The sequence below is a fragment of the Manis pentadactyla genome, chromosome 14 (genome assembly GCF_030020395.1).
Source record: "Manis pentadactyla isolate mManPen7 chromosome 14, mManPen7.hap1, whole genome shotgun sequence".
NCBI lineage: Eukaryota > Metazoa > Chordata > Mammalia > Pholidota > Manidae > Manis > Manis pentadactyla.
The window spans coordinates 17,237,855-17,298,527 of NC_080032.1; the positions used below are offsets into that span (position 1 = coordinate 17,237,855).

General features: G+C 44.3%; 1 protein-coding gene across 5 annotated transcripts; it reads left to right on the forward strand.

Moving 5' to 3' along the window:
- The first annotated feature begins 5,154 nt into the window (after positions 1 to 5,154).
- FBXO21 (F-box protein 21) lies at positions 5,155 to 41,885 on the forward strand. Of its 5 annotated transcripts, none has more exons than XM_036929530.2 (13): positions 5,155 to 5,434; positions 6,252 to 6,387; positions 8,255 to 8,349; positions 14,355 to 14,476; positions 16,965 to 17,111; positions 17,408 to 17,544; positions 18,464 to 18,600; positions 22,012 to 22,191; positions 24,719 to 24,851; positions 30,889 to 31,100; positions 32,689 to 32,846; positions 35,632 to 35,731; positions 39,503 to 39,639. In XM_036929530.2, the coding sequence occupies exons 1-12, from the start codon at positions 5,184 to 5,186 to the stop codon at positions 35,697 to 35,699; spliced, it is 1,776 nt and encodes a 591-aa protein (XP_036785425.1). In that variant the 5' UTR covers positions 5,155 to 5,183; the 3' UTR covers positions 35,700 to 35,731; positions 39,503 to 39,639. The 5 variants fall into 5 exon arrangements, with proteins under 5 accessions (XP_036785425.1, XP_057348019.1, XP_036785423.1 ...); XM_057492036.1 differs by lacking the exon at positions 39,503 to 39,639 and adding an exon at positions 37,125 to 38,285; XM_036929528.2 differs by lacking the exon at positions 35,632 to 35,731 and having other exon boundaries at positions 39,503 to 41,715.
- Positions 41,886 to 60,673: the final 18,788 nt, after the last annotated feature.

Genomic DNA, 60,673 nt, shown 5'->3' on the forward strand with positions numbered 1-60,673 from the left:
GTGGGGCCACAGAAGCCACGGTAAGAAGGTAACAGTGTCTGCCACTGTGGCTGGGGGTGGGGGTGGGGGCTGGGGGAGGGTGGACGCAAGAACGTGCTCAGGAAACTTCACTGAATTTAGAGGCATGAAGGTCCAGACTCTATCCCAGACCTGCCAGACTCCAGGGGTAACTTTAAACCTTTCTGTTTTAATGACTGTAGAAGAACCAGCAGCAACTGTATGTCTTCCCCACCCCCTGGGCCATTCCTATGTTGAAGCCCTAACCTCCAGGACCTCAGAATGTGACTGTATTTGGAGACAGGGCCTTTTCAAGAGGTCATTAAGTTAAAACAAGGTCATTTGGGTGGCACCTAGTTCAATACTGTCCTTTCAAGAGGACATTTTGTTGTGCCCCGTTTCCTTGAGTCCCCCGTGTGGAGCCGCAGTCACCAGGCTCAGTCACAAGATGCAAGAGCAAAACAGGTCTTTATTGCTGGCTCGAGCTAGGGTCTCAGTGGCCCGTCAGAACACAGGACTCAGTCTGAGACCCTGAATAAAGTTCCCTTCTTGCTTTTATACTTTTGGAAAAACAGGTAGGGGCTTTCCAAGGGGGGGTGGTTTATTGTGACCTTAGCTGATTGGCTGAGGAGGGTCAGGGTCTTGTTGCACAGGTTACTGGGCATGGTTTCCGTGGGAATGGGCGTGGCTTGAGCGGGAAACTTCTTACTCAAGATGGAGGACACAGAACAAAATGGAGGCGGTCCGGTTGGCTAGGGGTCATGTAGGGGACATAGTTATTCAAGATAGAGGACACAAAATGGAGGCAGGGAGTCATAGTTATTCAAGATGGAGGACACAAAATGGAGGCAGGGGGTCATAGTTATTCAAGATGGAGGACACAAAATGGAGGCAGGGGGTCATAGTTATTCAAGATGGAGGACACAAAATGGAGGCAGGGGGTCATAGTTATTCAAGATGGAGGACACAAAATGGGGGGGTCATATTAACCTCCCAGGGGTCCCACAGTTTGAACACAGACACATGCACAGAAGACTGTGTGAACACAAGGAGATGACAGCCACAAGCCAAGGACAGAGGTCTCAGAGGAAACCACCCTTGCCCACACCTCGATCTTGGACTTCTAGCCTCTAGGACCATGAAAAATTATTCTGTTGTTTAAGCCACTCAGTCTGTGGCAGCCATAACAAACTAATGCAAGCAGTAACACACTTTTTTTTTTTTCTTTTCTTCACTTTTTTTTTTAATTGAAGGGTAGTTGACAACAGCATTGCATTACATTAGTTTCAGGTGTACAACACAGCGACTCAACATTTATATACATGATATTTCTAGGTACCAGGTATCACCATACCAAGTTGTTACAATATTTTGACTATATTCCTTATGCTATACATTACATCCCGGTTACTTATTTATTTTACAATTGGAAGTGTGTTTATATATATATAGTGAGGGCATCTCTCATATTTATTGATCAAATAGTTGTTAACCACAACAAATCTCTGTATAGGGGGGTCAATACTCAATGCACAATCATTAATCCACCCCAAGCCCAATTTTCGTCAGTCTCCAATCTTCTGATGCATAACGAACAAATTCTTACATGGAGTACAATTTCTTACATAGTGAATAAGTTACATGGTGAACAGTACAAGGGCAGTCATCACAGAAGCTTTCGGTTTTGTTAATGCATTATGAACTATACACAGTCAGTTCAAGTATGAATATTCATTTGATTTTTAAACCTGATTTATATGTGGATACCACATTTCTGTATTATTATTTTTAATAAAATGCTGAAGTGGTAGGTAGATACAAGATAAAGGTAGAAAACAGAGTTTAGTGTTGTAAGAGAGCAAATGTAGATGATCAGGTGTGTGCCTGTAGACTATGTGTTAATCCGCGCTAGACGAGGGCAATAAAACATCCACGTATGCAGAAGATTTCTCTCAGAACATGAGGGGGGAGGTTCTAAGCCTCACCTCTGCTGCTCCCCATTTTCTCACCAGATGGCCCCCTGCGACTGTGCCTGTCTTAGGTTGTTCCTCCCTTGAGGAATCTTACCCGTCTCTGGCTAACCAGTCATCTTCCGGGGCCATACAGGGAAATGTTAAGTTGGTAAGTGAGAGAGAAGCCTTATCGTTTGAAAAGGTTAGCTTTTTACTTCTTTGCATATTTATGCCCTGTGGCTTCTATGCCCAGCATTTGTCTTGAGGTGTCTTTACCACTTGGAAGAATTATGATACTCGGTAAATTCGACATGTGGCACGAGTTCTATTTAAAGGTCGTGATTAGGTAGGAAGAAGAAAAGCTACAGAAGTAGCAGGCAGAAGAAAACCTGGGAAGATTGATTATTTCTTTGACATATCTTCTTGTACAGTAACTTCAGCATGGATAGGTTTTAAACGACTAATTAAATTGTGCACACACATTAACATAATAGGAATATAGTTACCTAACCAAAGCATACCTGTAATTACCAGCCATCTCCAGTGAAACCAAGAAAACCAGTTAGGCACCTTAGGCATTTGTGAAAACTTATCTATGATATGGTGGATATTGTCCGACTGAACTTGAACAGTCTGAGAGAATTCAGATAAACTAGAACACCCCATTCCTGGGGACTGTTCATATCCCATATGTTCTTTTAACGATAATTAGTCTGTGGTTGTAAGATTTTGGAGTGCTACAATTTGCACTTCTCCTAATTCTTGGTTGAGTTCCAACAGTATAGATCCAGTCCAATTTTTGTTTTACTGCATGCACAGGCCAGCTTAGATATCTCCTTCATCTTTCCCATGGCAAGTCCAGGAACTGGTGGGATGAGTGCATCTACACCTGTGACGGTGTGTGGATCTTTGTTGAAGTTTTTTTTTTTTTTTTTTTTTTTATCATCTTCTGTCATGAGTCTTCCCGAGAGTGCTGATGTTGGAAGTTCTTTTTCATATCGTATCATAGTTCATTTTCGGGGTAGCCAAATTAGGCTTTGATCCTCTGTATAAACACAAACAGACCCTTTGCCTACACTTTTATATGTCCTTTATATCATTGTGTAGAACTCATTAGAGGTCACCACATAGGAACTGCATTTTTTTTTTTAATCATTAATCTACACTTACATGACGAATACTTTGTTTACTAGGCTCTCCCCTATACCAGGTCCCCCCTATATACTCCTTTACAGTCACTGTCCATCAGTGTAGCAACCTGTTGTAGAATCACTACTTGTCTTCTCTGTGTTGTACAGCCCTCCCCTTTCTCCCACCCCGCTATGGATGCTAATCTTAATACCCCCCTACTTCTCCCCCCCTTATCCCTCCCTACCCACCCATCCTCCCCAGTCCCTTTCCCTTTGGTACCTGTTAGTCCATTCTTGTGTTCTGTGATTCTGCTGCTGTTTTGTTCCTTCAGTTTTTCCTTTGTTCTTATATTCCACAGATGAGTGAAATCATTTGGTATTTCTCTTTCTCTGCTTGGCTTGTTTCACTGAGCAAAATACCCTCCAGCTCCATCCATGTTGCTGCAAATGGTTGGATTTGCCCTTTTCTTATGGCTGAGTAGTATTCCATTGTGTATATGTACCACATCTTCTTTATCCATTCATCTATCGATGGACATTTAGGTTGCTTCCAATTCTTGGCTATTGTAAATAGTGCTGCGATAAACATAGGGGTGCACTGATCTTTCTCATACTTGATTGCTGCATTCTTAGGGTAAATTCCTAGGAGTGCAATTCCTGGGTCAAATGGTAAGTCTGTTTTGAGCATTTTGATGTACCTCCATACTGCTTTCCACAATGGTTGAACAAGTTTACATTCCCACCAGCAGTGTAGGAGGGTTCCCCTTTCTCCACAGCCTCGCCAACATTTGTTGTTGTTTGTCTTTTGGATGGCAGCCATCCTTACTGGTGTGAGGTGATACCTCATTGTAGTTTTAATTTGCATTTCTCTGATAATTAGCGATGTGGAGCATCTTTTCATGTGTCTGTTGGCCATCTGTATTTCTTTTTTGGAGAACCGTCTGTTCAGTTCCTTTGCCCATTTTTTAATTGGGTTATTTGTTTTTTGTTTGTTGAGGCGTGTGAGCTCTTTATATATTCTGGACGTCAAGCCTTTATCGGTTGAAGCAGTAACACACTTTTAAACAAATTTATTAAGGTGAAATTCACATACATAAAATTAAATGTTTTAAAGCGAACTATTTAGTGGTAACTAGTACATTCACGATGTTGGACAACCACCTCTATCTAGTTCCTAAACATCAACATCTCCATTGATCTTTACTACAACTATCTCAGGGCAACCTGATTTCCACGGTGTCTGGGAGAGGGCACTTTCTTGAGTCACCATGTACTGACAACAGATCGTTCTACACCAGCACATCCCCCTTGCCCCGTCCTGGACTTTGAGGCCCTGGGAAGCAAGGACACCGTCTCACTTATTTCTGTATCCCCAGGGCACATGGCATAGGGCCTGGCACTGAACTGAACTGGGTTAGAAAAAAAGGCACAGGCACAAAAAGGATGCCTACCACATGTGAGTGGTAACTCCTGCTTAGAGGGTTCAAACCCAGGTGCCACCACTTTTTCTGCCTGTGGCTTTGAATCAGTTATTTCCACATTTAGAAGCCTTGTTTTCCTTATCTGTAGAATGGGTATACAATTCTGGTACCTATTATGCAAGGAGTCCTTGAAGAATGTATATAAAGTGCCCAGCACCCACTCAATATTAAGTTTGCTGCTATTGTAACAAAATGGCTCATGGCATAGTCAAGGAGAAGTCAAGTGGATCTGGATTAGAATCTAAGACAAGAGACAAGTCCTTTTATCCTCCCTGAACCTCAGGTCCCCCATCTGTAACTTGGGGAGAATAATAGTTCATAGGACCTTCAAAGGTCCGATAAATTCAGGCATAGGAAGCGTTCTGCATACACAGGAAAAATGGATGCTCCTCTTCCTGTCGGTTCCCGGTTTAGAGGGCCACAGTACAGTTACCATCCAAAAGGCATTTTCTTCCCCTGGCCTCGGAGCTAATCCTTTGCTAGCAGCCCGGACCGAGGGGGTGTGGCTACGGGCGTAGGCGGGGCGAGTCTTTGCGCCCGTCCCTCTAGGGGTGGGCGGGGCGGGGCGAAGCGGGGTATCCCGGCGCGCGCGCGAGAGCGACTGCCACAGGTACGCGGGCAAGATGGCGGCGGCGGCGGCGGTGGCGGCGATGGACAGCGCGATGGAGGTGGTGCCGGCGCTGGCGGAAGAGGCCGCGTCCGAGGCGCCGGGCCTCAGCTGCCTCGTCAGCCTGCCGGGCGAGGTGCTGGAGTACATCCTGTGCAGCGGCTCGCTGACGGCCGCCGACATCGGCCGCATTTCCAGCACCTGCCGGCGGCTGCGCGAGCTGTGCCAGAGCAGCGGGAAGGTGTGGAAGGAGCAGTTCCGGGTGAGGTGAGCCAGGCGCCCGGCCGCCCGCGCCCCCGTTCTGAGCCCCCGGGCCGGATCCGGCCGGCCTCCGCCTCCGGCCGCGTGCGCGGACCTCAGCCCCGCATCCCACTCCCGGACCGATAGACAAAGGCCTCCAGGCCGCCGGCGCCCCGGCCCCTCGGGTCCGCGCCGCGCCGACCCGCCGGTGCCCGAATTGAGCATCTGGAAGCGTCCAGCATTCGGTAGTATCGCCGCTAATCCATTCTGCGCGCCTCTTTTGTGCCCGACTCTGTGGTAAAATGTTTACGCGGATCCGGCGGCAGGGAGCCTCACAGCCCTTTGAGGGAGCGGGCGCAGCATCCCCGGTTGTTGGCCGAGAGCGCCGATTTCGGTGTGGGACCCGGGATAAAAATAATCTGGCCCTGGCATTCTCGCCGTGTGACCTTGCGGGTAGCGAGCTTCCTTTTTTGAGCCTCATTCACCGACTTTAAACGGTTGTAATTAGATCTGCCTTTTACGGTGGTTATTAAATGAGATAGTGTGTAGGGAACATTTACACAGTGCCCGGTTCTTAAGAGGCGCGCAGTATATAGTAACTGTCATTGTCATCACTATTGTTGTTACAACTGTCCCCATTTTATAGATGGGGAGTGGAGGCACAGCATTCCTGCTGCTACGCCAAGGTCACGCTGTGAGCGAGTGCGTGGCGTGCCGGGTGGAGATTCAAACTCGGTCCATCGCCAGGGCCCCTCTTAGCACTAAACCGTACCGCTTTCCCTGTTTTTTTCCAAAGCTGCCTTTGAGCCTCTGCGAAGCTGAGGGCGTGTTTCTCTCCTTGTAGGTGGCCTTCCCTTATGAAACACTACAGCCCCACCGACTACGTCAATTGGTTGGAAGAATATAAAGTTCGGCAAAAAGCTGGGTTAGAAGCCCGGAAGATTGTAGCCTCATTCTCAAAGAGGTTCTTTTCAGAGCACGTAAGGATCTGTTGATGTAGTTGTTTTGCCTTGATAGTGGTGTGTGTGTCTGGGTCTGTAGGCATTAGCTCACCCCAGATCTTTTTGATATCTCCCTTTTCAATGCCCTCACAATCCCTTACTCACTTAGATGGCTGCAAAAGTCATTGTGTCCTTTTCCTCCTCTACGACAACATGAAGCCATTTGTCCCTGCCAGCTTTACTTTTCTAAAGCCAGAGAGAATGAGGGTGGACGGGGAGGGAGGGACCTGCATGCAGCACAATGTGGAGAGAATCCAGATCAGCATTATTTCTCTTCAAGTGAGTTAAATGTATTTTTCTTTTTGCAACCTCCACATGATTTGGGAGCTCATCAGTGATTGAACACTACAGATTTCACCCAGCTGTTTTCCTAGAAGGGTTGCCCCAAATTAGTAAGATTTGCAGGTTCCAGTTAGTCGTGTGCTTTTTTTAAGATAACAGAGGATTTAAAAAGCTGTCTCTAAATGAGAATGATTACTCCCTCAGTGAAATTATTTTGCATTCATTATCCCTGAAAAGTTTTGTATCTTATTTAAATCTAGATATTGTTGAAATGCATGGGTCTTGGGGGGTTTGTTTTTGTTCTTCCCTTTCCGCTAAGTGCCACAGCAGTTTCTGTTACCAGGTCCTGATTCTTAATTTTCTGTAACTCTGGAAAATAGTCCAGACTAATATTTTTAATTTTTTTCTGATTGGGAGTCTAGAAGTAGAGCCAGTCTGATTTATTTTATTATCTTGGTTTACTGAACATTAATTCCTGTTTTCTAATTTTCATTATTATTACTCAATGGAGTTCATGTATTTGAAATTTTTCAAGGCTTCTCACATTTTGGAAGGGAAAATGTGGACATTGGACAAATCTGACCTTATTCTCTTATGGAGAATAAAATTAGGTATTCCCTAGTGTAATTCATTTCTATAAATAAATGTTTGTTAATGTTAGAATGGACATTTACCCTCTCCTCTGGATAAGCTGTGCCGTAACTAAAAGTATTTGTAAACACAGTTTTTAAATACGGGCATAAATGTGTTTGTACACACATGTATTTGAGGGCTGGGTGTGTGCGATGCACTTGGTCATGGGCTACTTACCTTGCAGCCTCTACAGTTAGTCCACCTGGTTTTGTGTGCAGTTTCAACAACCCGAGCCTTTGTCTAATAATGATGAATTGTGTTTTTTCCTTAGCTCCCTCTTTCCCTGTACCACCAATTAGAAGTATGTCAAGGATTTTGAACATAGCAGGAGTACCCTTAAAATTGATCTGTGGGTGGGTGATTACTTGGGCCCAGGACCCTTGTAGTCCCTGTGTTCTCTGCATGCACCCAGGTTGACGCACAATTTCCTGGCTACTTAGAAAAGAAAAGTGAGAGAATAGAATTTTAAACTGAGAATACCTTAAAGCTCATTGGTACCATCTCAATTTAGAGAGGAGAAAACATGCCCAGTGGGTTAAGTGACTTGCCCAGAGCACTAGACTCCTCTCTCTAGCCTTCTCTTCCTAGTTGAGTACATTAACTGCATGAAATACTTATCGTGAATTATAAGATTTTTTTTTCTAATCTTTGGGGCTCTTTTTCTTCACATTAGAGCTCTGAGTTACCAGTTGCAGAAATTCCAGTCTATGAAAATGTAATTAATATACAACTCTCAATAAGACCTGAACAAATTTTTGTTACTCTGCATGTACTTTCCGCTCATGGTGGGTGGTGCAAGGTAGTGTGTAGGATAGCTGTAACTACTTCTGTGAAAATGAGCATCTTTGTTTGCATTGCAGATTTGTGTGTGAAAGTGACAACGACATTACACCTCATTACTGAGGCCTGTTTGTGTGTGTCTTCTTCATAGGTCCCTTGTAATGGTTTTAGCGACATTGAGAATCTTGAGGGACCAGAAATATTTTTTGAGGACGAACTGGTGTGTATCCTAAATATGGAAGGAAGGTAAGTCTTGGTTTTAGCAGGAAATTTTTTTTCTTATTCGTCTTACTAATAACCCTAGAATTAACTGCCACAATTTATATGAGGCTGAACTCTACGACATGTGTTCCCAAATATTTCACGTGTTGGCAGTGATTATTTTTGAAAAATTCTATGTGACAAATTAAAATCATTTATATTACTGTAATGTAATAAACACTAAAATTACAGTATTTACACATTTAAAATTTTTGACTTTTTAAAAAGTGCTTGGGCATGTCCTAATTTCATTGATAATTTTTTGTAATTTCTGAATTTTGGTAAATAGTCCTACATACATGAACATTATAGATACTTGGTTGAGCCTTTCTTTTCTCTCTCCTGATCAAGAAGAATTCATTCTCTTTCTTTCTTAAAAATTGTTATGCCTTATATTTTCTGCTGTGAAAGTTAATTTCCACTTTACCTGAAAGATGATATGCTTCCAGCATAACTTACCTATGAAAAATATTTTCTGCTCTAAAAGTTCTGGAAACTTCACTAGTGATGGAAGATAAAGACAAGCTAGTTTAGCATCTTCCTTAAGAGAGTTATTGTGGAGTATCTCACAGACAAGGCGAAAGATACTTTTCTTGTTTTTAAGGGGGTTCAGGAGACAGAAATATCTGTCAGTGGAACAACCGTAGAGGAGAGGTAAGATGTGTCACTATTCTAGGCCTTGGATGAGTTCAGATGCAGAGGTCATTTTTCCGTTTCTATTTTGGTTTATCTATAAATGAATTGAAGTGTGATCTAACAGTCAGTATTGTGCAGTTACAAAAATAAAAGCTGACCTGTCTTTTTTACTTACATACACATGTAATTTTAAATACATGAGTGTACAACATACCAAGTTTATTGTTTTAATTTTGATGTTTAAGGCAGACTTTGTTTTCTTTTTCTTTATGCTATTCCTCCCTTCCTCCCCATTCTATCCATTTGTATTGGCCTTCTTGCCGTCACCCCTGTAATGAGAATTTAAGTTATATTTTCCATGCTAATTTACACCGATATATATGGGGATGGAGGCGATCATTATTGCACAAAATTGTGATCATACAATAGATCTTCAATAGGTGTTCTATATCATCTGATAAAAAGTTAAATGGCCATTCACTTACTAATGGCCATTTACTGTTTTATAGAATATACCATAATTTTTTTAACCGTCCCCCTATTAATGGGTAACTACTTTCCTTTCCATTTGGTGTTACTGTGAAGGGAGATGTTTCCAGTGGTTTCATTTCTAAGTAATAGATTCCTGGCAATGAGTTTCCTAGGTCAGACTGACTATAGACTGATAAACATAAAGGAAGTGATGTCATATTCTTTAATGGGAAGATAGACCATCACAGAAATGTCGCTTCTGCTAAAGTTAATACATAAACTTAGTGCCATTCAAATTAAGAACCAAAAAGAGTTTTAGGACAGGAGAGGATTTTTGTTTTTTCAATTGGATAATATTGTGAAATATATACAGTAGAAGTAACTCACAAAAAGAGCCAGAAGAAACAATTTTTGCATAGTAATAGTAGGAAACTTGCATCACTAGACAATAGAACACATTATAAAACTATAATCAAAACAAGAATTGTTTAAGTAAAAGTAGATAGCTATATCAGTAGCATAAGATAATTGAGAAACATGTCCCAGCATAAAAAATAATTTGGTATATTTAAACTCGGAAAAAATTGGCTTATTTAATGAATAGTATTGGACATAACTGAATATCTGTCTGTAAGAAAGGAAAACTTGCATCATATACAAAAATTAAATTCCAAGAGATTAAACAACCTAAAATTAAAAATTGCCACAATGAAAATCATTTAAGAGGAAACTTCATGTACAATCCTCCTTAACCAAGACTGTTAATACCGAAGCAATAAAAGAAAGTAGACAAATTATTTTGGGGAAAAAAAAAAAACTTTATGACCAAATAAACCATAAAGCCAGTAGAATTCTTAAATTTCTAAGAAAACATTGAAAAATGTACAAAAGATAGGAAGATGACATTCACAGAATTCACAGAAGAGCAAATCCAAGTGGTTGGCAATCCTGTAAAAGGACCTTTAAATTCACTCTTCAAAGAAATGTTAAATTACAATGAAATGCTGCTTTTTTATTTACCAGATTGGTAAAAAAGACTGATACGCACATATTATTAATATTAAAGAATACTATTATAGTCTTTTTGGAAATAAATGCCATAGATAAGCTACCCCTTGGCCTGAGACAGGCATTTTGAGCCTAAAACAGGGTTGTTTTTAAATGATAGAGAATACTCTCACATTTATAAGTATTTTGGGATGCTGGTTTTCATAAAGGACCATATTTGTATTCTTTCCTGGCTAATGCTTATGTGGCTGTGGAAAGCATAGGAAGGAAGGAAGATAGTCTATAAATGCTAAGGCACCAGTCCCTGGATATTTGAAAACAGCATTTATGATGTTTTGTGTGATCTTTAAAAAGAGTAAATCCTGCAGTAAAAATTTGAAGCAACATATTAAAAAGGCATACAGGCTACCTGAGAAAATTTACTCAAAATAACTACTAAGACATATTTCAGTAAAACTTTTGGATTTAAATACAGAAAAGTTCTTTTGGCACCCAAATGAAAAAAATAATCACTTTGTAAGGAAAAGAAAATTAGAATATTATCAGACTTTTTAAGAGCAATACTCTACACCAGAGGGAAAAAGAGTAACATATTTAAGACACTCAAGGATTGAAAATATCAGCCAAGGATTTTTATATCCAGCCAAAATGACTTGCAAGTATAAAGGCTGTGGACAAACTTAATCAACTTGTAAGAACCCTCAGACTTTTGAGCCCTTTCTGAGAAATGTGCTAGAAAATGAGCTTCAAACAACCAAAATAACCGTAGAGACACTGACGTAAGGACTGATGGTGAGCATTCGATATGTATTTACTTGAAGAATTAAATCCAAATGACAGTTAATGGGATAAAATGTATGTAATGGTATATAAGCCCTGGCAATGTACATACAGTACACTTTAAAAAAACAGAGAATGGGGGGAGCATGTAAACAGAACGTTTAGCTGTTTTCAGTAATCATCAAGGTGATGAAAATGTGGTCTTACTATTCTGGGGCTCTGTGTGTGTAAGAGAGAGACTGGCAGAGGTTGAACAAAACAAATGAGTAGTTAGGTGATACTATTAATCTCTGGGATTCCGGAGAAGTGGGATTCTCCCGGAAGAAAAAAGATAAAAAATATAAAATGGAAAAAAATTTAAATGATTGAGTTCTGAATTTGATTGAGAAGTTTCAGTATGAACTCATGAAATATCTTGTATTTAAATATATGCAGGGTGTGTGAGCTATGTATGTGTGTGTGTAAGTATATATGTGCACGCATACATATTTACACTTACGTAATATTTCTGTCCATTGAAAAGGTCTAGAAACAATAATCAACCTAGAAATCCCTAGTGTCCAGATTGTGGTTTTAATACACCATATCCTATCAAAACAAGCCAGAGCTTTGGAGAAATGGCTGATTTTAGGGCCAGTACAGGAAATGTAAAAGCTGAACCTGCAGCATCTTGGAAGCCTGTAATCAAATAGCAAAAAAAGTTACACCTCTTCATGTCAGACGTATTCAGGGGCCAACATGAAAAGGCTTCCATTGGCAAAGATATGAGGATTTGAGCATCAATGTGGTTGATAACTGAAATGGATTGAAAAATACCAGGGTGTTTAGCTCCTTGAGTTGATAATAATACTTAACAACAACTGTTTGGTCACCTTTGGAGGTTAATAAGAACCCCAATTATTCTTTTGAAGATGGGTGAAATAAAGAAATGAGCATTTTTCCTGTCTGCCTTATATACAATGCCACTGGGGGACCAAATAGTAGATGAGGAGAAATTATTCCTTATAGAAATATCCCAGCTAATGAGTAAAGAAGGGGTAGTTGAATTAGAATACTACTACTGTGTGACCTCTGATGAATTAACAGACCTGGGCATTGAGGAGCAGTGGCTGCTAACATCACAAGGACAACCAAGGCAACGATTCCCTTCTGATGGAAGAACTCACTACTACCTGTGAAGTAGTCTTGCCAAATTAGCGGATTCTGAATCTGACAAGCCTCTACATCCAATTTACAGGAAATTTGGAAGATAGAAGAACATGTACACTACACCATGTAGATGCAATCAACAAAATACAGACTCTGGAAACTACAGGTCACACAACCAGGTTTCTTCATTAAAATGCAAGGGAAAAAAAGATGGAAGGGGATCTTGTAGTTTTAAAGACTTAAAAAACATTGGAACAGACTACCCTGAAGTGTTTAGAGATGTGCGTATGGTGCAAGACAGAGAAAAGGTAGTGATGACCTTAGAGGTGTGGATCGTGATGGTTATAGAGGGGCCCATGGAGGGTTTCTGGGTGTCTGCAAAGTTCTGTGACTTGGACTGAATGGTGGATACAAGGATGTTTGTCTTTTAATAATTTATTATTAAGATTAATTCATTAAGCTACTCATTTGTTTCATATGATATGTGAATTAATATATTTTTCAACTGAAAGGTTAAAAAACTGGTAAAACATAGCTCTGCTGATTTTTATTTACTAACTGGAGATTGAAAGCCCTTTATTATGAAGTCACACAGACAAGTTAATCACTGTCTCCCTCCTGTTTCCCATGATCTCTGTGTATTTGGGAGATCTGGTGAAGAATTTCATCCATGCAGCAGGTATTTATTGAGCATCTACTGTGAGCCAGACACTGTTCTCGGTACTGGGGATACAGCAGTGAACAACACAAAAAACCCTGTTGTCATGGGGTTTATACTCTAGTGGGGGCAGATAGACCTAGACAAAGTACAGTTGACTCCTGAACAACTCAGGTTTGAATTGTTCGGATCCATTTACCCACAGACTTTTTTCAATAGATATATTGGAAAAGTTTTTGAGATTTGGGACAATTTGAAAAAATATTTCTCTCACTTTATTGTAAGAATTCTGTATATAATATGTGTAACATACAAAATGTGTGTTAATCAACTGTTTATTATCAGTGAGGCTTCTGGCCAATGATAGGCTACTAGTAATTAAGTGGTGGGGAGTCAAAAGTTTTAATATGCAGATTTTCTACTGCATGGGGGTCAGTACCCCTAATCCCTGTCAAAGGTCAGCTAAGATTATTTATTACATGAGAAAATGAGCATTGCTGCGGAGATCTGTGAATCAGGGAAGAGGGTGAAGGAGGGGTGGAGGCAGGACAGTTTCAAACCGGATAAGGCCTTACTGAAAACAAATTTCTGATACATTTTGAAGATAAAACCAAGAGCATTGGTAGATGGATTGAATGTGGCTTATGAGAGAAAGCAGGCAGTCAAGGGAACTTCAGGGTAGCTGGCCTAACTGGGATGGTGGAATTGCCTTTATCTGAGAAGTGGGTGACAGGGAGGGGAAGCAAGCTTAAGGTGGTCACCAGACGTCCAAGTGGGGATGTCGTGTAGTAGTTGGATAAGGTCAGAAGTTAGGGCAGAAATTTGATCTGGAAAGTAAATTGGGGGTTGTCACTATGGATAATATTAGAAACCATGATCTGGAGATCACCATGGCAGTGAGCATAGAAGAGTATCACCCCAGGGCCTGGGTTCCCTGAGGCAGGTGCCAAGGGGCCCGCCAAAGATTCCACATGCCTCCTGTGTCCGGAAACTGAACCAGCTTCCCTAACCTTTCAGGTTTTCCTTTCATTTCCTTTTAGTAAATCGGAAACCAAACAGATCAGTGTTCTTGAATGTCAGCACAACTGATGTAGTGATATATTACAAATGCAAAGTCCTAAATTATGCTGTCTGCTTCCATAAGAAGTTCTGTATGACCATAAACCATTTTTCTTACTAAGTAGACTCTTTCCATGGTATGATTAGTGTGAAGTAAAAAAAAGAAGGTAATTGAAAATTTTGGTGTCTTGAGTCTTACTGACTTGTGTTGTTTTTTTTTCCCCCCCAGAAAAGCTTTGACCTGGAAATACTATGCAAAAAAAATTCTCTACTACCTGCGACAACAGAAAATCTTAAATAATCTTAAGGCTTTTCTTCAGCAGCCTGATGACTATGAATCATATCTTGAAGGTGAGACTGTAACAGCAATACTTGGATAGGCAGCTCAGTTATCCCTAAGGGCAGTAGTGGAAACTGCCCCAATGTTAAAGCAGTGCTACTTGGACTTCTGGGGCCTGGATTCTGTGGTCTGATCTTATGTAGGCAGAACTATTAAACTGAGAGCTAAGCTTTTGCTAAAACCTTTAGCTATCAGCTGGAAAGACCATGTTCTCTAAAGATGCACCATCAGTTCAAAGCACGAAACTGATAATTTTAGTTAAGGTTAAATTTCCTGTTTTTCTTAGCTTTGAATATGATTTCCAAATCAGAAATAAATTTGTCCAGTTTTGTCTCCATGTGACCCCGAGCAAATCCCTTAACTCTCTTGTTGGAGTTTAACGAGGACAAAATGTTCTTGCGCATCAGTGAGTCTGCTTGTCCATAACAAGAAGTGAGGAGAAAGTCGAGTGGACAGGCCAAATGAAGAGAATAACTTGTCCCTACTTAAAGAAGAACAAAGGGTGACTTCATTTTTTTTTAAACCATTTAAAATTTCTAGCATATTACACAAACACTCCCATAAATTATAGTTATGAAATACAGATATGACTGTTCATTTACTTTCATTCCCTACTCACAGTGATTTACCCAATTCTCTGATTTTTCCCTTCCCTTCCCATCAGCCTTCATGGCCAGTATCTGTTCTGTCACTGTTCTTGTGCAGACGCTCACCACCTCCCCCAGCAGCAGCTTTCTCAGTGACACTTGCTTCTAGGAGTATCGTCCTCTCCTGCCCTCAAGTCAGCCAGCACAGCAGTGCCAATCAGTCTGAAACCCAGATTTTTACCACTCCATGTGAGCCCTGCAATGTGGCTACCTGGTTTCCTTTTTTATTAACTCTGCCTGCATCCTTCCACTAACTCCAAACCTTTCTCCATGACTGCGAAATGCTCCATTTGCTCCAGCCAGGCCATTTCCTCACTGACACCCTATAAGCCTGGCTTCATGTCCTCGTTAGTGGTATCCCTTTTCCTTAGAATTCTGTCTTAAATCCTACTCGCCCTTGAAAGTTGAATGCAGATTTCACTTCCATGAAGTTTCTGCTGACTAGTACAACACTTGAAGATTTTACTTGCCTCATAGCTAATGTGACTAATCAACTGTATTACATCTGTTCTGTTTCACGTGCATACATTTGTGTTTCCCAACTAGTCACTAAGTTTCTTATGTTCCTTGTCCTTTGTTAGGATCACTATATACTCCACAGTGCCTAGTTCAGATTCTTGTTGATTGTATGAAAATCTTGTATTGTCTAAAAGGAAATGAAAAATTTGTTTCAGTTAATTTAAGTATCCTCACCACCCGGAAACTTCTCATATGCATACTGGACTTGAGAGTCATTCTATCAGCTGTTCATTCCACAGTCAAGAGTAATTTGATAAGCTTTATTTTCTGCAGCTTATTTATAATGACTGATTACTTCTTTTTGATCTTCCATCTGTAAAGTAGTAGTATAATGCATTGGGTAGCCATTGAAGATTTTTAAGTAGTTCAAGTGAATGAAAGTTGGCCCCAGGGTTTTGGTCTTCAGTGAGTGGTTAGAATAATCTGATGCCATTGATGAGGTCTAGAAATCACAACTATAGGATGGAGTGGACTTTGGGGGGGAAGTGCAGCATAAATTCCTTCAGCCTACAGATGAGCAAGCAGTCCCAGGGAGGCCTAGGAGCCAATCCCTGGCTAGTGGTGAAACTGAGACTGGGGTCCAGGTCTCTTGGCGCCCATTCAGCTGCTCTCAGCTCCTTGGACTGTAGGTAGAGGATCAAGATCTTGAGCTGCTTTGAGACTTCTTGAATTTAAAATGACTATGGCTTTCCAAGTGAAAATGTCCAAGAGCCGAATGATCAAGTCAGCCCTTCCTTCTCTGGTTAAAAAAAATTATGCAAGACAATAAAGAGTGGTGATTTTCAAGAGACAGTGTCTCCAGTGTACTTTGTCCAGCATTTTAGCTGCAGGTTGCCTGAGTATAACTTTCTCTGATTCTAAAGTCCATTTACTGTTTTTAACCTTTGAGAGGTATAATTTGTGGAAATGACATATCTCTCATTGTGTGCTTTCAGGTATATTTTTTTTAAGTAAAGGAACTATCTTACACCATTAAGTTTTCAGAGTTGTTGGGTTTTGGGTTAACAGAGAAGTAGGGAGAGAAAAGTAGCTTGAAAAGATCTCCTTTATAACATTTATTTCTCTTTAATAGAATGTGGGAATATACATGTATCATGCAGTTTTTTGAGTCCATGACCTCTGAGAGAGGTTTGGTTTAAAAAAAAAAAAAGTTAACTTTTCCTTTGTTGTGAGAATGTTTGTTTCTTCTGAGTGTATTAGCAGCAAAGTCTGACATCCATGAAGATACGAAGCTAATCTGGTGGGCTGGCGTTAAGAGCTATGCCCCAGGTGTCTGGGGTAAATGACAAACTATAAGAAAAGTAATTCTCCAATAATTCTCTTTCATTTTCAGGTGCTGTGTATATTGACCAATACTGCAATCCTCTCTCTGACATCAGCCTCAAAGACATCCAGGCCCAGATTGACAGCATCGTAGAGCTTGTTTGCAAAACCCTCCGGGGCATAAACAGTAGACACCCCAGCTTGGCCTTCAAGGCAGGTGTGCAACTGCTTTGGATCCAACTCTATTTGCATAAGAAAATCTAGAGGAATTATTAATTTGAGAAAATCTGCAGTGTGTTCTCTGTGTGTCACAAAAACAGTAATTAATGGCACAATCCCATGTTCACCTGGATAATGTAAAGACTTTGAATACATATTCTTTTCTGCACCCTGGATTGGCAACATCTGACAAATATTGTGAGAACTTTGAAAGTGTGTGCATGTTAGGGGTTGTGTGGGACACCGTTAACACCTTATTTGTGCTTGTGTCCTCAGAGTAGATCTCTGTTTCAGGTGAATCCTCCATGATAATGGAAATAGAACTCCAGAGCCAAGTGCTGGATGCCATGAACTATGTCCTTTATGACCAACTGAAGTTCAAGGGGAACCGAGTGGATTATTATAATGCCCTAAACTTATATATGCACCAGGTAGGGGTATATTAAAACATAACATCGTTTTGAAGCACATCTCTGATAGACTATACATTTTTTGAGGTCAAGGACCCTGTCTTTTTCATCCCTCAGTGCCCCGTGAAACTTATTTTTGCCCCTTCTCTCAGGGTAATGCTGCGGATTCCATCTATTTCTTTGCAGAGTGCCCTTTGTATGAAAATCTTTAAGATGAATTCCTGGCTGCAAATAGGTATTTCTCAGACCCCGTTTGGTCAGTTTGTATCTTAAACACTAAATTGAATAACTGAGCACATCTTTTTTCTTTTTGCACTGGCCTGTGGGGAGGTTGGAGGAAGTCGGACCAGCTACGTCCATTGATAGTTTTTATTTGCTTCCTATTTAGCTCTGTTTTCATACCTAGTCTGTTGATCTGCATGCTGCTTTTCTGTTGTGGCCTTTAATTCTTACTGGTGGAGGGGCCTAGATCCCAGGTCGTGCAGACTTTCTGTAAAGGGCCAGTCAATTATTTTGGCCGTGTAGGGTATGTGCCCTCTGTCCTGACTGCTCAGTTCTGCCTTTATAGTGTGAAAGGGGGCACAGACAATACAGAAACAAGTGTGGCTGTGTTCTAGTAAGGCTTCATATGTGGACATGGGAATTTGAATTTCCTACAGTTTTCTTGTGTCATGAAATAGTATTCTTTTGACTTTTTTTAAACATTAAAAATATGAAAACTCTTCTTACACATGCTATGGAAAAACAGGCCATGGGCATATTTATCCCATGGACTATAGCTTGCAGGCTACTGGTGTAAAGAAATAAAATGTTCATCCATTTAAACCTCACAACCTAGCATCATGCCTGATGCACAACAGGTGCCTAACAATCAAGCATGTTGAAGGAATGAGAAGGTATGGTTCATTTTTGTGAAGCTAAAGGATTTTTCCTCCTCCAGGTTTTGATCCGCAGAACAGGAATCCCAATCAGCATGTCTCTTCTCTACTTAACAATTGCCCGGCAATTGGGGGTCCCACTGGAACCTGTCAACTTCCCGAGTCACTTCTTACTAAGGTGGTGTCAAGGAGCAGAAGGGTGAGCCATCTATAACACGTTGTGATTGGTCCTAAGGATTCACTGCCTTAAGTCACAGTGTGGCTTAACAGAGGTTAAGAGAGGACTGGTGTGGCCATGGAGCTATGTAGTTTCTTGACTGTGTCAGTGTTGTGGTTGTGGGAGAAAGGTGCTCTGCATTTTTCTGTATTTCTTAAAATTGCATGTGAATTTATCATTATCTGAAAGTAAGAAATTTTATTTTAAGTAACAGGACTAGGAGTTCAAGGTTTTATGTGGGTCTCAAAGTTCCTTTGTTAAAAAGCAGATCAGATCAGATCAGAGTTCTTAAAGAAGCTCTTACTTCCCAGTCTTCTTTAAAATCTCCCTTCCCCTCCCTCTCTCCTCACTGAAAAGAGGGGGGAGGGAGAGAACAGGAGAGCCAAGTTCTTCCTCCAGGAGCAAAGCACACAGTCCAGTTCCCATCATCAGTGGTCCTCTCTTTAGGTCAGGGAAGTGACCAATGTGCATTTCAGAGACCACTTAATGGGTTCTGTTCCTGTTCTCCTTTTTAAGCCTGGTGTCCTATTGGGCATGAAACTCCTTTTCAGCTATAGTCTAGCTTCACAGAAAGATGTAGTTCACCAGATAGGCAAAGGCCTCGTTGTGAAGTGATAAGCAGCACAGAAGGTTCCTGAGCTCTGAGGTCAGGCTGGGTCACACCTTGGCTTTCTCTAAGCTTCCGTTTCTTCCTCTGTGAAATGGGGCTATTTTTCATAGTGGTGGAGCATTAAATTTCACAGTGTCTTACACACTTAGTAGAATTTCTGATGCTTACGTAGAAAGAAAGTATAACCAGTCTCTGTATTTCTACCTCCCAGTTTAAGAAATAAAACACATACTCAGTTGGAGCCTCCTAGGCATTCTTCCTCCTCTCCTCTCTTCAAAGATAATGACCAGTTAGTCTGGGAGTGTTTGTTATTTACATGCAAATTTTTGTGGTTCATTATGTGTGTTAAGTAATAAGTGCAGGCTTCCCATGTTTTCCAAATAGAATCTGTTTGTGAAAATACATTGGATGATTTCTTTTTTGGGTAGCAGGCACCCATGGTCCATTATTTTAAATGGGAAAAATGCTTTTTCAGCCCATTCCCTCTCCCTAAGTAACCCTCCTAGTTTCACCAAATATCACTAAGTGCCTATATAATAATCCACCAAGGATTTCTGCATCATATAAAGCATTTAAAACACCAATTGCCCTACTATTCACCACAGCACCTTATTGCTGGGTACAGCTGTGTGTGGTAACTATCATTTTTCCTTCTCAGGCTACAGTGAACATACAGTACAGTGCAAATGACTGAATAAGTAATGTATTAGCATCCCAGGCACCTGGCAGAAACAAACATGGAGACTGATTAAAGGCTTGGGCTCAGGGCAAAAATGGGAAGGATGGTGGGAGAGTGGACAGCTCATTCACCAGCAGCTGGACTGCAGGCCTGGGCTCTGATGCTCTCTGCTCCAAGACCGGATTGTTTATTTACTGTAACTTCATCATTAGTTAATACCTGGTAGATGAGACCCCTATCGAGTTCAAAATTGGCTTAGCTATTCTTAGCCTTTTGCTTTTCTGTAGATATAGGATCTGTTGTTTATCAGTTTTCCTTTGAAACCCTGTTTTGGATATTGATTAGCATCAGAATGTGCTTTGGGTTTGATTCATAGGTTAATATGAGAAATACTGCCAGTGTTTGACTACTGAGTCTTTCTGTCTGTGAACATGATTTCTCCCTATACATTTAAGTCTTTAATGTCCTTGAAAAGATTTTACTGTTTTCTTCATCAAGCTCTTTGACATTTCATTTAGATTTATGCCTAGGTACCTTAAATTTTTGTTGCTACACTAAATGGTAATTTTTCAAATTATGGTTTCTAAGTATTGATGGTGTACAGGGATATGGTCAATACTGATTTAGATACAGGGCTGATGATCAGTGCCTTTGTTGAATAAATTATTAGTGCTAATAACTTGTCAGCTTTTTGTTTCTTCTGTGTAGACATACTGCCTGTGAATTCAGAGAGTTTTGTTTCTTTTCCTCCTAGCCCTTATTTTTTGCTTATCTTTTTTTTAGTTGGCTAAGTCCTCTTGTACAAAGTTGAATAGATAGCAGGCACACTTCCTTGCCTTGGGTATGACTTTAAATAGAATGCTTTTAAATTTCACCATCAAGCATGATGTTTGAGGGCAGTACCTTTCATTGGGATTATCAAACTGTCTTCTAAATTTCTTCTAAATTATAGTTTGCTATAAGTTTTATTAATAACTAGGCATTTTATTATTTTTCCCCAAATTTCCTTTCTGTGTCCACTGATAGGATCATATGGATTTTCTCTTTTAGTCTCTGTTGCTGAAATGGATTTTTTAATATTCAACTCATTATGGGGGTACATCGAACTTGATCATGTGCATTTTTTTAATACATTGCTGTATTTCACTTGCTCATACTTTATTTAGGATTTCTGCCTGTAAATTTGTGTGTATATCTGTGATTCCCTCAGACTCATTAAAATTGTTGAAGAGCATTCCTTGTTTCTGGAACATTTATACATGTCTTGCTAACAAGAGCTGGGCTGTTAATATGACTCAAGGAAGAAATGCAACTGGGCTTGTTAGCAACCCAAGGGGAAATTTCTTAAATGATCTCTGAATAAGATGAAAGTGAAACATAGATGAAAGTGAACCAGTTTCTCAAGAAACAAAAACACAAGTCCCCCTGAAATAAAGACCCACCTCAGTCCCTTAGGAGCCCTCACAGAGTACTGGGTAACGTTCCACATGACCTCCTCCCCCCAGACTGCTCAGCTCGTGCCACCACCATATGTGAGAGTGTGGTACGTGGAAAGCCCCTCCTCATGGGAGGGGTGGTATGGGGAGTCCAGGGACTCAGCTCTCTGTGGTGTGGGGCAGCTTCCCAGCCTGAGGCCATGGGTGGGCTCAGCGAGTTTGTGACCTCCTGAGCGAGTCTGCAGAACCAAGGGCAGAGTACATGTACTAGGTGTCATAGCTTTCCCCAGAGTCTCAGAGGCCCAGGGCCCACAAACATTAACACTGCTGATCTGTGGATTCATAGAGGGCCTCAGGCATCCCGTAAATACTTCTCTCAAATGAACTGGTAGATAATCCTGGCAAAGAGTTTTAGGATTAATCTCCCTAAAAAACTATTAGGTGGCATATATCAATGCTGTTTCTTAAATATCTGCACTCTTAACACAGCAAAGCCTGTATGAAAGGTCAGATTTTAAGCTTTAGACAAAGGCCTTGGTATTTTAATTAGAAGTGTTACTGTGTTAAGATTCAGTCTCTGATTTGAGCTACTTATTAGGGGGATTTTAAATATGGACTTGTTTGGTTCTACTCTGAGATGTGGCTAACTCCATGTGGTCTTTGGATAGGGTGACCCTGGACATCTTTGACTACGTCTACATAGATGCTTTTGGGAAAGGCAAACAGCTGACAGTGAAGGAATGTGAATACTTGATCGGCCAGCACGTGACAGCAGCGTTGTATGGGGTGGTCAATGTAAAGAAGGTCTTACAGCGAATGGTGGGGAACCTTTTAAGCCTGGGAAAGCGGTAAGGTTTTCTGGGTTTTCCAATACTTCTGTGGAGTACATGTCTTTGGAGGGTCGAATTGCCTTACAGAGAATATTTAACGAGCTTCCCTGTCGTCAGTGAAGCAGAGTAGTGGGTACTGTGTGGCACAGTTGGGATCTCTGCAGCTGTCCACCCGCCATGGAGAACCTGGTTCCCGTGACACGGTGCTATCCAGAACTAAGGTGCTAGGTGACTGTTCTGTGAGGTCTTTGCAGTGGACTTGGACACGTTCTCTTGATAAGTACTGAAAGCATTCTTCCGTATCAAGCATATTTAGACAGGCAGATTATTTTTCGGGGGCAGGGTGTTCTCATGTCCCAATGCTTTGTCATCTTTCACTTTATACATTTCTGCCACTTAGAATAAGAAAACTAAGTGTGAAACTATTTTGCTTCTGAGTCAAAGGAAATTTGTTTTGTAAGAAAAAAAATTATACATTATAGTAATAGTTTTTTGGCCAATGGCAGAATTTTTTTTTTTTTTAATTATTATTTTTTATTGAAGGGTAGTTGACACACAGTATTACATTACATTAGTTTCAAGTGTACAACACAGTGGTAGAACATTTATATACATAATTCTAGGTTCCAGCTATCACCCTACCAAGCTGTTACAATATCTTGACTATATTCCTTATGCTATACATTACATCCCGGTTACTTATTTATTTTACCATTGGAAGTCTGTCCTTTTTTTTTTTTTTTTTTTTTTTGTGAGGGCATCTCTCATATTTATTGATCAAATGGTTGTTAACGACAATAAAATTCTGTATAGGGGAGTCAATGCTCAATGCACAATCATTAATCCACCCCAAGCCTAATTTTTGTCAGTCTCCAATCTTCTGAGGCATAACAAACAAGTTTTTACATGTAGAACAGATTCTTACATAATGAATAAGTTACATAGTGAACAGTACAAGGGCAGTCATCACAGAAACTTTCGGTTTTGCTCATGCATTATGAACTCTAAACAGTCAGTTCAAATATGAATACTCATTTGGTTTTTGTACTTGATTTATATGTGGATACCACATTTCTCTCTTTATTATTATTATTTTTAATAAAATGCTGAAGTGGTAGGTAGATACAAGATAAAGGTAGAAAACATAGTTTAGTGTTGTAAGAGAGCAAATGTAGATGATCAGGTGTGTGCCTGTAGACTATGTGTTAATCCAAGCTAGACCAGGGCAATAAAACATCCACGTATGCAGAAGATTTCTCTCAGAACGGGGGGGTGAGGTTCTAAGCCTCACGTCTGTTGATCCCCAATTTCTCACCTCATGGCCCCCCTGCGACTGTGCCTGTCTTAGGTTGTTCCTCCCTTGAGGAATCTTCCCCGTCTCTGGCTAACCAGTCATCTTCCGGGGCCATACAGGGAAATGTGAAGTTGATAAGTGAGAGGGAAGCCTTATTGTTTGAAAAAGTTAGCTTTTTACTTCTTTGCATATTTATGCCCTGTGGCTTCTATGCCCAGCATTTGTCTTGAGGTATCTTTACCACTTGGAAGAATTATGATACTCGGTAAATTTGATATGAGGCACGAATTCTATTTAAGGGTTGTAATTAGGAAGGAAGAAGAAAAGCTATAGAAGTAGCAGGCGGAAGAAAACATGGGAAGATTGATTATTTCTTTATATATCTTCTTGTAGAGTAACTTCAGCATGTATAGGGTTTAAACTACTAATTAAATTGTGCACACACATTAACATAATAGGAGTATAGTTACATAACCAAAGCATATCTGTAATTACCAGCCATCTCCAGTGAAACCAAGAAAACCATTAAGGCACCTTAGGCATTTGTGAAAACTTATCTATGATATGGTGGATATTGTCTGACTGAACTTGAACAGTCTGAGAGAAATCAGACAAATTAAAACAACCTATTCCTGGGGACTGTTCACATGCCAAGAATTTTTTTTTTTTAATAGACTTTATTGTTTTAGAGCAGTTTTAGGTTCACAGCAATACCAAGCAGAAAGTACAGAGTTCCGATACACCCCCTGCCTCACACACACTCAGCATTCCCCACTACCAGCATCCCCCGCCAGAGCGGGGGGGACATTTGTTACAGTTGATGAACCTACAGTGACATGTCATTATCACCCAAGAGTCCACAGTTTACATTCTGGTTCACTCTAGGTATTGTTCATTCTGTACCATTACAGTAGTTTCACTGCCCTAAAATTTCTCTGTGCTCCACCTACTCAGAATTCATTTTTAATTCTGTGCAGCGTTGTTGAGACCACCACATGATGAAAGCACTTAGGATTTCAGTTTCATGCCCATCACCAAAGTGGGGCACAACATTTATATTCCTTGTGTGTTTTTTTTTAATAACATTGTTAACTATTTGCTGAACAGAGGAAGTGTCAGAATCAGAAAACATGTGGGATTTGTGTCAATTACTTTTCAAACCTGGGCCAAGGTCTTAGCTCAGAAGGTCTTGCAAGAGGGTCTTAACTCAGAAGCAAGAAGGCTAAGACAAAGATTTATTTCCCCTGCTAGGGAAGGCATTGACCAGTCGTACCAGCTCCTGAGAGACTCACTCGATCTGTATCTGGCAATGTACCCGGACCAGGTGCAGCTTCTCCTCCTTCAAGCCAGGCTCTACTTCCACCTGGGAATCTGGCCAGAGAAGGTAATTATTTTACTTTGATGATTTGCACTTGCCTTAGAGAGGGAACTCCTGGCTTGAAAGGTGGCTCTTACAAGTTTGTCTTTGTATTAAGTGGGGAATAAACACAGATTTATTCAAAGTCTCCCAAACTGGACCCATCAATTAAATTTTTCTATCCACTTTATTAATAAAAATTGGTTATCCTACCAGAAGTTGCCCATTCTCTTCGCAGTCAGTGTGTTAAACACCCAGAACCACAAGGCCTCTGAGCTGCCACTCACTCATGGCCCAAAGACGTGTTTTCCCCAGGTCACCCTAACTCAGCAAGGGGAAACAAGACTTCAAATGCTCACCCTTCAGCCATGCTCTTGGCAATTAAAGTGACTGTACATAAACACCCCTGTTTGACATGGGGAGATTGAATCAGATGTGTTCACGTCTAGCTGCTGGACTAGTTAAGGACTGGTTTTTGAAGACTTGCATGTTGATACTGCCCCACCTGGATTTCTCAGTTCTTTAACAACCCTCTGTGGCCAGAAGCCAGCACTTTCAGGAGGCCCCAGCGAGTTGGGGTGCAGCAGATGTATAGTGCCAGGCATGTGCCACAGTGCAGGGCAGAGGCCCTTTTCCACTGCACCACTGCCTGTCCATAGGAGTATGTTAGTAATCCGTTGTGTTTGTTTAGAACAGTGTGGTGAGAGGATTTAATTCTGTGCTCTCACAGAGTGGGCTTGCACCACAGTTGTTAAGAGAGTGAAAGAATCTTCCTTGAGAAAGTAAATGGTCTAAGTGACTTGACATTGCTCAGATTTAAATTATGTCATTTATTCACAACTTTAAAGATCTAAAGTAGTTCTAAGAAAGGGACACATCAGTGGGAAAGTTCCTAGGCTCCTGTATTATGATGTCCTCCTGGCATATCCCCCTGACCTGGCAGAAGGATTATTGAAAAACTAGACTCTACTGTAAAGTTGCTACCTATTTTCCAGCACCCTGTTGTCCAGAATTTAATAGTTTATTTTTATTTTTTCACTTTATTAATATGTAATACCAGGATACATAACTAATTCCTGTCACTTTTTACCTCACATTAGTTAAGAAATTTCATGATAATTTGTAAAATACAGAGATGCTTTCAAAGATGGTTCTTCATAAGTAAATTTTGTTCTTAAATTGCAGCTTTGGAAGGGGTAAGGTTAACTTCCAGTTCCCTCTTGCGGGAGTCTGCAGGTGCTTGGATGTCCTTACCTTTGATGGCTGGCTCAGCTTAGAGGTCTTTGCTGCCTTCTGTGGTACCTTGGTTTCCACCTTGGGTGACCCAGACTGCTGTCCTGCCCAGCAGACACCACTGCAACAGTTTCTAGAATTGTTGCACACAGGCCATTTTTCCTTGTGACCACCATTCATTTGTGTGGGGGTGGAGCACCTAGACACACCCCTCCAGAGATCAGGAACAAAAAGTGGCTTATTCCCAGTGCGCCAGGGACCTCCACTCAGTAAATGTGTACTTGAGCTAGGGAGATACCCAGGACAGTGCAGGGAAACTGGGGGGTACCCAGGAGGAAGAATCCAGGGGATGCTGAAGCAGTTAGAAAAGGTTCCTCTCCAGAGGAAGAGTTTGAGGTGGACCTTGAAGCATGGGAAACAGTTTTAGAGGGCAGAAAAGTCGGTTACTCAGTGGGCAGGAACAGCCTGCACATGGCGCAAGGCCAGGGAGCCCAGCGCGGCAGAGCAGGCCAGCTCAACAAGGGTTTATACATGTGTCCTTGTACATGTGTATGCGTGTGTGTGTGCGCGCGTGTGACATTTCCAAGCCGTGAGATCAGTTGTGGAAGGCTTGGAATCACTTTGACCTCTTTAGGTGAAGGGGAAACTTTCCTAAACTGGGAAGACTAGAAATGTTCTTGTTTTCAGTTGAAGTAAATCAGGAAGAGCTAAGAAATACCAGTCCTCTTGGTCACTGTTGCAGTAATTCAGCGTTATCATGGCTATGACGGAAATGGAGTCACTAACACTTACCAAATACCTCCTTCCAAGCCCATGCAGTGGATGCTGGGTTTTTTCCAAATGATGGAACTGAGGCACCAAGAACCCAGGCAGTTTGCTGAGGTTCCCTCGTGGGCACTGAGGGCAGCAGGAGTTGCCTCCAGCAGGTGGGCACCCGAGCCCACCCACATGCTTCACCCATGAGACAGTGGGCTGCGGCAAGGCGCTGGCTGCAGAAGCCACAGTCAGGTGCTTTCCAGCTCCTGTTGCCACACCCACATCCTTATTTTGGTCCATATGGGCTCCATATTTTGATCCCTTCCCTCTCTCTACATTTCAGTGGGAAAGATGCCCCTCCAGTTTTCCAGGGCTGACCCCCCGATGCTCTGGACCCAGCTCTCGGTTTTCCTTTATTTCTTCTCCTGTATTTATCTGCAGCTCCCCCTTTTTACTTTCTACCAGCAGCAATAAATGTACTCCCCTTTCACTGAGCTTTGGAGAAAACCCCAGAAGCGCTCCCGTGACAGCCTTGCAGGCATTTCCCTGCAGCTACCTCCTTATCTCTCCTCCCCTGCATGGCTCCAGCGCAGGCCAGAGTGCGTGCCCTGCACGGTGGCCCTCTGTCTCTCCTCCCACACACCCCTCAGAACATGGTGATCCATTCCCACCCCTCCTTCATGCCACCTGCTCCTGACAAGGAAGCCAGTGACCCCTTTTAGCTAAAACTGTTCTGCTTGTTGCAAAATCTAGTAGATACTCGTCTTGCCTTATCTTGTTCTCCGGGGCCACTCTCCGCTCAGAATACCCTGCTCTGACTCCACGGTGCCTGGTTCTCAGGGTCTTGCTGGTTCCTTCCTCTGGGTGTGTCTCCCTTACAGGCTCCACAGAGGGTAGTTTCTGGACTTCTGTCCCCTCAGTGGTCTCACCAGGTCTCCTTTCTTTGGTTGCCATCTGCAGGCTGACATTTCCTGAATGTTGGGTCTCTTGCCTGGACCTTGGGTCCCAGATCATCATGCCCAGATGTCTGCTACCAATTGGTACATGGCTCTGCCTCCTGGGTTATTCCACTGGCCTCCCACTCCTCTGGAGTGGTTTCCTCTCCTCTACTGCTAGTGCCTTTGAACCCGACGTACACACTGTAGCCAGAGTGAGCTTAATAAAATGTCCATATGTCCCCTACTGCTTGTAGCCCTCTGAGGGGCTCCCCGTTACCTTGGAGTCGGGCTCGTTCTCTTCATGTGGCATACTGGGTTCGGGGGCTGTGCTGCCAGCCTGAGCTTCCTTGTCTCTCACAATTCCCCTTTGGTCTGCCGCCACCTTGGCCATGTCTGCCGTTTGTTCCTGTTGTGATGCTTCAGTCTGCACATGCTGCATCTCCACCTATACACCTTTCCTTAACCCTCAGTTCCATGTCCATTTACCAGCTGACTTCTGCGCCCTTAGCTGAAACCTTTGCCTCTGAAAGCCCTTCCTTGGCCTCCAGGTGAGGTCAGGTTCTTCTGTCATGCCAGCCGTGTGCCCACCCCTTCCCAGAACACTTTTCAGTCTGCTGTAACTGTTTGCTTAGTGCACTTTCTCCTGTAGACTGTGCTCTTGGGGGCATGGGCCTCATCTGTTTTGTTCTTCATTGTAGCTATTCCCCTTGCTTGACGTAAATTCTGCCACACAGCAGTAGGTGCTTAACAAAATTTTGAGTGAATGATTAAGACATGGTAGAACTTCATGACATAGGGATGAGGGAGAAGGCTCAAAGAGGATGTCCAGATTTCCAGCACGGGAGACCGGCCCCATAGGAAGTGCATATTGAGAGAACAGACCCGATTGGGGGTAGAAGAAGTGTTCAGTTTGGAGAATGTTGAATTTGATAAGACCTGGAGCTGTCAAGTGTGGCTATCCTAGAGCATTTGCCAGCAGCAGCTCCCAGCTTCTGAATCTGGTAGGTGAAGCCCCAGAAGTAGCAGAGCCCACAGGCAAGTGGATGCAGAGGATGGAGCACTACAGGGGGAGCCTGCACACATCCGGCCTGGCTCTGAATGAGTTTAGGCCACATGGCCACATCCACGTGTTCACATTTTGTCTTTGACTGCTTTCCAGCTCCAGTGGAGACGTGAGTAGTTGAGTCAGAGACAGTATAGCCCACAAAGCCTAAAATATTTACTCTGTAGTCCTTTGTAGAAAAAGCTTGTCAATCATGAGTGAGAGACCCCTGTTCCAAGATCTCGTCCCCAAAGTTGTGGACTGTTGGGATTTAGGCCTAGACATGTAGTTGGAGACATCACAGTGCTCCATCGTCAGCACTGTCCTCCTGGCACACACCAGGCCTTGTATCATGGTATCTTCTTCATTTCTTCCCTCTGCTCTCACCCTGTCATGGGCAGTTCAAGGGAAGGAGGGGGATTTTTCCCTGAAGTTTACCTCCTCCTCTAGTACTCTGCGTGACTTCGGGACTTCTTTTGTGCATTAAAAATTCCACATTATGTCTACTTCACTTACCTGGTGGGGAGGGGCTGCCTGGAAGGGGGAAACTGTGTCTGTAGAATGTAGCATGTGTAGTCAGAGTAGCATGTGCATTATGGAAAGCCGTTATGCAAGCACAATAAATAGGCACTTACTGTTCAGTGCTTTTAGCTACAAAGGGTAGATGTTAGGTCCTTCAAACTAAAAGTATGCTACTGGAGATGGGAAGTAGATGGAACTTGGTTCTCGGTTGATAAGTGGTTGAAGCCGGGTTTGAGGTACTGGCCATTATGCCGTTCTGTCCATTTGTGTGTGTTTGAAAGTTTGTAGCAGGTAGTTAAAGTGCCCCTACTCTTTTTTGGTATGCTGGAGCTTGAGACCTAGGGTGTAGACTCAGCGCTGGGTGCACATCCTCACTTCCTTCTTTATAACCCCATGACCTCAGGCAAGCTACTTAGCTGCACTGAGCCTGACTCCTCTTCTGGAAATTGTCAGTGATTGTACTGCTGACCTCCAGGTTGGGAGGAGTAAATGAAGTAAAAGACCTGATGGGCTTGGCACAGTGATCAGCAGAGCATTAAGTGTTCAGTAAATATTGATTGGGTTTTGAAATAATAATACCTTGCTTTGCTTAAAACTAGTTTTCACAGTTTTACTGGGCCAAAATATATAGGAAATAGGGCAGTTACTAATCATCATTTGATAAGTGAATAAACTAATTTAAAGGTAAAGACAGCAAGTTTGTGACTCTAGGACTAAAAGCCAGGTTGCTGTTCCTACTAGCATGCTCAGTGAACAGGGAAAGTTCATGTTGCCAAAGGACAAACATGTCAGAGACCCTCTGCTGAAGGCTGTAATACTGTGTGCATATTAGCTTTATTCAAATTTGTATTTTTTGTAGAGGGTAGAAAAAAATCTAAGCTTGGAGTCAGTCGGTTCTGCTACCAGCCAGTCATTTAAATTCCACATAGATGTGGTTTCTCCCTGCCCACTTGAATACTGATTCCATTGTGAGTTAAAATAATTGAAATGACCAGCAGCATTTCAGAACCCTGGTACACGTCTTCCTTCTTCAAGTGTCACCTCATAAACTAAACTGATCTGCATTGCTTTGGTGGCTTCCCTGTGACCCTGTCCATCTTACAGAGCACTGGGGCAGCTTTGCCATGCATCCTCTTGATCATGATTGAAGCAGCTTAGCATTTATTTTTTCTCCCAATCCTTGAGTGGCAGGTTAACATTGTTTTGGATATAAAAATGAGAATCCCCACACTGACCAAGACTGCTAGAACCTTTTAGGGCTCACCGAATCCAAACATGCCCAGGATGGCAGGCCCTGCCTCCTTACTCCATGCTTATTCCAGTCTCCCGTATTTCTGAATAATTCCTTATGTTCATGATGGTTGAATTTGAATGTCTGCGGCCAGTACCCAGCATTAACAGTGAGTGTACTGACTGCACACACATGCCTAGCACCGACGGGGTGGGAGTCTGCTCAACACAGACACTTGGGCCATCAGCATGGCCCCTGTCACTGCCGCCTCTGTCAGGTTATGTAGGTCTGAATCCCATGCCGTGAAAAAGAAAAGGCCTAAATGAAAATATTATCTCCTAGTCTTTCTGTCTTGTCTTGAAGGTGCTTGACATCCTCCAGCACATCCAGACCCTAGACCCGGGGCAGCACGGGGCGGTGGGCTATCTGGTGCAGCACACGTTAGAGCACATTGAGCGCAAGAAGGAGGAGGTGGGCGTGGAGGTGAAGCTCCGCTCCCATGAGAAGCACAGAGATGTCTGCTACTCCATTGGGCTCATTATGAAACACAAGAGGTGAGTGCCCCATGACGCCCTTCCGCCCTGGGCTGCAGAGGATGCACCAGCACCTGGGAGCACCTCCTCCGGGAGCTGCAGTGATGCGCCGGGAGGGGACCTGCTGCAGGCAGCGGCTGAGTGCCACCGCGGGAAGGACACAGAGCTGAACCATATCTTTAACTTTTTTGTTTTGTAAGAAGGGACTTGCCTTCCTAACTGGGAGATCTTCTATTATTTTAGACCTTTAGCTGTATGACCCTTCTCTTTGTGGCAAGATGGAAGCAACTGTAAGCAAAGCATTTTTCTCTCATTTCTTCAGTGTTCCTCACTCTCCTTTTACTGTCCATATCCTTGAATCTGAGTTGCCGATAGGGATTTGCTGGGTTGAGGGTATGCACGTGGTCCATTGACTGGGCAAAAGTAAACTATCCAAAGTGATGGTACTGATTTACATCCCAGTCAGCAAGCTAGGAGCTGAGACTTTATATTCTGGCCAATGTGTCATAGCCAGACCTTTAAAAATGCACCTCTGTAGTAGCTGGCCAGTGGTATTTCATTACAGTTCTAATTTGCATTTCCTTGATGACCATGCAGATTGAGTTTCTTTTCGTATGTTTACCATCTATTCAGGTTTCTTTTATTCTTTTATTAAGTACCTCTTCGAGTATTTTGCTTATTTTCCAAATGAATTATTAGTCTTCCCGACCATATGTAATCATTTTTTATTCTGTCCCTCGTCTCTGTATGCACATATGTTGCAGATAACATTTCCCAGTTTTTGGCTAGTGTTTTTTATTCTTCCCTTGCTTTTTGTTTTTAACTTGATTATGGAAATTTCGAACCTATGTAAGAGTAGAGAGAAAAGTGTAATGAACCATGTGATGTTCCCAAATCCAGCCTCAACCATTTGCCAGAACAGGGTCAGTCTTCATTGTTTCATCCCCACCCCTCAGTTCCCCCCAAGCAAATACCAGATGTCATTTCATCTATAACTGGTCAGTATGTATTTATGAAAGGTAAGGGCTTGTCTTTTTTTAAAAACTTGTTTACCATCCTGTTGTCATATTTAAGAAATATAAACAATTCCTTAGCCCTATCCAGTATCTAGTCAGAGTTAGAGTTTCCCCCAATTTTCCTTTTTTTTTCACAGTCTGTTTCATTCAGAATCCTTTAATGCCATCAGATAGGTCAATCCTTTCCTTTATGGATTGTTTTTTTAGTACCTTGTTTAAGAAATCTTTCCCTGTCCTGAGTCATGAAGATACTTTAAAAGTTATGCATTTTACATCTAGGTCTTTGTGCTGCTAAGGACTGACTGTGTATTGTTGTCAGGCCCGGTCTTGATATCTTTTCCATTTGGATAACCAGTTGTTAATGCTCACTCTTTGCTGAAAGGTGTATTTTCCAGCAGAAGAGCTATATTGATAATAAAGAGGGTTTATAAAGAAGGCCAGGAATGTCCTGAAAAATAACTAAGTGCAGAGTAAAAGGAAGTAAATTTGTAAGAACATGAGCTCAGGAGAAGCCAAACCATTAAGTTAAACACTCCATGGTTGCCATGGCAGGGTCCCAGGCCACTGATCGGCCATCATTCTTATGTTGATAGGTATGGCTACAACTGTGTGATCTATGGCTGGGACCCCACCTGCATGATGGGACACGAGTGGATCCGCAATATGAATGTCCACAGCCTGCCTCACGGCCATCATCAGCCTTTCTATAACGTGCTGGTGGAGGATGGCTCCTGCAGATATGCAGCCCAAGGTAAGCAACTATCATAGTATCTGCCTTCAGTGACACTCCAACATATTTCAGGCACACATTTGAGCCCTCAGATACTGTGGACACAGGTCATCGATTTATTCAGTGATGTCAGTAGTTCCATGGCTAACCCTACCAAGGTTGGTATTTAGCCAGACCTGTGTGGGTATGCACTTGTGCGGCCGCACCTCCTGCCAAAGATTGTCCGCCACCACCACAGCCAGGACCCTAGCTCAGTGCCCTTATGACCTCTTCTGGCTGGTCACTGCCTTTGCCAGTCGAACTCCCCCAAGTCTTGTTTCCCATGCTTTGCCATTGGCTCCCTCCAGGTAAAGAGGGCCAGCCTGTGCCCTGCCCACACCGCCTGCCTGAACTGGAGGGCACCAGACAGATACTAGCACCTCTGGCCTCCGGAGATTGGCAGCCAGCTGTGCTCACCAGAGATGCCCTCAAGTGGCAACTGTGGAAAGTGCAGCCCACAGCTCTGGCTCTGAGAGTCAGCAGGCTCAAGGCTCACGTTTGGAGCCATTGTCACCCTGACAGCTGACAGGTGCTGTGCTCGCCTAGGGCACTCCTGAAGCTGGGAAGTTGGCAGGTGGAGACAAAGGCTGTCAGTGTGGAGCTTCCTTTTTGTCCTTCCATTCACTGGGATGAATTTATGGCCTGCCTTCCTGTCAGGGCATTCACAACATTCACTTTATTAATAAAAATGAACATGGATGTAACGTGATGCTGCTTTGTAACATGCAGCATTCTAATGTACGCCAACTCCATTTGAGAACTGATTACCATCCTCATCAGCGTGCCCATTTTAGACACAAGGAAACTGAGGCACATAGGCATTTCTATTTTAACTCACAGAGGGCCGTCTCCTTAACTCATGCTATACCTTTTTGTGTCAGTCTAAGACATCAGGTTTGACCTAACTCAACAACGTATGTTCTGGTAAGCACAGTAATGGAAATATCAGGTGTATACAAATCTCAGAAGTATCAAAAAAGACTAGAAAACATTTCCTGTTAATTGTAAATTCATCAGAAGCTGAGAGAGGATCATACACAACATCAAGAGCAATTCCGTTTATTGAGACTATAGGTTCTTCACCTCTGTCAGAATAATGGGAAGTTACAAGAGGGGGCTGATGTGTGTGCCGTGTCAGATGAAGGCAATAACTGGTTTGATTTAACTTCTGAAGTGGCGTCATTTGAAAACAATTTTTAAAAATGAAATGCTTTAGAAATTATTGGAAGATTTGGTGGACTTGCATCCCTACTAATCACTTGGGAAGCACTCCACACTATATACCTCATAAAGTGTATCACAGAAATAAAGGGAGTTGTCCTTTCATCAGCACTGCAGGCTTCACTGTGCATTCATTACCCGTTACGTAGGGTTGATAGTAAGACTTCAATATGTGAGTTTCTAGAAACATTTACATTAACTTTAAAATGGGCTTTTTAGAGTAGGTGAGACTGGGTTCTGGGTTTTTAAGTGTTCTGAATTTGTCGAATGTCCATGTTGAAGATTCAGGAATTTATCTCTAACTGGATCTGTTGATTTAGTAAACACGCAGATGTAAAGTTTAGAGTTGTAATACTGTAATGACTTTGTAAAAAAATTTAGTATCAGCTTGTCAGTTTCACACTCTCTAAAACTTACTGAATTGGTTGTGGGCAATGTTAAGCAAACTGCTTTTTTAATTTTAAATTCTGAGCCTTTAGAATAGCCAGTATTAGCCTTTGAGGGCCATCCGTCTTTTCCTGTGGGTCTGTTGGCCCTCATCCAGTGTTTCCTGGGTGTCTGTTGTGCGCCAGCTGATGCTTGGCTTGGGGGGTCCAGGGAGCACCCTGGGCATCTGCACACAGAGGCCCCAGGGAGTTCTTCATGAACTCATCCTGTACTGTCTCCACCCCAGCCCGCTCCTGCTTTTCTCCTCTCCTCGAATGGTGCCAACTGGCCAACACCTCTTACCTCTCTCTCCCTCCCCTCATATCCATCCGGTCAACAAATCACACTGATTCCATCTCCTGAATGTTTGTATTTCCAACTACTAATTTCTATTCCTGTTACTCTGCTCCTCTCCATGCCACAAATATTTCTTGCCTATATTGCCCAACTTTCTACCTGGCATCTGCCAGACCCCTTTGCTGGCCCAGAGGTGATGTGGACCCTTTCTCACACCTCATCTCTGTGCCTACCCCTGTCATCCTGTTCCTTGAGGTCATTCTGCCAGGCCTCTCTCCCTTCCCCCCTTTCTTCTCTCCCTTCTCCTCAGTTTCTCTTCCCTCTCTCCCCCATTCCTCTCCTTCCCCCTCCCCCTTCCCATAAATTCCTAGATTTTTATTTAGTCAGTATGTTAAAATCATTGGGATAGTTGTGTGCTCAAATTTAGCCAGTGGGAGACCTTGAGAGGCTAAATTTTAAAACACTTACTTAAATATGTTTTTGAACATTTCTGGGTTAATTTATTTACATTAGTTTTTTTTTTTTTTTCTAATTTTCCTTCATCTAAATTTTCAGCCTTTGGCTCCAGTGATCCTATTAACCTGGGTAGAACCCATTAACAAATGCTTTTCCAATTACTAGCTCTCCGCAGAGAGTTGAAGAGTGAATTATAAACCACATCTATGCATGACATCTTCAGATAGCTTTAGTATGCACAATTAAGGGAATTTTCCCTCAGTGTGTTAGATTTCACCTAAATCCTAAGAGGGAGGGACACAGCATCTTGCATATTTATAATTTTTGTTCCCACTAGGGGGCATGCTTTAATATCTTTTGGTGCCAGGTAAGAGCTACAACTCCTGTCTCAACTTCACTATGTACTTCTTGGTGGAAGATGAACATCACAGATGATCTGCATTTAAGTCAGCCGCCCAAAATGGAAGGTCAGAAATTTAACTGTGATGTGAAAATCTAGTTCTTACACGTATTGTATATGGTAACACTCCTAATGGGAGGCTTGGTGCATGGTATGCCCTCATCAAATGTTGGTTCCCTTTTACGTAATGTGCCTTATACTTCCAGAGAAATTTCCACCCATACACCCCACACACCCTGTCACCATCTGTGCATGCTGGCAAGGGTGTGAGGATTCCCTCCACGGGGTGGAATAAAGTTTTCAGCCAGTTCAGAGGGTGGTTTAACTCTTGTAAATAGAGAAGTCTCAAGTGCTCATTCTCCTGACCTAGCAGTTCACCCCTCCATCTCTCCATTAGAGACAAACGCTCATGCAGGGGGCCTGTGGTCTCCTTGTTATAATAGCAAACAGTGTCTTTCACAAAGGCGTCCACTATATTGGGTATATCCACAAACTGTGGAATACTAAGCTGAAATTAGACCAGTTATAGGTAAATGCTTACAGTATGTTTTATATAAATAAACACATAAAACAATTCCAGATTTTCTTGATGTGCATATAGCTGTATTTAGCTACTACATGTATATTCATAGAAGGACGGGAAAGATCCACTCACACTGTTAGTGGTTTCCTCTTGGAGACGGGGGGAGGGGACCAGGACAAGACAGGTACCCACAGAGGACTCCTTCGTGGTGTTTCCCTGGTTGTACAGGAGTGTAGCCATACATCTTTGGGTATCTGAACATTTAAGCAGACATATTTCTTTGAAATTTTCAAGGGAATTTAAGAAAGACTGCTCAAGATTTTTCTAGGACTTTTAAGTAGTCTCTGTTTCATTATTTTTCTCGGTTGAGTTTTGTATCACTTAGATTTTTCATTCCTTTTCAAGTTTTTTAAAACCTTATTTAGTGTTACTTATTTTTCCCTTTTAATGCGTAGTTGCTGACTTCACTATCTTTCCCATTTTGGTGGGAGCCCAGGCAGGTAAATGCGCTAAATCCAGTCCGTGTGCCTCCTTAACAGCCAGGAGTAGGGCTGTGAGCATGCTTTGGACTGTTACCTAGCCCTTATGTGGTTTCCTCAGCTCTCTGCCTGTACTTGCCATACCTCATTTTGGGCCCACTGTTCGAAATTCTGGGCATGGTCCTTCCAGAACCATGATAACCTAACTTTGGTCTTTCTGCTCTCCTCTCAACATTCAGAAGCTGCTACTTAATACATAGAAAGAAAAAGAGAAAGGGAGGAGAAACAATGCTAAAAAGTACGTCTGAGATTTTTTAGAGCAGGTGCTGTTGGCATTTCGTTCTGGATGGCTCTTGGGGTGGGGGGGCCATGCTGTGCATTTTGTTGAGCAGCGTCCTGGCCTCTGCTCGCTAGATGCTCATAAGCAGCCCTTATGTGACAACCCAAAATGCCTTCAGATATTGCAGAATGTCCTGTCAGGCAAAATCACCTTGGTTGAGAACGACTACTCTTGACAAACTGGCAGCAGAGCAGTTCTAAATGACCCACGTGAGTCCTTTTCACTTGAAATGTCTGATGTGCCTACCACGACAGCTAAGAGTGGTTCCTTCACAGCAAGGTGGCCCTTACCTCTTGGTGGCATCCCCAGGGTCTTGACCCTCCCTCCAACGTGTCTGTGTTCCTCTGGGAGAAGCCTGGGGCCCTCAGCAGCTGGCCTGGTGAAGGCCCAGGCCATGGTTACTTCAAGGAAGATAACGTTTGTGGGGCTTCACTCACTGGGGAAGGAGCGGCAGAGGCAGGTGGGCAGGAAAGGGCGTTTTCTCAGCCAGTGGCATTTTTAAAGCATTTGAGGGCTTTTTTACTTTTATTTTTCCAATGACAATTTTAGAAAAATGTGAAACAAAGAAGGGATAAAATTATTACCAAGATGTAGTGGTAACAGTGGAGAGGATCAGAATTAGCGGACTGTGCTGTTTCCTTTCTGAAAGCCACACGCCTGTGTGTGCATCCCGCCGCTGGAGCCTGCCGCCTGCCCTCGGTTCTGCCCCCCGGTGTCCTTGCCCTTGCTCTCTCGTGGGGCTCTTACGTCCTGTTCCCTCCAGCTCTGGGCTCGGACGGGTCAGCTTTGGGGCCCAGGTGAGTCCTTGGGCAGTGCTTTGGTCAGTGTCCGGTTACTCAGCTGCCAAAGGGCATCACAACAAGCTCCTTGTGGAGGGGCGTGAGCACCGGGGACCAAGACTATCGGGTACCGCGGCACCAGGCATGTCATAAGTGCCCAATTTAAAAACAACCACTTAGAATGTGCGCCTGTGCCAAGTGACATAGCGGCCCTGACATGTGCCTTCCAGGCCTTTTCAGCTGAACGCGTAGCTTTACTCCACTTCCCTTGTGACATCTTGAAAACAGGTGACCTGCAGTTGGACATTTGGACTGTTTTTACATGTTTGCTAATGTAAGTAATGTTATAATAATCTCTGAACGTTTATTCTTGCACATGGTTTGTATGTAATTTCCTCAGCAGTATTGATTCTCAAACTGTTAATATCCCTAAGCACAGTCCGAAGAAATAGCCTGAAACAGTTGTGAGCACAAAATTTCTTTAAATTCTCCCATCTTGTTGTAAAAAAGTTACAGATTGAATTATAAAACTCTTCCCCTTTCCCAAAAGACAAACATTAGTTAAAGTCAGTGCTTACGAAAGATGCTCCTGTTTATCTTGGGAGACGCAAGGCCTCTGGGTGGAGGGACGCCGAACGTCCAGGATTTGCGTCTCAGGATGTCTAACCAGGCTGTGGGGATAACCTGTTGCCCCGCTGGTGTTGGCTCGCAGGCGAGCTCTCGCAGAGTCTCACTTGAATTAATCGGGGGTGTTGCTGTGCAAAGCATGGCGTCATATTGATCAGAGCTGAGACTGGCACCTAGAGCAAGGACTTACACCTCTCCCAGCTCCTGGTGCGAGGCCATCGCGGATGTGGTTTGCTTCTGGATGGCAAGCCCGTGCCAGTCTCTGCACACCAGACCCTGACCTGACATTAGGCCCAGGGAGGAGCCATTTTTCCAATAGTATTTTGGGGAGAAGCCATCCTAAAGGATTTCAGCCTTCAAAATACCTCACTTGTATTGTTATCTTCTTTTTTTTTTTTTTAAATCATTCCAATTTAAAGGAGTCAAAGTTTACTTTCTCTTTCTCTAGTGGCAAAATAGCGGGAAGAGGAGGTAGTATGGTTTCCTAGGAGATTCTACAGGTAGTGATAACCCGTATCCATACAGGGTCTGGATATGCGAACCACTTGTCCATTCCTCCCACTGGATCTCAGAGCAGCCCAGTGAAGTGCTCACCTCTGGAAGCACACAGCCAGTGTTGAAGGGAACTTGGGTAGAGAAGTGTGGTCTGTGGGAGTGGCTATTTGTAGACAAGGATGGCAAGTACATGAGTTGTAATCAGATGGTGTGGAAGCACTGGTGAAAAGTGAGCAGGCTAGGATACCCTTGTGGCAAACTTTTGGCCATTAGAGCAAGTCAGAAAAACATGATGAATCTCTGGTTTGCCAATCCCAAAGAGACTTCTGGAGATAGGCTGGAGCCAGACATCTCGCTCAGCAAATAGGACAAACTGCCATTCAGTGTGGAGCTGTTGGGAGACTCCGCTACCATCCCTTCCCCAGTTGTCACTGGCTGCTTTTTCCCTGTTACCACCTCCAAATTCCCTAAATATCTATTTTCCCTTTTCCTCCACCTTAAAATGCTACTCCAGGGAGTGATAAATTCTCTGGGTAAAAGATGCTATGGAAATGTCATTTCTAACGAGAATGTCCATGTGCCTCTTTACCAACAGAAAACTTGGAATATAATGTGGAGCCTCAAGAAATCTCACACCCTGATGTCGGACGCTATTTCTCAGAGTTTACTGGCACTCACTACATCCCCAACGCAGAGCTAGAAATTCGATATCCAGAGGACCTGGAGTCGGTCTATGAAACAGTGCAGAATATTTACAGTGCAAAGAAAGAGAACGTGGAGTAAAGTCTAGTAGAGACATTGTACCTTTCCTGCTGCTGTCTCCCAAGAGAACAGGGTTCCGGGAGAAGCCTCCATGGACCCTCTGGATCCCCACCCCCAGGAAGGCCACTACCCAGTAGTGCGGGTTGCCGCCTCCTCAGTTTAAATGGTGTGCACTCTCCTCCAGCTGCAAAGACAATGTTGCTCTCTCCGCCTACACTAGTGAATTCATGCAAAAGGCACTGTGTTCAGTGGCATGGCTCGTATGCTTGTCCTGTGGTGACAGTTTGTGACATTCTGTCCTCATGAGGTCTCACAGTCGGCACTCTTTTATTTGCTTTCCATCGTGTCTATCTATATTTGTCTCCAAACATTTCATTTGCTAGGCAGATGGGGTTACATGTTTGCAATAATTTCTGCCTGATTTCTCTGTGGGACATGTGCAGTCCTCTGTCAGGATTGTCTTCTTACCCTGAACTTAGTTGCTTCTTGAGAGGCAGAGCTGTGAGTAAGCCTGGCATCGTCTTGAACATGGAGACACTATAACAAACTAACGATAATCTGAGTCGTTTGAGGTTTTTTTTTCTAATATTTGCAACAGATTTCAGTTGTTTATCTTTTTCTTTATTTGAATTGGGAGAATTCCTCCCATATTCCTCTCTCGGATCTACACTCACATCTCTATGAGTCACTAGTTTTCTATTTTATTACCTAAAATTTTTTGAGAAAGTGCATAATAATAGACTTTCTGAGTGGGTTTTTCCACATTCGTCTGCTATTCTTCCATTTAACTTTAAAATTATTTAAATCTACCCCAGTATCACAGTTAGATCTTAAATCAGTGATGGGTTGGTTCCTTTTATTATAGGAAGTGCAATCTGGTGTTGAAACATTTGCTCTTAGAAACCATTCTCCATGATCTCCAAAGACTAAAAAATGAAGTTTCACTTTTGTAACCAGAAAGGGGAAATAATCGCTCTTAAAAATTAAAAAAGGGTAGATTTCATGCCTCGTCATTCCTTAGAATTACCTCAAGACCTTTCTGTGGTGGGGTAGAAGTAAATAAAATGTCTTTAAGTTTAAGAGTGTTCAATCAGTGGGGAAGGAGATGTGTGCTTTCTCAAGTCCAAGCACCAGGATGAAGCCTGTTCTGAAGTTCCACGGGGGGAGTCTGGCTTCATGCTCAGATACCACTGGCTTTTCTTCCATGTTCTTTGTCACCGAGTGGGAAGGTTCCAAGTCTTATTGCAGCTCTGGGACACGCCCCACCCTTGACCTGCCAGGTCCCAAGCGAGCTAGCTAACCTTGTAGGTAAGCGGTAGACGCTGACTTCCAGAGTTAGGGCCTAGTTACTTTACTCTCTAAGTTTAGAAGAATCCAGTTACTCTAGTGAGTGAGGCTTTAGGGGCTGCCTGTTCATTTGCATGTAGTATTTTCACATCATATTTGATGACTGCCTCTTGTTTACCTTTGGAAATCCTGGGATGACTGAGGTTTGGGGAAGCCACCTGAGACCACTTAATAGCAAGTGATGACTGTTTTAAGCAGTTACTAGAGATGGGGATTTGGCCAGCCAGCTCCTTCCAGCCTGAATTAGCTATTGTCCAGTGTCCATGTCCCTTGTCAGTCAAGTCCAAAGTCAGGTGATATGGACTTGCACTTGAAATTGTGACCACTCACAAGGCCCGCCTGCCTGAGGGTGGGGGGGGTTTACACTACACTCATTTAAAGGGGAAAATTAGGTAACATGGAGTGAATACTAATGAGATGCATTACTAAGAAACTGGCGCATGCTGAAAGTTCAATTGGTTCTCTGGTTTGATTTTCTTTCTTCGAGTAACATCAAAGCCAAGAAAAATGGTTTTACCTTGACTGACCCAATGTAAATATGTATCTAGACTGTTTCTAAGTGTGTTTTCTTCATGAATGCTTTGTGTGGCTCCAGGAGGTCTGTGTCACCTGTGTAAGTTGGTATTTGGGCACTTTATATTTTTCTAAAAATGTGTTTTGGATCCTGTACTCTAATAAATCATAAGTTTCTTTTTAAAATTTTTCCAAAAGTTTTCTCCATTTTAAAAGCCCTGTTATAAAAGTAGAACTTTCACAATGTTAAAATACTAAATATTTGGATATAGTAACTTCTTTTCTCTTCAAACGAATGCCAAGATTTTTTTGTACGATGATTAATAAATGGAACTTATCCAGAGAAACCACACAAATGGCCTGCCCAGTTTCGTTCCAGAACAGAAAGCCCAGCCATGACAGCAGCAGATTGTCCCTCACTTCTCTTCTGATCAAAATGTGCAAAAATTTGCCCTCCTGAATTCTGCTTAACATTGGTGAGTGAACAGGGTACATTTATGCAGTGATTCCCTGCCCAACGTTATAATTTTAAAATCTGGCTAGTAATCTGGACTATGTGGTTATAATGCAAAGGTTGCGACTTTTTAATTATGTTGCAAAATGAGAACTGCGAGTGCTGATAGGAACCCAGTTCCAGTGTGCCGTCAACGCTAACTTCATGCCACAAGACATGCCACACCTCCAGACTGCCCTGCAGAGCACCGGCTCTCCCTGAGCTTCCCATGCACTGTGGAAGGGAGAGGTCATGGGCTGAGCAGTCACCAGCTTCCTACACTGCAGCGTTTCTCAAAGCCTGTAATATGTATTGCTGTGCGTCATGACTTTCCAAGGAGAGTGTTGTGTGCCGTGTCTCGCTAACTTCGTAGACCCTAGAACTTCCCTCCCCCAACACACGCACACTCAGCATCCGTGAGGTCCAGCATTTGCAGGGGTACTTTGGGGGAGACGGCAATTATGTCCAAAACTAGTCCACCTTATTGTCAGACCAGTTTTGCTACACATCTCATTTGAAAACATTAGCCATCGAATCGGATTTTGAAAGGTTGGCTTTATGTTTTCTCTGCCTGAAACTTGTAACATCTCAATTAGAAGTGCATTTACACGGCGAAATTATTTTATTGCAAAAAGCAGCATTAATATTTTTGCTTAATCAGTTTTGTTTTATACCATCTACTTCAAGTCTTGTTCTAATTTTAAAATGTCTCAGTCCTTCCTGACATACTAAATTGAGTGCAGTTCATGTTCTAAGGCTTTCTTCTGATTATCATCAAGTCCCTTTGCTAGAAAGGGAAACTTTTCGTTTCCCTGAGTCCATAGTCCATATTCTGGCTGAGTGAAATTTGACTATCAGCTACCTTCGGATATAAAAGTATCTTGTGGCCGTAATCATCAAGATGTAGCTCTTGTTTTTCATTTGTGTTTTGGAGGGAAGGAGAGAATGTTCACGAATGCAGAATGTGGCTGTGGGGCAGTGTATTTCTGGAGACATCAGTAGCTCTGCTGCATATATTACTCTGTTGTGTGCTAGCCTTGAGCCAGTACTGGCCTACACTGTTCATAATCCTCACAGCAGCCCTAGAAAGCAGGGCCAGATAGTGAATTTTTTTTATATAAATGGAAAATTAATTTTTTTCTCAAATGTTCTAAAGCCATTGAGTTGTGAAAAAATAATCTTTGCAAGAATTGGTGTTACAGCAAATGGATTTTCTTTTTTCTTTTTTTTTTTTGATATTTAGCACTACTTTATTTATTTATTTATATTTTGGTATCATTAATGTACAATTATATGAGGAACATTATGTTTACTAGACTCCCCCCATCACCAGGTTCCCCCCACATACCCCATTACAGTCACTGTCCATCAGGGTAATAAGATGCTGTAGAATCACTACTTGTCTTCTCTGTGTTGCACAGCCCTCCCCATGTCCCCCTACACTATACATGCTAATCGTAATGCCCCCTTTATTTTTCCTCCTCCCTTATCCCTCCCCACCCGTCCTCCCCAGTCCCTTTCCCTTTGGTAACTGTTAGTCCATTCTTGGGTTCTGTGATTCTGCTGCTGTTTTGTTCCTTCAGTTTTTCTTTGTTCTTATACTCCACAGATGAGTGAAGTCATTTGGTACTTGTTTTTCTCTGCCTGGCTTATTTCACTGAGCATAATACCCTCTAGCTCCATCCATGTTGTTGCAAATGGTAGGATTTGTTTTCTTCTTATGGCTGAATAATATTCCATTGTGTATATGTACCACCTCTTCTTTATCCATTCATCTACTGATGGACACTTAGGTTGCTTCCATTTCTTGGCTATTGTACATAGTGCTGCAATAAACATAGGGGTGCATATGTCTTTTTCAAACTGGGCCGCTGCATTCTTAGGGTAAATTCCTAGAAGTGGAATTCCTGGGTCAAATGGTATTTATTTTGAGTTTTTTGAGGAATTTCCATACTGCTATCAACAATGGTTGAACTAATTTACATTCCCACCAGCAGTGTAGAAGGGTTCCCCTTTCTCCACATCCTTACCAACATTTGTTGTTGTTTGTCTTTTGGATGGTGGCGATCCTTACTGGTGTGAGGTGATATCTCATTGTGGTTTTAATTTGCATTTCTTTGATGACTAGCAATGTGGAGCATCTTTTCATGTGCCTGTTGGCCATCTGAATTACTTCTTTGGAGAAGTGTCTGTTCAGATTCTGTGCCCATTTTTTAATTGGGCTATTTGCTTTTTGTTTGTTGAGGTGCGTGAACTCTTTATATATTTTGAATGTCAACCCTTTATCAGATCTGTCATTTATGAATATATATATATACACCCATACTGTAGGATGCCTTATTGTTCTATTGATGGTGTCCTTTGCTGTACAGAAGCTTTTTAGTTTGATATAGTCCCACATGTTCATTTTTGCTTTTGTTTCCCTTGCCCGGGGAGATACGTTCATGAAGAAGTTGCTCAGGTAGTGAATATTTTTGCAGGCCACATTAAGGTGTCTGTCACATACTCCTGTTTTTAAAAATGTGAAAAATAGTCTTAGCTTGAGGGCTGTAATAAATGGCATGGGCTGGATTTGGCCTGTGGGCTATAGTTTGCTGACCCCCGCAGAGTTATAGGTCTGCCCGGCGTTCCACTGTACAGATGGGGAAACTGGGAGCACTCCGCTAATGGCGGGAAACCTGGCTGTGAGCCCAGGTCTCTCACCCCTAAGCTCCAGCTCTTGACAACCACACTACCAACAACTTTAGCAACTACCTCGCAATGTTTTTATCCTTGGCCTTGCAGCAACTTTAACTTCTAAATTGTTTCCGTTCTGATAATTTAGAATCTTGAGAGAAAATGACATTCCTTTGGTGAATAAAACTATGTGCAATTATAGAATAAATGTATCATGGCCATTTAGCAGTGATTGTATTAGGGTAATGCTAGTTCTGAAATAAATAGACCCAAAAATATACAATGGCTTGAACACTAAAGAACTTTCTTGCGGGGATGGGTTGGCAGGGTGGTCCCCCTGCAGTCAGAGACCCAGACTCACCCTCTGGTATTTTCAGTGTGTGGCTTCCAAGAGCACCCTGGGGCCATCTTCTGTCTGACCTGACAGGGACTGTGCAAGGAGGGTCATGTCTGGAAGGGTCTGTGGGTCCAGGCTGGGAGTGGCACTTGCACTCACATTCCTCAAGGGAGGCTGGGAATGAAAAGGAAACGTGGCTAGCAGCTACAGTCCACTCCAGGTGGGCCCACCCCATGGCAAGACCTGTGCCTCCTTCTGAGGAAACAGCCTGTGTGAAGTCAGGCTGTCGTCTGGTGACAGCCATTGCCAGTGTGGTTGGCTCAGTCTGGAAGTGTCCTGCTCACTCCTGCCACCCCATGAACACCAGGCAGTGGGGATTCCTCCTCACAGGTCATGCTGCCATCTAAAGTCCACAGTCCCCAGGACAGATGGCCATGGCAGGGAAGGAGAGGCGACCACACAGGGCAAGGCACGTCCATTCCTTCTGCCTCCGTAGCCAGAGCTCCATGACCTAACAGGTCACACTGCCAAGGGAGACTGGGAAATGGCCTCCTGGGTGCCCAGGAAGAAATGGAAAGCTTTGGGGGTTCTACCTTGTCTGCGTCGCTCACCCAGACCCTCTCCTGCTCCCAGCAACCTGCCCACAGCTCAGTTTTCGGGCTGTGCTGTCCTGTCCATCAGCCCATGTGGCTCCTTGGGGACCATAAAAGAAGTTAGCTGACCTCCCCTTACTCCCCCCAGCCATTTCCCATTCACTGGTGAGGCAGGGACAGGACAGCTGCAATAGAAACTCCCAATGGAAGAGAGAATGAGACACAGAAGCCACTGGGCTCTCCCAGTGACACATACTACAGGGCGGATGCTGTGAAGACCCCCTGCCCTGGCAGTGGTGGGAAGGGTGATTGACACTGATCCTGCCTCTGGGTTGAATGCTCCCTGGTCACATCACAAGCGGGTGCTGGGGGTGCATCCTGCCTGGGAGCTGTGCAACTTTTCACGGTCCACCTCTCCTACCTGGTGCAAGTTCAGGGCCAACCCAAGACATACATTTATTTATTTTTACAAGCTTGTGATTCCTCTGGCAACAATTCCCTCCAAACTTAGCAAGCTACTAACCTATCTGTGCCTGTAATTGTACCCAAAGTTCTTTCCCAGAACTTTCCAGACTGCTTTATGTCCTTGCTGCTCTGCCCTGAGCCTCTTCCCCTCGACTTAACGGGGGCCGCCTTAATCTGATATGAGCCAAAGCCCAATCTTGCCGTTTCCCAGGCCTTCGTTGCTCGAAGTGATTCTCATCCTCGGCTCTTGCTGTGGGTGTGCAGAAGCAGCTGCCTTTTTCAATATGGAAGCCTGGGATTTTGCCTCTTCGGTTTCAGCTCCCAAACCAGCACATTTTCGCCTGAGCATCTGTCTGTCTTGTCATAGCTTGCTAAAAGCGGCAACCAGCAACCAACATTCTATAACCTGTCTTTTTTCAACAGCTTCCCCTAGGCTAGCTGAAGCACTGTGGCTCCACAAATTGCAATTTGTTTTTTTAAGGTTAGAGCAGGCTAAATGTTTCCATAGGAAGTTCTACTTTTTGTTGTGCTAAAATACTGAGGGTGATGGTGTCAACTTTTCTGGGGAGTTGGAAAGAGCTAAAGCAAGTTGCTTAGTGAACTTAGGAAAAGAAGTAGGAAATCTGGGAAAAACCCGGTTAGACAGTCTGCATTAGAGAATTCTTGCCTGCTTAGAATTTCCATCTACTTCTCTTAAATCACAGAATTCGTAATGGAAATTTTCATATTGAAGTTGCTGAATTTGGGGGACTTGAGGGACCAGTTTGCAAGTGAATTATTTTTCTTGTCTCCCAAACACTATCATCTCAAGGATTTAGAATTCTTTAATCACCTACCGTTTTTTATACAGTGATGTTCTCCGTCATGGCTGTGTAGGACAGGAAGAGCTCCTTTGCTCAAGTCTAGGATCTTTGGCTGGTCTGACAGTTCAGTTCACACAAGACGATTTACAGGAGTTCATAGAAATAGGAGGCTCGAAGTGACGCAAACAGGCAGCTTTTCGATTTTTTAGACAAAGAAACAATACATTTGTGAGAACTGATGAGACAAAGGCGTTTGGCCTGGGAGCAGCAAGTCAGTGAAGAGGTGACCAGGTTTGTTCACGTGGCCTTCTCGGCCCCGGGCTCCCCATCTCTGGTGACGAGGATCTCTCCTGGTACAAGGAGGTACCTGTCACCTGGGAGATTTATCTCCTCTTTCAGGGGGACAGAGGAGAGTCACAGTGGCCTTGCACTGGCTGTTTCTTAATTCACAATACTCAACATGCCAGCGTGGCACTTTCCAGGAGGCTTGCCCCGAACCCCGCGGGCTGTGGCTGCATGCTTTTCCCACAGGATCTCTCACCATCCCCCACCCCGGTCTATCTCAGTCTTTCCCCATATTGCCCCCTCTCTAGGAGCCTTATCGAAGACCATTTTTGCCTAAATGCTTCCCCCTATGCAATTATTTTGACCTCTTTTAAAATTGAGGTGAAAATTCCTATAACCTAAAATTAACCATCTTCAAACGTACAACTCAGCAGCATGTAGCACATTCCCAGTGTTGTGCAACCTCTATCAGATGAAAATGCTTTCATCACCCCAAAATGAAACCCTGTGCCTCTTTAAGTTCTCTCCCCCAAGCCCCAGCCTGCTTCCTATCTCTGGAGTTGCGTATTCTGAACATTTCATATCAATGGAGTCAGACACTGTGTGACCTTTTGTATCTGGCTTTTTTTGCTTAAGCATCATGTCTTCGGGGGTCACCTGCTTTACAGCATGAATCAGTGCTTCATTCCTTTTGTGGCTGAATAATATCCCATCATATGAACATACACATTTTGTCCACTCAACTATTGATGGGTGTTTGAGTTGTTTCTACTTTTAGCTATTGTGAATAGTGCCCCTGTGAGCCGCCTGTGAAATTTCAATACCTCGGATAACCGTAGCTGCTTAGGCATCATATGCCTGTGTGTGTTTTATATATTACAGAGCAATAGTTCTCCACTCTCCCCAAAAACTAGTTTTGCCCTTTAAGGGCAATATTGCCCCACTGAGAAGGTGAGCCCCACCTGGGAGGTGGCATTAGGAAGAGCTGCTGTCTGTTCCCTCTTTCGGGTTGACCACTGGCATCTTACCTGCACGTCGGGTGGCTTTTAATGCTCCCACCTTTGTGTCGGGAGCTGTAAGGAGCACAGAAGTACATTTCTGTCACCCATAAGTGCTGAAATGTATATTCTAAGACCTCATTGGATGTGTATTACATAATCTTGGCTTAGTATATTCACTTAACCACAGGGTCTCCTAGAATCTGTTCCTTAAAAGAAAATAACCCTGATTTGCCTTTTGTAAAAGCAGAATTAAAGAAAAGTGCAACTGCAAGACTCTTTGGGTGGTGGCTGCCTTTGTATGAAACGATTTCCCCCAGATTAGAGAACTTGGAAGCTGAAGGTCCCCTTCACAATCCGCTGAGGTCATTACTCCTGACATTGTACAGAGAGAAATAAGGAGGCCCAGAGGTTGAGTGTCTGGCCCTGGTACATGTCTCAGAGCAGGGACTCTAGCCTGGGCGTTTGGGCTGGATCACAGTGGTGTTTCTGCTGTCCCCAAATTCTGCCTTCCTCGGGGGGTTTTCTTGTCCAACAGAAAATGTGTTGCTAATAATGTCACCCTTATTATTTAGAATTCAAAACCTTGTTATTTCTTCATCACTAACTGGGCTGTGGCTTCTTCCTGGCCAGCTTCAACCCCTGTCCAATTTCACGCACATCTACTTTGTTGGAAACTGAGGAAGTGTTATCCCTCAGCATCTCAGCGATTTGTGCTCTTGAAGTTTGGGGATATCCTATTCAAACAAACCCTACAAAGATATTTTAAACAGAGTTCCTTTTTCTCCCCTCCAGCTTCATTGAGGTATAATCGATCTCTGGAACTTACTCTTTTTGTGCAACTGTAACTTTACCTCTGATTTCTTCTAGAACGAGAGATGGCAAACTTTTCCCATAAAGGACCAGATAGTAAATATTTTTGGCTTTGTGAGCCACACGAATATTCAGGTCTGCCTTTGTAGCAGGAAAGCAGCCATAGACTTACATGAATGAGTGAACATGGCTATTTGCCAATCAAACTTTATTTACAAAAACAGGCTATTGGCTGGATTAGGCCCAAAGGTTGTAGTTTGCTGACCCTTTGGTAAAATCAACTGATTTTTTGTCTTTTCACAGAACTCTGAGAACAAGCAACATCAAAAAGTTGAAAGAATAGTGTAATGAAAACCTGTACACCCCACACCAAGATTCCACATTTGCTATATTTTCTTTATCTCCTTCTCAATGTATCTCAAACAACATGAGACTTCTATCTAAAAGCTTCATCATGTCTTCCTAAGAATAAGGACACTTGCCTCCATAACCATAATACCAGTCATGCCTAAAAAAGTTAACAATAGGGATACAAAGAAATGCATCTCAGCTATGATGGATGTTTGGATCAACCAATTTTATCATAGAATCATATACTGCTTCAATTTTCTCAGTGACACCCTGGCTCCCAGTTTGAATCAACTGGGAAAAGTAGTGAAAGAAAAACTTAAAAATTACTCAACATGAAATGAAATCTATTTGCCCCAGATAAACCCTTTAGCTGCCTAACAACAAAATAACTCCTGTTTCAGGTAAAGTCAGGTTCTGAAAAGTTCTTTTACTACCAGTATAAAATTCCCTGGAAACAACTTCTTAAAAGCATTGCTAACTTAGCAGGGAGGTGTGCCATCCTCAAAGGATAGGGTTGCTTACATTTTCCAATCAAGGTTTATCCGATCAAGGGAACCCACAGAATGAGCACCATGTCCCCATGTCTGTGGGTTCTGGGTCCTTTAGACTGTACCTTACAGGGCTGTGCAGACTGCAGGCAGTGGCCTTCACCTCCAAAGGCTCTGCACAGTCTTGTGGCCTGATTTTTAAATTAGTTCTGCCTAAGACCTTCATCCAATCTACTGCGTTGGCAAGGAACAACGATTTGGGTTGATCTGGGCTTTATTTCTGCGTGGGCAGCGTGCTTCTCAGTCCTTCTGCGCCTGCTGAGAACTTGCTGCTCCCTTAGTGAATGAGCCAGTGACACTGAGGCACCGACATGGCCGTGCTTGCTCTGTGCCCTCCTCTGCTTTGAGCTTCTACCCTTCTCGGCCACTCAGGATGAACAGCCATTGGTGTGGCCAGGCCAGCAGCTGTTTCTTTCTTATAAACAAAGCAACTGGTTACTTCTACAATCCCCCATCTTCAGTGCTGTTTCACACAACTCTCCCTCCCCTGCTCCAGGACTCCCAGAGGCTCTGTTTTTCTAAGCGCTGAATAACAGAAGTGTTCTTAGACAAGTGTCATTCTCCCCAAAGAGCTTTTGAGTTTTTAGAGACATTAACGCATTGGTGTTGAGAGGCCCAGCCAGCAGTCTTGTGAGGCCTGGAGAAGCTGTGTGCTGGGCCTCAGCCGAGTCCCTCAGCCTTCACTGATGTTGTTCCCGAGACTCTCGGCTGTGCTCATGTGCTTTTGAATCCAGCTGGGCATGCGTTGCTGGGCACAGAACCATGGTTCTTCTCCATTGTGGCAAATATTTTCATCTGCTGCCTGAGGACCTGGGCCTCATGATGTGGAAAACACAGTCAGCAGAGGTTCAGAACCCAGTGGGACTCTCCGTCAAGCCTGGAACAATGCAGTCCAGTGTGTGGGTGATTTAGCCCCGAGGTGGCCACTGGGGGAACGTCCTGGCAGTTTAGACCATGTCTGGCTCTGGGGAGCTGGAGCTCATCCACCCGGCCTGGTTGGCATCTCCCATTCAAAGCCAGCAGTGAAGGTGACTTGCCCCATGCTTTGGGGAAGACCTTGTCTTTCTTGTGGAACTTCAGTGGGAGGTAAAGCATGAGCTCCCGAGGTCGGCATTCACATGTACTCCTGTCTTACTCCTGTCCCAGCAGCTGACACGCAGATGCTTCTAGAATGTTAGATGAAGTCACTGTACCTGCCTTGGACAGGACACTCTTTACCAAGAAGCACTAACATTCCATATTGTCAAAGCTTACCTCTTCTGAGCCCTTATTCTGTGCCAGCCCTGGGCATGCTTGGAGTGATCCCAGTTTTACACACAAGGCAACTGGCTCAGAGAAGTCCAGAAACTTGCCCAGGATAACACAGCTACTGAGTAAGGGGACTCAAGCCCCGCCTGACTGCAAAAACTGAGCTCTCTCTGCAACTGCTGCAGACTGAATGTTTGTGTCCCCAACAAACTCGCAGGTTGAAAACTAGCCCTCCGGGTGATGGTGTTAAGAGGAGGGGCCTTTGGGGGGGTGATAGGTCACAAGGGTGGCGATCTCATGATGGGATTAGTACCCTTTGTACGAGGGACCCTGGAGAGCTCTGTCTCCCCTTCCACCCAGTGATAACAGCAAGAAGACACCATCTAGGAATCAAGAAGCAGGCCCTCAGCAGACACCGAAATCCACTGGCACCCTGATCTTGGACTTGTAGCCTCCTGAACTGTGAGAAATAAACCACCCCATTTAAGGCACCCCGTCTGTGGTATTTTGTTAGCGTAGCTCAGACATTAAGATAACTACCCGTGATGGAGTTTAATTCCTATCCTAGAAAAAAACAGAATAAGGCAACCCTCCCCTATAAAGATGTCTACCATTTTCCATGGCCCTCTTGTGACGAAGTTTCAGCAAGTACAGTTCGGTTAAGTTAGTGAAACTCAGAAGGGTAGAGTCAGGGCACCCTTTATGGCCTTGCCCCAAAACGTGATTAATTTGTGTGCACATCACCACTTTGCCTTTCCAGGGATTGGAAGTTGCCATCCGAAGGCACTCAGAGGACCACCTGCGGGTTACTCAGTCATACGTTATGTGGTATGTTATTTATCAGCAGTTAAGATTTCCTGTGTGTGTGTGTGAGGGCTTCCACCATCCTCTGAATTGTTCATGGAAACCGCTGGGGCATCATTCCCTATGTTTGTTCCACCCTCTGCTGAGAGCTGGGGGTGGACACCCTGCAGCTGCACACAAGGGCCGGTTGTAACTCTTGGACACCCAGGTCTGTGATGTGTAGCCCGGCAATCCCAAAGTGAGCCAGGAGGAGGGAGGCCAACGTCTCCCAGAAACATTGTGTGCGCAGTAACAAACAGATGGTTCCGGAGAGCGGGAGGGCGAGGGGCCTGGGAGCCCGTGTCTTGTAGTTTCATCTGGTGCTGACAGACTCTGCTAAGTGTCACTGTCTAGGCGAGGTGTATTCAGCATGAGTCACCCTCGGTCAGACTGCAGCGCAGCCCAAAGCAGTCGGCAGTGCTGACCTTAAAAGCTTGTTGAGCTTCTGGCACTCTGCGACCCACCAAGGGGAGGCTGCTGATCAGGGAGCCCACTGGAGAGCCGGGCAGGAGCGAGCCACTGCCCAGCGTGGCCCTGGTACCCTGCCAGCTGGTGGCACACCCCAGGCTGCACCGTCCCTTCCGGGAACCTGTGTTCCCCTGCAGGAAGGAGAGAAGGAGAGTGGTAATTTTCCATATTCCTTCCCTGGGTGACTCAGAGGAAAGCAAAATCTGTTCCCAGCTTGTTTTACTACTTCTGTCACTTCTCTCTCGCCGAGCTGCACAGACCGAAGGCTGAGAGAGCTCTGTCTCCCACTCCGCCTCCAATCCTGAGTTCTTCTCACGGTTCGCTTCCCTCTCCATCTCCAGGAGCCTCGCGTCTGTCAGGGGCTGCCCGTTTGCCTGGAGATGCTGGCTCCCTGTTGTTGTTTATTTTAGATGAAAAGCCACTACCCCTTGGTGGTCCCGTGATGTGTGGGCTTCAGGTGGCTTGGACCTGAGGTTCTGGTTAGGCATTGCTCCCCTGTGGAATGTGTCACAACCCACCAGAACACTGGGCTGGGAAAAGTCACACGAGAGAGGAGGCTATGCCTTCCAAAACACTGCAAACATGGTTTGCAGCCCAAACCTGGACTTCCTCGGCTCCAGTAAGTGACTCAGAGAAAGGGGACATAGTTCCTCTCCCCCACCCACACGGACCAGGCCCGGCTGTTTCTCACTTAAGCCTGGAACCATCTGGGTGTTGGAAACCACTTGCCATTTCTCCACTGGTGTCTGTTTCAGGCATGTGGAGGCAGCTGACTCATTGAGTAAATCAGTGGGGTCTTAGGAAGGAAGTGGGCTCCCTGACCTCACACCTGCGTTTGGCAAGTGCTGCCTCCCAGGAAAGATCTGCTGAGTCCTGAAATGAATGAAGGGCTCACCACCCCAATCTCACTCATATTTTATCCATCGCAGGTCCTGCTGCGGGGACATCCCCAGCCACCACCGTGTTATGCCTTGCAAGTTCAACTGCCTCCAATTGGTCTTTCTAAAATATGTATCTCCTTATTCCCTGCTTGTTGGCTTCCCCATTGCCCTCAGGATAAAGTCCAAACTCCTGAGCACAGGCAACTTATCTCCCTCCAACACACAGACTCTGTCAGCTATAAATTACAGGCTTCCTGACTTCCTACATGCTCCCACCTCTGGGCCACAGCACAGGCTGCTCTCTCTGCCTGGAACATAGCACTTCCATCACCCCTGCCCTCCTGCAGCTTCAAGCTCACTTTCTCACTTTCTCCTGTTGACTCTGTTCCAGTTCCCCACCCCAGCACCCCGAGCTGGGTGGGGCGTATCCACACTCCTTTAGCATCCTATGTTAACCATAACAGAGCACTTGCCACTCTGAATTCCCATTTCTTGCCTGTATGCCCCAAAAATGCTTTGAGCAACTTAAGGGCAGGCACAGGGCCTGGATTGTTGTTATAATTACACTTCCTGTACGTGCCTGACATTTGCTAAATTGCATGGGGAATGCCTTCATGTTTTGAAAGAAGCTGGCATCAGGTAGAAGAAATAATTTTAGAAGGAAAAGGGAAATAGCCATCCATTTCAAGAGTTGCCCAAACACTGCTCCAAACCGAAACTCTAGTGATGGGGTATGACTATTATTTTCTCTTTTTGTGTATGTCATCTTCCCAGCCACAGTATTGTCATCCTGAGGGCAGGCAACCCTCTATCTTTTAAATAATGAGGCTTATCACAATTAGGCAGGGGTTGACAAACTTTTTCTATTAGGAGCCAGGTAGTAAATATTTTAGACTTTGCAGGCCAGACAGTCCCTGTTACAACTCAGCTCTAAATACTGAATATTATCAAGAGATGATGTGATGCCTGATGCTGCTACAGCAACATTGCCACCATGAGAGAAAGGCCCACAGAATTAAAGAAACATCAGCTTCAGAGCCCCAGCTTGGTTGAGCTTCTGAACCAATCCTGAAAATGCCCACTCCAGCTCGGTACGAGGGATACTGTCTGTCTATGATTTTTACACCAAGCATTCTTCACTGGCAGTGGAACAGGTCCTAAATAATCCTTTATTATTATATCATTATATAAATAAATGCTCATTAGTACAAAAAGAAGGCAGCTTAATACCTTTCCTCCTGCTGGGGCTTCACAATCTCTAATCTTTCCCTGTCCACTTTCCAACCAAATGTGCAGAATCCTTAAGGAGTTCTGTGGTGAAAACCTAGATGCCAGGGAGCCAGGGGCCTGAGGAGCCCCAGCTGGGAAGAGCCATCTGTCTCCTCATCTTCCCAGTCTTAGAGAAACCCAACTCATGCCCCCACTCCACATTTTAGATCCAAGAACGAGCTGAACCAAGTACCGCGTGAGCCATGGGTGAGACGACAGAACATTCCACGAAGAGCAGTCAGGGAGGAGACTCGCAGGGCACCACTGAGTGAGCCAGGCGGGCGCGGGAACCCACTGAGCCCCCGTCCTCACTGCAGTGGCAGCTGCACTTGGAGGACAGGAGCCCCTTAGCAGGCGGCCTGCGTGTGCCAAGTCAGCCTGACTTCAGAGGGTCTCTTTCCTCAGATGATGAGCTCGCATCACATCCTCTGCGGCAGGCACTCAGCTGGTCACCACAGCGCCCATCTCATTATCCCCATGGCCACCCAGGAGGGGGTCTGATTGTCCCCATCCGGCGGCTGGGGCTCGAGCTTCACTGGGCTAGCTTCTCTGCTCCACCGAATCCGTCATTGGCAGCTGGGGAAGGAGCATGGGCAGGACAGTTTCACCATCTTCAGTTCTCCACGGAGAAAGCCAACCGTGAGCCCCAGGTGACTTTAGGGAGGCTCCTTGGACAGAAGGCATTGCCCTTTATAGCCAACCCTTGGTTGTCCATAGTAAACGGGGAGCAGACAGTGAGAGTCACTGACAACAGTATTTCCTGAGCAGCTAGTATGTGCATAGCACTGTGCTAGGAGCACAGAGGATGTAAAGTTCCCCAGGCTGTGAGGCCATGCTGGGCGGTGATGCACTTACCTATCTGCACCTGTCCTTTGGGCCTGTGTGTGCCAGGCCCTGCACACACATCTCTCTGACCCTCTCTGACCTTATTCTGCATAGTGATTCCCATGCTCAGACCGGAGGAATTAAGGCCCAGAGAACCGCAGCAATCAGCGAAGGCCACACAGCTGACGACGGTAACACCTGGCTTCTGTGGGTGGCAGGCGGCTCTAGTGCACTGGCTCGCAAAGTCTGGTCCCCTGCCTAGCCGCGTCAGCATCGCCAAGAACTTGTTAGAAATGCAGGTTCTTGGGCACCAGGCCAATAGGCTCGGGAAGTCTGGGGCCAGAGCCCAGGATATGTGTTTGAACAAGGGCTTCTATGCACACTCACATTTGGGAACCACCGAGTAGGGAGGTGATTTGTGCACAGATGGTTGGAGGGCTCTCAAGCACTCATTTGTCAACATGGTGTCCTTAACTAAAGCCTTTGAGGAAAAATTATTCAGGGACTTCTTTTTTTTTCCAATTAATATTCTATATATCACAAGTACAAATTTGAAACACAGTTCTTCCCTAGGATTTTGTGTTAAATTTATGAATCTCACTATTTGACTTACAAATTAATTATATTTTATAATCACTTTTAAGGATTTTTTAACCACTTCATTAATACTTTGAGTGCACTAATGATATTCAATTGAAAAAATATTCAATTTCCTAAGCATTTTTCAAAACCTTTCCAAGTACTTCATGTATTCATCTACATCTGCTAAAGTTAAACTTTCAAATATGGCAAATCTTAGTTCTCTTAAACAGTAGCCTACTGTTTGCAAATTCAGTAAAATTCTCATAACTCTGAAGTTAGAAATCTCTACAGTGCAACACTGTGAATGCACTCAATACTACTGAACTGTACACTTCAAAGTGGTTAAAATGGTCAGTATTACGTTCTGTGGCCGAACATAATTGGTGGCTAATTGTGTATTTTACCACAATTACAAAAAAAGATCTGGCCATAATTGCTTCCTCGATTTGTTTAAAATTGGAATCACAAAGCCTTTCTGTTAGATGATGCCAACTTCTCTTAAAGTTAAGATACAAAATATACATAGATTACTTTCCAATATAATCTAGGATCAAAACAAATAAAAAATTCTGGCTTTCCTTTATTTCATCTCTGTACTAAACACTAGCCCTCCTGGGGAGTAAAGACCCAGTGAGAACAAAGCGCTCTGCCATCCCCAGCAAAGTCAGCGGTCCCCACCAAGTACTGCAAATGCCAATTGCTCTTGGCCAGGAAGGAGGAACTGATCTTTCCAGGGACCTCAGTTGAACCCCAACCATATTCACTATGCTAATGGAAGATTGCAGGTCCCCTTCACCCTCCACATGGGGTTAGTGGTCTCGAGGCCTGGATTCCCCGGGTCTGATGACAGCCTAATTCGCCCCCAGTTTGAATGTACGGTCCCCCTTTTCCTCAGAGCCACACACTGAACTGTGCTCTGTGCTGCCTCCTGCTGTGCTGAACTCCTCTCACCTGCCAGGGTCATGACCCTTGCAGAGCCGCAAAGCCACCGGCTGGGTCTGCGTCCCTGGCCCCTCACTCTTGCTCTTGCAGATTTCCAGACAAGGAAGCAAGCGGTGCAGGTCAGGACAGCAGAGAAGGATATTCGAGAAGGGAGAACTTAAAACTGTCTTTGGAGGATGAGCTGAGAGAGGAAACTTGGGAGGTGAGGGGAATTCATTCTGGCCCAATAAGTAAAATACCAGCTGGGCACCTGTTTGCTCACCCCCACCTGTGAACACCTCTGCCCCCTCGAGTGCATCACCTGTGATCTCCTCTTCCATCACCTGGTGGGAAGCTAGCAAGGGAACAGCAAGGCCAGAAATGGGGTTAGCAGTCCCTTGCCACCTGAGAGCCAGCCCCCTGGAGAGGGTCAGGGAATGGGCTGCACCCAGGGCTCGTGTCGCTCTGCTCCTGACTCCCTCCTGGAGCCCCAAGAGGCGCTGGCCCTGCTGTGAATTCAGCCAAGTGTGGTGTGGCACCAGGAACAGGAAGAAGTGTGGGGAATGCCTGGAGAAAGTCACCAGCTGGTGCTTCTCCATGCAAAGCAATTTACCATGTGATGCCTGGGGTGGAGGGCGGCGAGGGGGCAGGTGGAGAAGCAGCCCCACTCCGATCCTCAGCAGACCTGAACGTCCATGGAGGCAAATACTGACACGTATAAACAACCAAGGCAAGTCCCCGGGAGATCCGTGCCAAAAATGAAGTTCTGAGAGGTCTGGAGGAAGATCTGGAGGAAGACGTGAGCAATCCAGCTTGGGCACGTCTTGGAAATCAGTTGGTCCTGGGTGGGATGTCATCGGGCAGCTGCCATATCCAGGAGGTGAAGGCGGCAGCCACCCTGATGTCCTCAGGCTACTTTTATAGACGGAGAAACAGGCTCAGTGAGAGGGCACTGAGTCACCCAAAGTGTCAAAGGCAGGGAAACAGATGGAGAGGATGCCCCCCAGGGGGGCGGGTGGGGCTGCCTTCCCTAGGTCTCAGGTTCAGAGGTGGGAAGCTGGTCTGTCGTGACTGTGTCTGCCCCTCCCCTGCCCTAGGGGGCAGCAGAGCTTCACAATGGACCGAGAGCTTCGCAGCACAAGAGAGGCAGGTTCAAATCCAATTTCTGTTCCTACCAAATCTTTCAACCTGTACGCGGGGGTCTCCGCTTCCTGTGGGTGGATGGAAAGAGCAGGAGCTCCTCTCAGAGTGGTTTCTTGTTTCTCCCATCAGGAGCAACACGGCCCCTCAGAGGCCACCTGTGCTGCTCCAAGCAGTCGGTTCTTGTCACCTGTCACCTCCACAGCGGCTCCATGCCTTTGTAACTGTCATCCTGATTTCATCGCTGCAGACGTGGAGGCAAAGAGAAGCACAGCGGCTTCCTGCGGCCACGTGACCAGTAAACAGCCGAGGCAGGATTTGAACCTCGGTCCTCAAGCTCACTGTATCTACCTCCAGCATTGCTCAGAGCTTAGGGCACAGCTGGACCCCGCTGTTAGGGGCTAACACTGAAGGGGCCTAGTTCCAGGGCTGCTGTAAGTACACTTGATGCATGATCATTCCTGATGTTATAGCAATAATTATGAAGATCGGGGAGGGAGGTTGTGCCCAACACTGAGACGCTTTCAACATCTTGCATAAAGAAGTAAGCACTTAACCAGCGACCCAGCACACTACAAGTTTCTAAGCTATTTATAAAAGCCTGCCAAAGTCTAGAGACTTCTAACAGGCGGAGGTGTGTTCCCAAGACTCAGAATAGCTACGGAGGCCTGACAGGAGAGGCTCTGACATCAGAACGGAGCAGCCCCCTCTTTCTCTGCCAGGAGTAGCAACAGCTGCAGGGACGTGGGCTCTCCAGCAGCTGCCCCAGTGGGCCCATCCTGCTCCTGCAGAGAGGCTGCGCTGAGCCTCCCGGCCTTGACCAAGGCGTGGGAACTGGGTCTGGGCATCCGCCAGGTGAGCAGGATTTTCCTTGAGTCTGGAGGTTCCTAATCTGTCGCTTCTCCCCTTCCACACCACCTGTGTTTGCCCAGTGCTGGCCATCCAGCCTGACCAGGAGGCTGGGGACAAAGAGCAGAGGTCAGCGGGGGAGGGGGCAGGGCAGATTCTCCCTCCAGCAGGGAGAAGGATAGGAGCTTCCATCCTGCTCACCCCCACCTCACCACCACCTGGGGTGCTCCCAACAAGCCAGATTCCAGGCCCCCATCCCTGCCCAGTGCTCAGAGGCACTGGGGGACTCATGCACCCCCAAGTTTTAAAACTCCTGCAATCTCAGAGAACAATTTCAATCTGGAACTTGCTCAAAGTCCCAGCAGGTGACTGCTGACATTTTCTGAAGTTAAAATAAATTCTGGGGATAAAGTACAAAGATTAAGTCAAACCATGGTTAAATTGGGGTTACCCACCAGGAGCCTAGAGCTTTTGAGTGGTAGGATTGGAGATGGGAGAAGAGAAAAGGGAAGCAAGCAGCTTAAACAGGATAACTTGAAATACTGTTGCAAACTAAACCTTGCCGTTTGCAGGCTCTCAGGCACTGTCTGTTACTGGACATTTGCATTTATATATTATACATATTTACCACACAGGGTTGTATGCATAAAGCCACACACGCCATACTTTATGGTCACTAGAGGATTTTCAGTGATAACTGTGGCTGTATATGAATTTGATCTTGCACTCTGGCTCCATGAAACAGCCTCCAAGTCCTCAGTTTCCCCCTTTCTACAGGGTGGTTCTGATTATCCAGTAGGAGCTTGACAAATCATCTTTTAAAAACTTATCACCCCTGACTTTCAGAGAGCCCACAGACAACCCAAGGCTTTGTCTTCAACGAAGGACAAAGGGAAATTCTTTTTTTCTTTTCTTCCTTTCTTTTCCTTCCTTTCTTTCCTTTCTAACACTAAAGCCAGAGAGGAGAAGCAACTTGCCAAAGGTCACACTGACATGCTCCCCAGATTGCTAACGTTCCCTTTACCAGGATTGACCCTACAGAGAGTGGTTCTTGCGTGAGGCCCCACATGCTCCCTGAGTGCCAAGAGCGCTGGCCACTGGCAGCTGTGGAGAAGCAATTATGTAGTACCACCTGTGAGCTGTCCCCAGGCATGCTCGCAAAGTGGCCCTCAGTGCCACCCTTGTCTCTGGGATACGAGTTAATGAGCTATGTTTTTCAGCACAGCTACCAGGTGACTGGTTTCAGCTCAAGGTCACTACCCGAACTCGCCCAGGAAACACTGTGACACATAGGCACCCCTGCTCCCGTGATACCAGGTGGCAGAGGACCCCCACCACCATGTAGATGTGATTAGTGATTCTCCAGCCTGGTGGTGCCTGGCTGCCCACCCCGGAGGCTCTGACTCCACATGCCCAGGAGCAAGCCTGCCCAGACACGCATGCAGAGCTCCCCAGGTGGGGCTGACTTGCAGCTAGGGTGGGGACGGTTCTCCCGACAGCGCATTGGGACCACCTGAAGGATTAAAACAGTGATGCCCTGGCCTGATTTAATTGGGGTCTGGGCTGTGGCCTGAGCATTAGGAGTTTTAAATGCTCCTGAGGTGGTTCAAATGCACAACCAGTTTTGAGAACATTGGTTCGTTCTTTGCCTGGACTCTTGGCTCCACCAGCAGACAGGTCCGCCTGCACTGTCCAAGTCCTCCACAAGAGACTTCAGCCCCACGGTGCTCCTTCTAAATGTGTGTGTGTGTGTGTG

Coding starts and splice junctions, on each gene's coding strand:
- FBXO21 (XM_036929528.2), top strand. CDS start 5,184: ATGGCGGCGGCGGCGGCGGTGGCGGCGATGGACAGCGCGATGGAGGTG. Junction 17,112..17,407: donor CAGCTTGGCCTTCAAGGCAG/GTGTGCAACTGC, acceptor TCTCTGTTTCAG/GTGAATCCTCCATGATAATG. Junction 24,852..30,888: donor TGGGAATCTGGCCAGAGAAG/GTAATTATTTTA, acceptor ATTATCTCCTAG/TCTTTCTGTCTTGTCTTGAA.